Below are 72,089 nucleotides of genomic sequence, written 5' to 3' on the forward strand. Positions count from 1 at the left end.
TGAAGACGAGGCCTTAGTCGCGAACGCGGAGCACTGGGGGGTCTGCCCTTCGCGAACGCGACCGGCAACCCACGAACGCGTAAAGTTATTGGAGGTGGGCTGGGGACTTGACCGTTGTTCTATGCGAATGCGATGCATGTATCGTGAATGGGAGGCTAAGGGGATAAGCCTACACAAACACGTGGAACAACTCGCGATCGCGTAAGCCACTCGGGCTGCTGCTCTTTGCGAACGCGACAGTTTTCACGCGAACGCGATGAACACTGACGCCCAGTGATAAATCAGTCCCATTACGGGATTTTTGCCATTTATTTCAAAATTTCAAAACTAGATGACCTAGGGGCGATTTTTCCAAGAGATTTTCTTCCCTAATTTGTTGGTATGCAATTCTAACCTACTTTCTTTCAATTACCCATTACATTTCATGAGATTTCAACCTAAAATTTAGGATTTTCATGGTGAAAATTGGGGGTTTGGGTAGAATTAGGGACTTTTGTAAAATTGGAATTTAGACCTCGAATTGAGGTCGGATTCGGGCTCGGGGATGAATGGGTAAATAGATTTTGGTCCGAACTCAGGTTTTGACCAAGCGGGTCCGGGGTTGATTTTTGACTTTTAAGGAAAAAGTTTGAGGATTCTAAACTTATGAATTGTAATGGATTCCTTTAGCAATATTTTATATTATTGAATCAATTATGGCTAGATACGAGTGGTTCGGAGGCGAATTCTAGGGGAAAGGCCCCGGAAGAGCTTTGAATTGGTTGTGGAGTGAGATAAGTGTTGTGTCTGTCTTGACTTGAAGGAATTAGGAACCTCCTACTATGTGTTATGTGAATTTTATGTGAGCGGCGTATATGCGAGGTGACGAGTGCTTATACGCCGCAAAATTATCTGTTTTACCTGATTTGCCGCTTTTCCTTAATTATTTTCTTTCCTGTCTTAACTATTATGTTCTCTAAATGCCTTCCATGCTTAACTACTACCTGTTAATCAATATCTTCTCCTGTTAGTGATGTTAGCTCTTTTCATAGTTTCACGAATCCCTGCTATTTGCTTAAATTGACTTGCTTGCACCTTGTAATTGTAAATTGCTGGGTTGGACTCGCTGTGTAGTATTACTTGTGTAGATTCTTATATTGTACAAGGTTCCCTTTTCGGTTCAGTTTGAAATTTATTTATCATAAAGGTATTGTGGTTTGAACTGTTGATTTGACTGTGTACATTGAGTGTTGGTACTAATATGGTGGGATCGGGCTGCACATCGCAACAGATGTAATAAGGGTGGATTGATATGATAGAATAAGGGTAAATTTGTACCATACGGTAGGATCGAGTTGCACGCCACAACAGGTGGAATAAGGGTGGAGTGATATGGTGAAATAAGGGTGAATTATGATGCAGATATTGCTATATGGTGGGATCGGGTTGCGCGCCGCAACATATGTATATTATTTACTATTGTTGATATTGATATGGTATAAGGGAGGATCTTGTGTTGTCTGGTGCCGCAACAACCTATATGTTTCCATTACTTGAGGTGTGTTGATCTCCAGTATTTTGTTTGAACTATTAAGGAGTGGTAATTCTAGACGACACTAGTTTATTCTTGAGGCTGTGGTTATTATTTCAGACGACTGTTTAAATCCTGTTCAATATTTCTATTTTCTGTCATTATTATATCTATTGCATACAGGTTGTAGTGTAAGTGACCTGCCTTAGCCTCGTCACTACTTCGTCAAGTTTAGGCTCGGCACTTACCAATACATGGGGTCGGTTGTATTGATACTACACTCTGCACTCCTGTGTAGATTTTGGAGTCGGTCCCAGTGGCGTTAATTAGCGTGCCCGGATTGGATAGTTGCAGAGACTTGAGGTACGGCTGCTCAGCGCCCGCAGCTCCTGGAGTCCCCTTTCTCTATCTATTTAGTTGTATATTTTTATTCAGACAACTTTGTATTTATTTCAGACCCTTGTATGTATTACTCTAGAAGCTGGTGCACTTGTGACACCGAGTTTAGGGATTTGTAGCAGATATTTTACAGTTTTAGCTTATCCAGTTATATTTTTTATTATTGCAGTTGAATCAATTCTTCTCCATTAATTAAATTTTAAATTGTTAAAATGGATAAATTGTTCTAACGTTGGCTTTCCTAGCAAGTGAAATGTTAGGCGCCATCATGGTCCCGACGGTGGGAATTCCGAGTCGTGACAGGTATTTGACAAGATAGGTGCAAGATAACTGACTTGGGATCTAATTCTTTAGTTAATTCACTCTATAATACGGTTGACTCTCACGAATTCAACCAATAATTAGATTACACTTGAAGTTAATGTTCCTCTTTATTAGACGTTAATTTTAGTAATTAATTAAATTAAAGCACGGTAAACAATTGCAACAATAAAATGATGGTTACGATCTAAAGGGTAACTTCTCACGAATATTTCCATGTTTTCTAGTTCGATTAAAAATTCAAGGGGCTCTTTCGATTACCTACTTGAATCACGAATTTAAACTAGGGCATAAGATGTGAAGCAATTCAATATAATGCTCCTCTTTTGATTAAGTAAAAATAAGGAATAACTCCACAATACGAAATAAAACTCCATCAAGTAATTCTAACAATTATCAATAATTGACCCCTAATCAAGTTATCAAAACACCATATCTGTTAACACCATAACAGAAATTACTCCATAACAATGGAATATGACATCTCAATAAGATTCAAAAACAAAGAAAACATCGATTCTAATGATTCGATACAAACTCCCGTATTTTACCAAATGCAGGTTGAAATATTGATGAATTCTTGAGTCTTCTTGCCGTGGTTGGTTCTCCAATCTTTCGTAGGTCAAAAGTCCCTCAAAAAATGTGTTTTCAATGTATTTATACCAAGCAGGAACGAACCCGGACTAAACTACACTCTTTGAGCCGATGTGGGAAAACCTGCAAACTTATCACTCATCATGCGTCGCAGGCTGCGTCGCATCAGTGTTTTTTTTACTCAGTTACAAACTCTTTGAACTCCGCAAGTCTGACAGAATTTTCCCTTAGTGCGTCGCTGGTCGCGTCGCAACAATGCTTTTTCTTGTCAGGCCAAAGAAACCCAGTCTCTAAATTTGTCAAACTTTTGATACATAATTTCACTAATGCGTCGCACACTACTAGGCTGAGTGCGTCATAATAGTGCATTTATTCTGGCCCTTGCACTTTCATCCCAAGTTTGTATATAACGCCTGTCCACGAGCCCCGGATGCGATCCCGTTTAATTCTTTAGCTTTTACGTAGACTTCAAAGCTCCAATTTATTCTTTTAACTCGCAATCATTTCCTGCAAGGTATAAAACACGTAATAAGTGCAAATCACTTTTGTTTAAGCTCAAACACACATAAAATGCAGATCACTATTGTTTAGAGTGTAAACTACGGCTAAAACATAGGTTTCTAGCCTACCATCAACATCCCACACTTAGACTATTGCTCATCCTCGAGCAATCAAACTACACTTCACATAGGGATGGCCTTTTCATCCCACAACATCCCTAACACATCATGTCAAGAATATTTAAAATAGACTAAGCGCCATATCATAACATCCTAACCTCAAGACTCGACTCAAAAGCACCACGCATTTTTTCACAACTTGTTCACTTACTCCAATACAGAGGCCAAAGACATTACCTTTCCTTCGCAAATTATGTGCCCTCACACCAAAGATAGAGAGTAGTTCCACACACACTAAAATTCAAGAACAACTAGGAACTCGAGATAGAAAGAATTAACTCACTATCAGATTGTTTGAAAAATAGGACCATTATTAATAAATCGCTTAAAATTTAGAAAAATGCACAAAAACTGCAGTATTTAACTAACTGAAATAGAACGCTAAAAGTTCCCATATTTTATAAAAATCGGAGTAATTATCCATAAATTGTATGAAACTTAAATAATGTGCAAAAATGACATTTTTGAGTAGTTGCAATAAAATGATAAAAATTCTCATGTTTTGTAAAAATAGGAATAACTATCAATAAATTGCATTGATGCTAAATAATGTGTATAAAAATTTTTATCATTTTTTTACAACCCTGTGCAATTTAAATTTTAAATACGGAGGGTCAAAATTGACTGCCAAAAGTCACCGCCATGATCATTCCTCGTTTTTGGCATTTTAGGCATGGGCCCGGTCCGCCGAACTCGAATCACCTGAAAGTTTGCCAAACTATCACAAACTATCTAAGGAGCAATAGTCACCAACTAGCCATGATCGTTTCTCAGTTTTTGGCATTTTATGGCTATACAACTAGAATTCTACTCAATTTCTAGATTTTCGTGTGCTATATATAGCACATACCTTTTGCATGGGCTCGGGCCACCCGATCTGGATCACTTGAAATTTTTTCAGACCATCAAAAATGACCTAAGGAACAATAGTCACTGCCTCTCCATGACCGTTCCTCATTTTTTGGCGTGTTAAGGCCGAAAAACTGGAATTCCACCCGATTCCTAAATTTTTGTATGCTATATCTCACGCCTTCTGTATGAGTCCGGACGCCGGACCCGGATCTCCTATAGTTTGTTGGACCATAAAAATGACTTAAGGACCAATAGTTACTACCTCGGCATGATTGTTCCTCATTTTTTGGTATTTTACAGTGATAAAACTAAAATTTCGCCTGATTCCTAGATTTTCAGGTGCTATAGCCCACACCTTCTGTATGGGCCCGGGCCGATGGACCTATATCGCCTAAAGATTTGTCGGACTGTCAAAAATGATCTAACAGTAGTCATCGCCTTGACATGATGGTTTGTGATGACTCGACTAGTCGTTTTGCTTTCTAGGACCCTGTTCCCCTAATTAAGACTCCCCGTATGTGCCTTTATTATTTGTGACTTGCGGGGATAGTTGGTTTGGGTCAAAATTGGAACACTGTGATCCTTAATAGTGGCCTAAGAAGGCCAAGTTTTAATTGAGTCAACGTTTTGAGTAAATGACCCCTAAATCGTGATTTGACGGTTCTAATAGGTTTGTGTGATGATTTTGGACCTAGGTGTATGTTCGGATCGGCTCTCGGATGACCCGGGAGCATTTCGGCGTTTAATATTGAAAGTTAGCGCATTGAAGGTTTTCAAGTTCTTTAAATTTGGTTTAGAGTAGGTTTTGGTGTTATGAAGGTCCGTTTGGAGTTCCGAGCCTTGGAATAGTTCTGTATGGTGATTTGTGACTAGCACACAAATTTTGGTGTCATTCCGAGTAGTTTATGTATGATTCGGCCCGTTTGGAGTAAGTTGGAAAAACATGAAGTTCATGAATTGATTTGATTTGGTTTTCGAGTACGATTCTTAGTTTTGATGTTGTTTTACGCATTCCGAAGGTTTAAGCAAGTCTGTCTTATGTTTGCGAACTTGTTGGTATGTTTGGACGAGGACACGAGGGCCTCGGGTTCTATTGGGACGATATGCGGAACATGTTTGAACTTGGGGAAATAGCTGAAGGCTATTGGCATCTGGTGCGTTCCTACGGTAGCAATGGCCTTAGGTGCGACACCTAGTTTGCAGAAGCGGAGGTGACCAACCAAGCCTGGCTTCGCAGGTGTGGAGGCCTGGGCGTAGGTGCGCATCAGTAGGCGTGAGATTTTCTCCACAGAAGAGGAAATACTGGGGTTGGCGTGGGATCGTAGGTACGATCAGTTGTTCCGCAGAAGCGGGTCCGCAAAAGCGAGACCCCATTCGCAGAAGCGAAGATAGGTGGCCTGGGCAAGGACCGCAGGTGCGACAATTTTTCCGCAGGTGCGACTATTTTTCTCGCAGGAACGGAAATCATTGGGGGGAGAAGGGCATATTTTAGCCGCTCATTTCTTCATTTCTCTCATTTGCCAATCCTTTTGTATGGGCCCGGGCTTCCAAACATTGTTCCTCTTTTTGGCATTTGAGGGCCACAAAATCAGAATTCCGCCCGATTCCAAGATTTTCTTATGCTATATGCCAATCCTTTTGTATGGGCCCGGGCTTCCAAACCCGTATCACATAAAATTTTGTTGGACCTTCAAAAATGACTTAAGGAACAATAGTCATCGTCTCGCCATGACCGATCCTTATTTTTTGGTGTTTTAGGGCCATAAAACTGGACTTCCACCCGATTTCTAGATTTTCGTTGGCTATAGTACACGAAAATATGAGACTCGGGATGCCGAACCCGTATTGCCTAAAATTATGCTGGATCATCTAAAACTACCTAAGGACCAATAGTCACCACATCGCCTTGACCGTTCCTCGTTTTTTGGCATTTTAGGGCCATAAAACTGGACTTCCTCCCGATTCCCAAATTTTTGTGTGCTATAGTGCACGCCTTCTGCATGCTCCCGAGCTAGCAGACCTGGATTGCCTAAAATTTTGCAGGACCATCAAAGACGACCTAAGGAACAATAGTCACCGCCTCGTGATGATCGTTCATCATTTTTTGGCATTTTAGACCATAAAATTAGAATTTTGCCCGATTCTTCGATTTTCGTGTGCTATAGCCCACACCTTCTGCATGGGCCTAGGCCACCATATCTGGATCGCCTTATATTTTTCCGGACCATAAAAATAGTCATCGCCTCTCTATAACCGTTCCTTGGTTTTTGGCATTTTAGGGCCATAAAATTAAAATTTCGCCCGATTCCCAGATTTTCGTGTGCTATAGCCTCTTCCTTCTATATGGGCCCGGGCCGCCGGACCCATATCGCCTAAAATTTTGTCGGACCATAAAAACGACCTAAGGAACATTAGTCACAGCCTCACCATGACCGTTCCTCCTTTTTGGCGTTTTAGGGTCATAGAATTTTAATTTCGCCTGATTTCCATATTTTCGTGTCCTATAGCCCACGTCTGTTTTATGGGCTCGGGCCGCCGGACCCGGATCACCAAAAATTTTATCGGAACATAAAAAATAACCTAAGGAACAAATATCCATTTCATCGCCATGATTGTTCCTCATTTTTTGGCGTATTAGGGCGATAAGACATAAATTCCACCCGATTCTTAGATTTTCGTATGCTACATACCTTCTTCATGGGCCCGGTCCGCCAGACCTGAATCGTCTAAAAATTTTCCGGACCATCAAAAATAACCTAAGGAAAAATAGTCACCACCTCTCCATGACCGTTCCTCACTTTTTGGTGTTTTAGGGCAATACAACTAGAATTCCGCCTGATTTCAAGATTTTCCTGTGCTATGCCCACGTCTTCTATATGGGCATGGGTGGCCGGACCTGGATCGCCTAAAGATTTGCTGGACCATCAAAAATAACTTAAACAACAATAGTCACTGCCTTGCTATGACCGTTCCTCGGTTTTGGCATTTTAGCGCCACAAAACTGGAATTTTGCCCAATTTCTATATTATTGTGTGCCAGAGCCCACGTCACATGCATGGGCAAGGACAGCAGGACCCGGATTGCTTAAAATTTTTTCGGACCATCAATGATGACCTTAGAAACAATAGTTTGAGTCACCATGACCGTTCCTCATTTTTTGGCGTTTTAGGGCCATAAAACTTGGATTTTCGCCTGATTCCCAAATTTTCATGTGCTATAGCCCACACCTTCGGCATGGCCCGGGCCGCTGGATTCGGATCACCTAAAATTATGTCAAACTATCAAAAACAACCGAAGGAATAATATTCACCTTCTCGCCATGACCGTTCCTCATTTTTGGCGTTTTAGGTCCATAAAAATGGACTTCCGTTCGATTTCCAGATTATCGTACGCTATAGTCCGTGCCTTCTGCATGGGCCTGAGTTGAAGCACCTGGATCGCCTAAAAAAATTTCGGACAATCAAAAATGACCTAAGGAACAATAGTCACCACCTCGGCGTGATCGTTTCTCATTTTTTAGCATTTCAGGGTCATAAAACTAGAATTCCATCTGATTCTCAGATTTTTGTGTGCTAAAGCCCACGCATTCTGCATGTGCCCGGGCCTCTCGACCTGGATCGCCTAAAAGTTTTTGCCGGACCATGAAAAATGACCTAAGGAATAATATTGACCGCCTAGCCAAGACCATTCCTTGTTTTTTGGTGTTTTAGGGCTATAAAATTTGAATACTGCCCGATTTACAGATTTTCGTGTGCTATAGCCTACACCTTCTGCATGGGTCCGGGCCATGGGACCTAGAATGCCTAAAATTTTGCCGGACCGTCAGAAATAACACGAGAAACAATAGTCACCACCTTGCCATGACCGTTCCTCGCTTTTTGGCGTTTTATAGCCATAAAATTCCTCCCGTTTCTCAGATTTTCATGTGCTATAAACCACGCCTTCTGCGTGGCCACGAGCCTCCGGACCCGGATTGTGTAAAATTTTGTCGGACCATCAAAATCGACCTAAAGACAATAGTCAGCATCTCGCCATGACTGTTCATCGGCTTTTAACGTTTTAGGGACATAAATTTGGAAATCCGCCCGATTCCTGGATTTTCGTGCGTTATCGCCCATGCCATATGCATGGGCCCGAGCCGCCGGACCCAAACTGCCTAAAAATTTTCCAGACCATCAAAAACGATCTAAGGAACTATAGTTACCGCCTCGACATGACATTTCCTCGCTTATTTGCATTTTAGGGCCATAAAATTGGAATTCTGCTCGTTTCCCAGATTTTCGTGTGCTATAGCCCACGCCTTTTTCATGAGCTCAGTATGTCAGACCTAAGTAGCCTAAAATTTTGCTGGAACATTAAAGACATCCTAAGGTACAATAGTGTAACAACTCTAACGGTTGTTTTGAGTAATTTAGCCCTGATTACCTAATTTGTGCTTCCACTATGTTATATTATGGTTTCTAGACTTGCCAAGCTGCTTAGTTCCGGGTTCAGGGGTAATTCGAAGTGAAGTAGGACACATAATCCCTAAGTTGAAAGTTTAAGTTGTACGAGTTGACCGTAGTTTGACTTTTGTATAGACAACCTCAGAATGGAGTTTTGATAGTTCCAATAGCTCTGTGTGGTGATTTTAGACTTATGAGCGCAACTGGATGTTGATTTGGAGGTCCGTAGGTTGTTTGGCGAAAGTTGGAAAATGGAATTCGGAAGTTTGATCGGGAGTTGACTTTATTGATATCGGGGTCGGAATCTGATTCCAAAAGTTTAAATAGGTCTGTAATGTGATTTATGATGTGTGTGCAAAATTTTAAGTCAATCGGAGTTGTTTGGTAAGAATCAGCATTAGTTTTAAAATTTAAAAGTTCATAGGTTTGAATTTGGGTTGTCATTTGTAGAATCGAAGTTGTTTAATATGATTTTTTATCCTCGAATAGTTCCTCTATGTGTTCTGGAACTAGTAGGTATATTCGGATGGGGTCTCGAGGACCCCGAGTGCGAAACGGATTGAAACCGAACCAAATTTAGACTTGTTCGATTTCTAAAACTTCCAGCTTCTGGTGTCATCGTAACTACGGAGGGCCTCGCCACAGGTGCCGGCTCGCAAAAGAAAGCTAGAGTTCACAGTTACGAAGCTGGCCATGTCCAGCTGAGGTCGCAGAAGCGCGATGTTATCTGCAGAAGCGGCTTCGCTTCTGCAAAGGAGAGAATCGCAGGAGCGGCAGTGGTCGCAGGTGCGACGCCTTAGCCGCAGGTGCGCATATGCAGATGCGAATAATTTTCTGCAGAAACGGATTGTTTGGACATAAGCGATTTCCGCACCTGCTATGGTTTTTCTGTAGGTGTGGCATCGCAAAATCAACATAATGACCATAGAAGCGGAAGTTCTGGGCAGAAAACGGGGAGCTCGAGGGTTAGTCTTCATAATTCATTTTGGGATTTTGGGAGCTCGATTTGAGGTGAAATTTTGAGGTATTTTCAAGGAAAACACTGGGGTAAGTATTCCTAACTCAATTTTGGTTAAATTACTCGAATCTATTGTTGTTTTTAGCATTTAATTGGTGTTTTAAGTTGCTAAATTGTGAAAACCCCTTAGACTAAATTTGAGGATTAGAGGGTCGAGTTGTGATCAGAATTTAGTAAATTTGGTATGGTTGAACTCATCGTTGAATGGGGGTTCGAATTTTGTAACTTTGTCAATTTCGAGACGCGGGCCCTGCATTGACTTTCCGAGTTGACTTTTTATTTATGTACCAATATCGTAAATTTTATTGTTCGACATAGTTTACAATGGTTATATTTATAGTATGAAATTATTTAGGCTAGATTCGAGCCATTCGGAGTTGGATAATCGAGGAAAAGGCCTACTAGTGGATTGAGTTAACGCGATTTGAGGTAAGTGACTTGTCTAACCTTGTGTGGGAAAATTTCCCTTAGGATTGGTGTTGTTATGATAATTGTGATGTGTAAAAGCCATGTACGCAAGGTGACGAGTGTGTACACGAGCTAAATGTGGAAATTATCGATTTTAAATATATAAATCCCTGTCATGCATTAATTGAGTTATTTTATCATGTCATATTCGTTATCATTAGTCTATTTCACATGTTCTATTTGCCTTACCTTTTAATGCTAATTGCTCTACCTGTTTAGTTGAAGTTTTGTTCCTATATTTTTGTGTTCTTTATTTGATTGTTGAACTCCTTACTTGAATTTGTTAAATTACGAAATATCTGATTGTTGAAATTTGTATTGAGATATAGAGGTCGTGGTTCACATTGAGGCAAAGTGTTGAATTGTGAAATACTATTCTGTTGAGTTTATCTACTTCCAATTATTTTGTTCAGATTTCGTGTACATTGTTGTTGAGTCGTGGGCTCCTTATTGTGGAAAAAATATATAATGTTATTGTTGATTTCTTTGGCAAGTTGTGATATTTAGGCAGTAGAGGTGCGATTTGTGATATGTTGTGATATTTATACGCATGCGGTAGTATAAGGTATGGGTGTTGAAACACATGCAGTGAGATAAGATGGGCTTGATACGCGTGGCTAGTAGGGGAACTACTAGAAGTCATGCGGTGTGATATGGTGTGCTAAAACGCGGGATGCTACTTTGGGAAAAATGATTTTTTAAATAAATGTAAAGGCTCCTGCGATGATATAGGGAATGATTTTGAATATATTTATGATTTGGGACTATGAGACGGTACCTCGGTAGTGACCCTTGTTGATATTTCTCTATTGCTGTACTTGTCTTTGGTTGTTTTGTTTTTCCTTAAAATGTAAATCTTTGTGTACTTCCGTGATGTATTATTTGACTTTATTCTGTGTAGATAAAGTTTTTCCTAATCCTTAATTGTTTCATTTCCATTGTCATTATTATTATATTGTTAAATTGTTCGTCCTGTTTATTATTATTTCCAGTAGGGCCTTGACCTCACCTCGTCACTGCTCTAACGAGGTTAGGCTTGGAACTTACTGGGTACCGTTGTGGTGTACTCTTGCTATGCTACTACATATATTTTTTGCAGACCCAGGTACTTCTTACCAGGCCAGGCATCAGTGAGCTGAGTTCGTACGTGGAGACTTCAAGGTATACATTTAGATGTCCGCTAGCCTCGGAGTCCCCCTCTACCTATATTTCGTCATTTCCCTATCCTTATTAGACTCAAATGTATAGAGATATTCAGTGTCATTTCATAGAGCTCGTGACATGTATTTCGCTGGGTTTTTGCCAAATTGCATATGTATTGAATTTGAGATTCTAAATTACTTTTTTAGTTATTTCTACATGTAGTTACACTTACCTAGTCTTAGAGACTAGGTGCCGTCACGATATCCTACGGAGAAAAATTGGGGTTGTGACAAGTTGGTATCAGAGCTTTAGGTTGATAGGTGTTACGCGCCACAAGCAGGTTTAGTAGAGTCTTGCGGATCGGTACAGAGACGTTTGTACTTATCTTCGGGAGGCTATGAACTATAAAGAAAAGCTTCATTTCTTTGATTCCTTATCGTGCGAATTTTTTTGACTTCGAAATTCTAAATACTTGTCTTTCTATTCTCTCACAGATGGTGAGGACACGCACAACTGGATCTGATAATCAGACACCCGTGCCCCCTGCTAGAGTCGCGAGAGGCCGGGGCTGGGGCAGAGGCAGAGGCCGAGGGCGGCCACGTGGTGCAGTCAGAGCACCCGCACGCGCTGCTACAGAGGAGCCACCAGTAGCTCCAGTTGGAGAGCAGGCACCTGATACGCATGTTACTAACTTGCACTACAGGAGACTCTCGCCCAATTTTTGAGCATGTTTTGCACTCTAGCTTAGGCAGGGTTTATTCCACTTGCTCATGCCACATCCTAGGCCGAGGGAGGAGCGCAGACTCCCACCGCCTGTACCCTAGAGCCACGGGTCCAGGTTGACCATGTCCCAGAGGTCATACTAGAGTAACCTCTTATCCTAATTCAGCCCGAGGTTAGGGAAATAGCTTTTGACGGGGAGCAGCTCAGGCTCGAGCAGTACCAGAAGTACCAGCCTCCTACTTTCAGTGATTTCGCATCAGAGGATGCCTAAGGTTTTCTTGAGGAGTGCCATCGTATCCTCCGTATTGTGAAGTCTAGTGGGGTTGCTTTAACAAAGTTCCAACTTAAGGGAGCGACTTGTCAGTGGTGGCGAGCGTGTGAGTTGAGTAGTCCGGCCGAGGCAACTTCACTCACTTGGTCTCAGCTTTCAGATATATTCTTGAGGGAGTTTGTTCCATAGAGTCTCAGGGATGCATGGCGCGCAGAGTTTGAGTAGTTGTGCTAGGGACCTATGACTGTATCAGAGTATGCAGTTTGGTTTATAGTGTAAGAGAAGGGGTTTGTCAATTTATCGAGGGGCTCAACCCTAGTATCAAATTCAGCATGTCCCGAGAGTTAGAGATAGGCATCACATACATGCAGGCAGTGGCGATAGCCAGGAGATTGGAGGGAATGTGGGCCCGGGAGAGAGAGCAGAGGGAGACCAAGAGGCCTTGAGATTCTGGCACATATAATAGTGTCCGTGCCCCACTTGCAGCCCATCATGGTAGAGGCTATGTGAGTCGTCCTATTCATTTAGTACTTCCAGCTTCCACCAGAATTTCGGCAACTCCCAAACCTCTAGTTCCCTATTATGCACCACCATTGTGTAGTGTACCTCCTGCACGGAGTGCTTTCAGCGGTCAGTCCAGCCGATCAAGCTCGGGCCAGTCCCAGCAGCCATGTCCTCCAAGGGCTTATTTTGAATGTGGTGACACTCGTCATATGGTGAAAAATTGCCGCAGACTTAGGAGGGGTGCACCTCCAAAAATTACTCAGGCTCCACTTATTCCACAAGGCCCTCAAGCTTCTCAAGCCATGGTTATCGCTCCAGTTTCCACTCCACTTGCACAACTAGCTCGAGGTGGAGGTTGGGCAGGTAGAGGCCGCCATAGAGAGGGAGGCCAGGCCAGATATTATGCTCTTCCTTCTAGGACTGAGGCAGTTGCATCTGACTCAGTTATCATAGGTATTGTACCGGTTTGCCGTAGAGATGCATCAATATTATTTGATACATGCTCGACCTATTACTATGTATCATCTTATTTTGCTCCATATTTGGGTATATCCTGTGATTCTCTAAGTTCTCCTATCTATGTGTCCATGCCAACGGCGATTTAGTTGTTATTGACACGTGTGTATCGGTCATGTTTAATTGTTCTTAGTGTTTTTGAGACCAGAGCCGATCTATTACTACTCAGTGTGCTAAATTTTGATATTATTTTGTGCATGGACTAGTTGTCGCCCTAACATGCTTTTCTCAATTGTCATGCTAAAACTGTGATGCTGGCTATGACAGGTTTACCACGAATAGAGTGGAGAGGTGTTTTATATTATGTTCCTAGCAGGGTTATCTCATTTATAAAGGCTCAGCGTATGGTTGAAAAAGGCTATAATGCTTATCTAGCCTTCGTAAGAGATGTTAGTGTTTATACTCTTAGCGTGGAGTCAGTTCTGATAGTGAGGGATTTTCCAAATGTATTTCAAGCGGATCTTCCGGGCATGTCTCCCGACAGAGATATCAATTTTGGTATTGATTAGTTACTGGGCACTCAACCCATTTCTATTCCACCGTGTCATATGGTCCCAACATAATTGAAAGAGTTAAAAGAGCAGTTGCAAAAGTTACATGATAAGGGTTTCATTCGACCTAGTATGTCACCTTAGGGTGCACCAGTCTTTGTGAAGAAGAAGGATAGTTATATGCGCATGTGCATTGATTATTGACAGTTGAACAAGGTTATAGTGAAAAACAAGTATCCATTGCCACGTATTGATGACCTATTTGATCAGCTACATGGTGTCAGAGTGTTCTCAAAGATTGACTTGCATTCAGGATATCATTCAGTTGAAGATTTCGGAGCCAGATATCTCGAAGGCTGCCTTCAGGACTCTGTATGGTCATTACGAGTTCCTTGTGATGTCATTTGGGCTGACCAACGCCCTAGCAACATTCATGCACTTGATGAACAGTGTATTTTAGCCCTATCTGGACTCATTCGTCATTGTGTTTATTGACGACTTTCTGTGTACTGCCGTAGCTGGGAGGATCATAAGCAGCACCTGAGGACTGTGCTTCAGACCTTGAGAGAAAAGAAGTTGTATGCAAAATTTACAAAGTGTGAATTCTAGCTTGATTCGGTGGGATTTTTGGGTCATATAGTGTCGAGTGAGGGGATCTAGGTAGATCTAAAGAAAATTGAAGCAGTGCATAGTTGGCCCAGACCATCATCAGCTACTGAGATCCGGAGTTTCCTTGGTTTGGCAGGGTATTATCGCTGATTCATAGAGGATTTCTCATCTATTGCTGCACCTATGACAAGATTGACCCAAAAGGGTGCTCCGTTCAGGTGGAACGAGGAGTAGGAGGAGAACAAAAGCTCAAGACAACTTTAACTACAGCCCCAATGTTGGTATTACCTACAGGTTCAGGGTCTTATATTGTGTATTGTGATGTGTCGCATATTGGTCTCGGCGCGCTATTGATGCAAGACGGTAGGGTGATTGCCTATGCGTCTAGACAGTTAAGGTACATGAGAAAAATTATCCTTTCCACGACCTTATGTTAGCAGGTACTGTTCTTGCCTTGAAGATTTTGCGGCACTATTTGTATGGTGTTCCTTGTGAGATCTACGACCAACAGAGTCTATAGCATCTGTTCAAATAGAAAAATCTTAATCTGCAGCAGCGGAGGTGGTTAGAGTTACTTAAGGACTATGATATCACCATCCTATATCATCCCGGAAAGGATAATGTGGTGGTTGATGCCTTGAGTAGAAAGACGGAGAGTTTGGGCAGTTTAGCATATCTACCGGTAGCTAAGAGGCCATTAGCATTAGAGGTTCAAGCCTTATCCAACTAGTTTATTAGATTGGATGTGTCGGAACCCAGTCGAGTTCTTGCTTGTGTGGTTTCTAGGTCTTCTCTATATGACAGCATCAGAGAGCGTCAGTATGATGTCTACTTGTCCTTAAGGACACGGTTCAGTACGGTGATGCCAAGAAGTCACTTTTAGAGATGACAGTGTGTTACGGATGTAGGGTAGGCTATGTGTACCCAATATTGATGGTACACAGTTTGTGGTACTACATTCATCCGGGTGCCACAAAGATGTATCAGGGCATGAGGTTGCACTACTGGTGGAGGAGAATGAAGAAGGACATAGTGGAGTATGTAGCTCGGTGCCAAAATTGGCAGCAGGTGAAGTGTGAGCATTAGCAACCAGGTGGATTGCTTCAGAAGCTAGAGATTTTGGAGTGGAAATGGCAGTAGATTACTATGGATTTCGTTGTTGGGCTCCCATGGACTCAGAGGAAATTCGATGCAATATGTGTGATTGTGGATAGGTTGACCAAGTTGGCTCATTTCATTCCAGTGGTGGCTACTTATTCCTCAGAGCAGCTAGCTAAGGTTTAAATTTGTAAGATTGTCAGACTACATGGCGTGCCGGTATCCATCGTCTCTGATCGGGGTATGCAGTTTACATCGCAGTTTTGGAGGGTTGTACAGCATGAGTTAGGCACACGGGAGCTGAGTATAGCATTTCACCCTCAGATGGACGGACAGTCCGAGCGAACTATTCATATATTGAAGGATATGTTTCATTTGTGGGTGATGGAGTTTAAGGGTTCTTGGGATCAGTTCTTGTCGCTTCTAGAGTTTGCCTACAATAACAGCTACCAGTCGAGCATTCAGATGGCCCCATATGAGGCCTTATATGGGAGGCATTGTCGGTCTCCGGTGGGTTAGTTTGAGTCAGGTGAGGCTAGGCTATTGGGTACAGACATGGTTCAGGATGCTCTGAAATATGTTAAATTGATTCAGGATCGACTCCGGCCCAATCTAGACAAAAGAGTTACGGATCGGAAGGTTCGCAACGTTGCATTTATTGTTGGGGAGCGGGTCTTGCTTCAGGTTTCGCCCATGAAGGGTGTTATGAGGTTCGGAAGGAAGGGCAAGTTGAGCCCTAGGTATATCGGATCTTTTGAGATACTTGAGAGGATTGGAGAGGTGGCCTATAAGCTTGTAGTACCACCAAGTCTAGTTGTAGTTCATTCGGTGTTCTATGTTTCTAAGCTCCAGAAGTATCACGGTAATCCGTCTCATGCGTTGAACTTCAGTTCAGTCCAGTTAGATAAGGATTTGTCTTATGTTGAGGAGCCTATGGTTATTTTGGACAAGCAGGTTCGAAAGTTGAGGTCGAAGAATATTGCTTCAGTAAAGGTTCAATGGAGGTATCAATCAGTCGAGGAGGCGGCGTGGGAGACCGAGCATGATATTCTTAGATGTTATCCTCATCTTTTCACCACTCCAAGTATGTCTATATACTCGTTCGAGAACGAATTTTTGTTTTAAGAGGGGGAGAATGTAATGACACGGCCGGTCGTTTTGAGTAATTTAGCTCTGATTCCCTGATTAATGCTTCCTCTATATTATATTGTGGTTTTGGGACTTGCAGGGGTGCTTAGTTTCGGGTTCGAGGGAAATTAGGAGTGAAATAGGACACATAGTCCCTAAGTAGAAAGTTTAAGTTATACGAGTTGATCATAGTTTGAATTTTGTGTAGACGACTTCGGAATGGAGTTTTAATGGTTCCAATAGCTCTGTATGGTAATTTTAGTCTTAGAAGCGCGATCAGATGTTGATTTAGAGGTTTGTAGGTCATTTTGGCGTGAATTGGCAAAAGTTAGAAAATGCAATTTGGAAGTTTGACCGGGAGTTGAATTGATATCAGGGTCGGAATCTGATTCCTGAAGTTGGAATAGGTTTGTAATGTCATTTATGACATGCTTGCAAAATTTGAAGTCAATCGAAGTTTCTTGGTAAGAATCGACATTAGTTTTGAAATTTGAAAGTTCATAGTTCATAGGATTGAATTTGGGTTGCGATTCGTAGGATCGATATTGTTTAATGTATTTTTTTTTGGCCTCGAGTAGGTCCGCTATGTGTTCTGGAACTATTTGGTATATTCGAACAGGGTTCCGTGGACCCTGAGTACTAAATGGATTGAAACCAGATCAAATTTGGACTTGTTGGATTTCTGAAATTTCCAGCTTCTGGTGTTATCGCACCTGTGGAGGGCCTGGCCGCAGGTGCGTGCTCGCAAAATCCAACTGGATTTCGTAGGTGCGAATCTGTCCATGTCCAGATGAGGTCGCAGAAGCGGGAAGCTATCCACAGAAGTGGCTTCGCTTATGCGAAGGAGAGAATCGTAGGAGCGACGCCTTAGCCGCAGGTGCGCATGCATATGCAAATAATTTTCCGCAGAAGCAGATTGTATGAACTTAAGTGATTTCACACCTGCGATGGTTTTTCCGCAGGTGCAGCGGTGCAGAAGCGACATAATGACCGCATAAGTGGAAGTTCTGGGCAGAAAAGGGGGGGGGGGGTTCGAGGGTTAGTCTTCATAATTCATTTTGGGATTTTGGGAGCTCGGTTTGAGGCGAAATTTTGAGGGATTTTCCAGGAAAACATTGGGGTAAGATTTCCTAACTCATTTTTTGTTAAATTACTCGAATCTATTGTTGCTTTTAGCATTTAATTGGTGTTTTAAGTTAGAAAATTGTGAAAACCCCTTAGAATAATTTTGAAGATTTGAGGGGCGAGTTGTGATCGGAATTTAGTAGTTTTGGTATAGTTGGTATCGTCATTGAATTGGGGTTCGGATTTCGTACCTTTGTAAATTCCGAGACGCGGGCCCCGCATTGACTTTTCGAGTTGACTTTTTATTTCTGAGTTGGATAATCGAGGAAAAGGCCTACTAGTTAACGTGATTTGAGGTAAGTGACTTGTCTAACCTTGTGTGGGGGAAATTCTCCTTAGGATTGTTGCTGCTATGATAATTGTGATTAGTAAAAATCGTGTATGCAAGGTGATGAGTGTGTACACGGGCTAAATGTGAAAATTAACGGTTATAAATATGTAACTACCTCTCATGCATTAATTTAGTTATTTCATCATGTCATATTCATTAACACTAGTCTATTTTGACATGTTCTATTTGCCTTAACTTTCTTGCCAATTGCTCTACCTATTTAGTTGAAGTTTTGTTCCCTTATTTCTGTGTTCTTTATTTGACTATTGAAATACTTACTTGAATTTGTTAAATTACGAAATATTTGATTGCTTAAGTTTGTATTGATATATAAAGGTCGTGGTTCACATTGAGGCAAAGAGTTGAACAGTGAAATACTATTCTATTGAGTTTATTTACTTCCAGTTATTTTGTTGATATTTCGTTTACATTGTTGTTGAGTCGTGGCCTCCTCATTGTGGAAAAAATACTAATGTTATTACTGATTTCTTTTGCAAGTTGTGATATTTGGGCACTTGAGGTGCGATTTGTGATGTGTTGTTATATTGATACACATGCGGTGGTACAAGATCTGGGTGTTGAAACGCCTGCAGTGAGATAAGGTGGGCTTCATACGCGTGGCTAGCAGGGGAACTACTAGAAGTCATGCGGTGTGATAAGGTGTGGGTAATGTGCGGGATTCTATTTTGGGAAAAATAATTTTTAAAACAAAATGTAAAGGCTCCCACGGTGATATATGAAAAGATTGTGAATTTGTTTGTGATTTGGGACTAAGAGGCGGTACCTTGGTAGTGACCCTTGTTGATATTTCTCTATTGTTGCACTTGTTTTTGGTTGTTTTGTTTTTCCTTACATGTAAATCCTTGTGTACTTCCGTGATGTATTTTTATTTGACTTTATTCTGTATAGCTAAATTTTTGCATAATCCTTACTTGTTTCATTTCCATTGTCATTATTATTATATTATTAAATTTTTCGTCCTGTTTATTATTATTTTCAGTTGGGCCTTGACCTGACCTCGTCACTACTTGGCACTTACTGGGTACCGATATGGTGTACTGATGCTATGCTTCTGCACATCTTTTGTGCAAACCCAGGTAGATCCTACCAGGCCAGGCCTCAGTGAGCTGCATCCGTACATGGAGACTTCAAGGTATACATGTAGACGTCCGCAGGCCTTGGAGTCCCCATCTACCTATATTACGTCATTTCCTTATCCTTATTAGACTCTGATGTATAGAGATATTCAGTGTCATTTTATAGAGCTTATGACTTGTATTTCGCTGGGTTTTGGGCAAATTGCATATGTATTGAGTTTGAGATTTTAAATTACTAGTTCAGTTATTTCCGCATGTTGTTAGGCTTACCTAGTCTTAGAGACTAGATACCGTCACGATATCCTACGGAAGAAAATATAGGTCGTGACAAATAGTCACCGCCTCTCCATAAGCGGTCCTCGTTTTTTTTGCATTTTATGTCCACAAAACTGAAATTTCGCCCGTTTCTCAGATTTTCGTGTGCCTTCTGCATGGGCCCAGTCCGCCATACTTGGGTCACCTAAAATACTTCTGGACCATAAAAATGATCTAAGGAACAATAATCACCTCCCCTCCATGATCGTTCCATATTTTTTGGCATTTTAGGGCCATAAAACTTGAATTCTGCCTGATTCCCAGATTTTTGTGTGCTATAGGGATACATTACCTTCTGTAAGGTATGTAAGTGAAAGTAATTGGTTCTTGCTTCCAATCATATGCTTTGAGCAACCACTATCCATGTACCATATTTGACTGCTTTCCTTCACTTGGACCTGCAAAAGGAAATCAAGGGTTAGTTTTAGGAACCCAAACTAGTTTGGGTCCCTTTCTATAGGCAAAAGGATAAATAAAATTCTTTTTAGCCCAACTTGATAGCCTATGTTTCCTTACAATTTTTTTTGTTCCTTTGACTTGCCTTTTATTTTGCTACATATTCACTTCTATAGTGCCTAGTGTTACCACAGTGAGTGCAAATCTTATTCTTATGAAGTGTTAGGTACTTATTTTTGGGATCGCATTTGGGTGCAGAGTTTCCAAAGGCAAGTCCTTTTCTATTGCTATTGTGGTGTTCTGGTATCCATGAAAGTGCATCGGAGGACCTGTTCCATTTACATGTTCTATCAAGTTCATTTTTTACCTTTGCCAAGTCTTCTTTCAGAAACCATACCTTTTCATCCTTTTTGTATAGCCCATATTTAACCTTCCTTAAGTCATCCTCTAGTTTGAGTTGTCCATCCCTAGCTTTCCTTTACCTGTTCCTAACTACAACTTTAGATTTTTAGATCTAAGTACTAAAACAGGCGTATCAAGTGCATGAACCTGGTTCTTCAAAACAATATTTTCCTTTACAGTTTTACAAGCTTTTATTTCCACGCTTTTGCATTCTGCTTTTAAAAAGTTGCACTCTTTTGACAGATGTTCTTTTTCAGAACTCATATTCTTAGATTCATCAATTAAAGTTAGCAACAATTCTGATAGTCTATCTTTAGAAAGAAATTTAATTTTATCCTTTAGGTCCAGAAAACTTATCTCAGATTCTTCATCAGGTTCATCTTCAGATTCTTGAATTGCTATAAGAGCTTGTTCAACATCATCATCATAATCAATGTCCTCATCTCAACTATCTTCCCAAGCAGCAACCATTGCTTTGGATGGCCCTTTGTTGTATTTCATCTTATCATGAACATGTTCCTTCTTTCTGTTTCTTCTTTTAGATTTCTCTTTCTTCCACTCGACTTCCCACATATGACAATTCTTGATCATGTGGTTCTTTTTACCACATTTGAAGTATCTATCAGTCATCTGAAAGTGATCTCTTCTCCTCTCCTTACATAAAGAATAGCAGTGATCATTGGATAGTGGTAACCTAGTGGTGGATTGCTCTTTACAGTTTTCAGGTAAGGCACTCATCTTAATCTTTTCCTAAGGTGTTAGCCACTTCAAGGATAACCTGCTCTGATACCAATTGATATTTTATACTTCAATACCACATAATACATGGGGAGGGGATGGTTTGTGTGGTGCCTAATTTTTGCATGCACGGGATTATAGAATGACCTGGTTCTTCTGTGCATTCATACACTACAGTTAGAAAATAAATACTTAAGAAAGTAAAGAAGACAGGGATTTTTACGTGGAAAATACCCGACGAAAAAGATGGAAAAAAATACGACCTACTACCCAGTAGAATTTTTTCCCAAATACTTCACTACAACTCTGAGCCAACAACAAAGTTTACAACCTTTTGCAAACCTAAGGATTAACTCTAACCCTTGTAACAACCAGCCACATGTTGTTGCAACTACTTCAAGTTAACTCTAACTTGAAAGATACAACTCGAGTTTACAACCTCTTACAAACCTAAGGATTAACTCTAACCCTTATAGCAACACGCCACAGGCTGTTGCGACTACTTCAAGTTAACTCTAACTTAAATGATACAACTCAGGTACCTAGTACAATTTACTTCTAGAAAGATGAAAGGTACAACTCAAAATGCCTACTACACTTTGAACTAGAAATAAAGAAAGACACATAAAACTCTTTCTAGAACTAGTTCTTCAATCTGGTTCGTGTAGCTTTGGGGTCGCACTCTTGAATCGCACAGGAATTGCTTGTAAAATGCCTTGTTAATTTGCTCTCAACTCTTGCTTAACTTCAGTGTGTGTGTGTCACCTGTAAAAGAGAACACAACTGATAAATATAGAGTTAGTAGGATTAGGATTAACTAGAAACCTGATGCTTTACTCTTCCTTGGTGGAAGAGTTCTAGTTAACTTTAATGTATAAGTCTTTCCTTATCTAGGATAAAGTTCTTTTCAAGTAAGGAGTCCTGCTCCTTATCAATTGTGCAACCATTTTTGTTCAAGGAATATCAGGAATAACCACTTATGCTTATCCCTTGCACGTGCATGACTTTAAATTGAATCTAACTATGACCTGTGTACACTATCCATGGACCTAGTTCATGCATGTATTCCTTTGCGATTCATCCAAACCAAAACCACTCAAGTCAATCGTTGAATAGCGTCACATGAAATGGGACATCATGGGACGGAGGGAGTAGCATTTATGTACAGAAAGTCTTCTTTTACGGTGCATATTAATCCTACATGTTGTTGATCTAACATTAATTTATATATGGTGTGTATAATTATATTATTTAGCTAGGGATGTGATGGGGTATTCTTCTAAATTCCCAAGGAGAAAGAAATTCACCACCACCAAATGCAAGCTCAATAAGTGGGGTTTTTAGTAATAATTCGAGCTAAACAAAGGATCAAAGATTGATGCGCTGGCACAGCTGTCTCTTATGCAGATATTCTATCCATTGTTGCCCGTGACGTTGTGGACCTTGTAAGTTAATTTATTTACATTTCATTTACATATATATGCATGATGATCATCGGACCTAACTTTCGAATGGCATATATAGCTTCGAACAATGGCAGCAGTCGTACTATTTCCCATCAGCACATTATGGAGAAAAGTAGCCCTTGTCCCCTATTCAATTCGTCGAAATAAACCTTGTAGAAATCTCAGGGAGTTGAATCTAATTGTACCTTGTTGGTATTATTATTGTTGGGACAAGTACAACCTAAGGTAGCTCATCTCACTAGGTTAGCATTGTTGCTGTCGTATAGGGTCGTGCACCTGACGAAGCCTAACGTATATGCCCTAACCAACGCTACTATTTCCCTGATTGTCATGCCTTTTTCTCTGAATTTCCTTATTTGGGTGTTGAGATTGTCGAATGGAACTAGAATTTTGTTTTGAAGTACAAGGGAGGGGTGAATTGCCTATTTAAAAACTTATTATAAGTAGTTGACTAGTTTACCAATTAGTCGACTAGAAATAAGAGCAGGATGATAGTAAATGCAGAAATAAAATGCAAGAAATAAAGACACCAGAATATTATACTGGTTCGGATTCAATGTGAATCTCAATCCAGTTCTCTTGGGTTTCAAGGGTGTTCTCCTTCATTGATCGAAGTTTCTTGAGTACAGAATGGTTGATGTAGCTTTACACCAACAGCTTAATCTCTAAGTCTCTTTTCTCTTCTTGATACAATGCATCACAAGTGTTTTTCTTTTTTTCTTCTCTTACTAATTACACAGCAGATCTATAAGAGCTACAATGTTTGTTTAGAGTAGAAAAAAAGGAGTGAAAATGGCTTGTTAAAATTATATTATGTTCTAGTTCGGAACACATGTATATATGCATTCCATGAGGCCTTCTTGACTCTTGAATGACGTGAATCTTGAGAGATTGCAAACCCAAGGGAGTTGATCCTTGAAAGGAATCATAGATTGATTCTTTCCGAGAATAAAGTCAAGTTTCCGTTGATCTTCCTTGATTTATGGCCTTGACAAGCTTTCCATCCGCTAGGCATATCTTTTTGTTACTTGAGGCATATCCGCTGGATCCCTTGATTTCTGGCTTCATTGATTTTCAGTGCATCCTTTTGAGATCTCGTTTCCCTTTAATTTGGGACCTTCCATTAATAGCTTCCGTCAATCACTGATTGATTCTTTTTTTGGATCTTCGTTCCTTCCAGTAATAGTTTCCGTTAATCATTGATTGATTCTTCTTCTGGATCTCCGCTGCTTCTTCATTTTCCATCGCTAATGATTGATTCTTTTCCCCGTTAATAGATTATTTCCTTAATCTATTCTTGAGTGGTATTGTTTCTTGAATCCTTTAATAGATTCCTTGTGATCCTGCACCAAGTGTTATATATTGTATTTCATCATTGAAACTTATAGTTAATAATCTCCCCTTCTTGATGATGACAAAAAGAATATATATAAACAACAACTGACTTCCCTATAGTCGACTCCCCCTCAAACATTAGTCGAATCTGCATCTGCATAGTTAGTCGTCTCCCCCTCAAAATGAAATGAACAGTTGACTTCCCTATAGTCGACTCCCCCTCAATGGGTGCTACTGTAATATACTTCAGTCGACTCCTACAATGTACACTTCTTTCTCCCCCTTTTTGACATCAGCAAAGAGGGGATATACATATATAGTAACTAAAGCAAATAGTGTAAAGGCAATTATATCCTAGGCAAACATTATAGACATTATAGAAAATATTATAGGCATGCAGAGTTTAGCAAAAATAAAGAACAGTATCCAGCAACTGGTTATCCAGTCCAAAATAGCAAAACATAAAAAAAAACATTATTTGAAACTTCCATAACTAGCGATGCAAAAAGTAAGTAAGAGTGTTCCAAATCACCTCCTTCAGACGTTCAAAAATGGCATTGGCTAAAACTGTCACCCCATCAATCATGTCATGTACTTCCTTGAACACTTTGATTGCATTTTCTCCAAGTTTAAGAATTCTAACCCTCATCTTTAAAACATCGGACCCAGTCTCCTTGGAGATTAGATGGATGTTCCCAACAGTGGATTGAGTTGTAGCAAGAATGTCCTTGATGATGGTCAACTTGTTGTCAATGGTAGTCACTTTCTCAACAAGATCAGGATCACTTAAGCTATGATGGAAAACAAGGGCTTTGGTCTTGGGATCATGTTGAACTTTCTTGACTTCACCTTCCTGTTTCATCACCCAGGAACCCTTCGCACACACATAGCCCATACTGGCAAAAACTCTAGAATTGTAGAGTTTTGAAACAGAGACAAAAGGATATTCTGAGATAGAGATGTTGTGGGCTTCCAAAATGTGAGTGATAGCCATACCATAGGGCAAACTGGTGGGATCCTTAGCACTCTCAATCACGAAATTTATGACCCAAGAGGAAAGTTTAACCTTGAGTTTGGTCACAAAACAGTAAACAAGAAAGGTATCTCGTTGAGAGAAGGTGGAGAATGATCCAGTACGAGGAAGGATACTGGTTGCAACAATGTGGGCCAGAACTCGGGTTTCAAAACTAATAACAGTAGGACCTAATTGGTTAGGAAGGCCAAGTTTTCTTGAAAAGCATAGGAAAACCGGATCAGTTACACTGAAAAATTGAGTCAAACATGGCACAATCAAGGACAATGTGTTTACCTAAACTAGGGATTCCAACTTGTCAGGCTTGCTAGAGCGAAGATTTGCATAAAACATTCTCACTAAAGTTTCATAGACCTTAGGAGGGGGTACAGAGAGAAATTTCAACAATCCTTGAAAAACAAACAGATCATTTAACTTACAATTGAGGGCCTCCATATCATCAAGGTCGACTACTCTGCCATAAGCAATAGGCTTGTCTTTCAGAGCAACAAAGAAACCCCTATTTGGGGTATCCCAGAAATTGAGGTCGGATTCTAGAGAACTTGAGAGGTCTATTTTGGATTTCTTGGGGGTAAGAGATTCATGGAGGTCTTTGATCTTGTCCAAGTCACACCACTATTTGAGGTTGTGAAACGGTCGGTGCAATAGTAATACCCAACAGAGAGCCGGGGTCGAATTCCACAAGGAGCTATATGAATGGGATTTAGAGGTATATATTAGGGTGAATGAGCTTGAACTATCTTAAATTACACTTCCACAAAATTGGTTCATTCTAGGTCTAGTTTAAACTAAGATTGCAAGATAAATAACTGAAACTTATTTTTGTTGTTGTTTTCAAATAATGTAAAAAGCCTAGGGCTATGACCTTCACCTAGGTGTTTGCCTAACGGTTTGTAAACTTAAAGCATATTTTGTTTGTCGGGGTGTATAATAGCTATCAACACTCAAGTACTCACTCAATACCTCTCGGTAAGGGAGTGATTTTGCCCAATTTGGCTTTCTCAAGTCCAAATGGGTACTGAACAAAACAGTTGATAAAATGCTCAAGTCGGGTTTTACTATCTCAAGGTTCAACCCTTTAATTGGGACTATCAATCTCTTGATTTTGTCCCACTTTCTTGTTAGCCAAGTTTTCCTAGACTAACTATCTTTTTCTCAAGAAGAGACCAAGTCAAATAGGCATGAAAAAATGTTTGCAACCATTAATTCTACAATTAAAAGCAGGAACAAGGCTAAATAATAAACACCCAACCTTAAACAAGCCATAAATCAAACACCCATTAGGTTTACACTCTAGGGTTAGGTCACAACCCTAGTGAGAATCTAGCTACTCATAATGGGTATAGAAGAAAGAAAGGAAGAAAAGATAATAAAACTCATATTGAAAGCTTAAAATATAAAAATCCAATATTGAATCACCAAAATAAGCTAAAGTTGCCTAAAGAAGCAAGAAGAAACAGCTACAGCACTTTGAATATTCAAAACTTAGCACTTGGATATTCAAAACTTGACCTAATTTCGTGAAACTATTTTATTTATATAAAGCTAGAATATTCGGACAAAAATGTCCTTTTGGAGGTTCTGCGGCCGCACAATTTCATGTATGGTCCGCACTTCGATTTATTCTTGGCCTGAGTTGAATCTGCGGCCGCACAATTCTGAAATACGGCCGGATCTCTCACATTCTACGGTCCGCATATTTCTTGGTGTGGTCGCGTAGGCCTCTTCTGCGGACCGCACATTTCTGAGTGTGGCCGCCTAGCTGACTTCTGCGGCCGCACAATAATTGTGCGGTCCGCATTTCCTTTAATCCTGAAATGATAACTCTCTGAACTTCTGCTCTTTGTTAGCTTCTGCGGCCGCACTTTACACTAGGACTCTAATATATTTTCCTTCACATTCTACGGCCGTAGATGGAAATCTGCGGTCCGCACATGAGCTTTTGTGCCTAATTTTGTCATTGAGTTCAGATCACTCCTTCTTGAGTTGGATTTCATCTTAGTGGCTCATTTTCCAATACTCCTAAAATTAAGCATATTTCATCAATTTACGGGAATACAATTGAACACGTTTGGACTAAAACGAAAGCTAAAAGTTGCTAATAAGTAGTCAAAATCTCCACTTATCAACTCCCCCTAAGTTTTTTCTTGTCCTCAAGCAAATAAGGTAATTCCCACCTCCACAAGTTAAGAGCTATTCCATCTAATCTAAGGTGCATCAATCACACATCAATTGGGACCAACATTTATGAATTATCAACAAGACAATGATTTGAATTTTTAAGCATAAATAGTTCTAATGTGACACTTGAGCATCAAGTGTTGAATTTTATCATCAAGGAAGCTCTCTCTTTCATGTAGATCACTGTAGATCCCAAACTCCTCCTCGTCTACTCTCCGTTAGCATATCTCACTTAAGAATGTAGCATTCAATTCAAAGATTTGTGAAAAGTTTGCTCATCTCTCTCAAAAGAATGTCACAAGTACGGCTCTAAGTACCATATGCTTGCTCCTCATGTAAATCACCATTAATCTATGTTCATTCGGCTTGAAATCACATAGGGCTTTTTCGGAATGTAATGAAGGCTTTTGGACTAAGGTTGGATATATTGTAATAGAACGGGTTCATCTTTCCTTAAGCACTCCATTTTCTCTTTTTAGCTCATGTTTTGCCGACTCTTTGAGGCATTTTCTTTTTCCTTAGGGGAACTATAGAGACTTAACATCACTCTTTCTTGGTCATGATATTCATTTTCTCCTTCTTGCTTTTCATCGTTGCTTTTCTTCGAATCCCTTCAACTCTTCAACTTATTCACTTTCTTATTGCATTTTTCCTTTTGTTCTTTCTTTCTTTTTCTTCATTCCTTTTCTCTTTTTGTGCCTTGATACCACTTTCAACCTCCTCGTCTCTCCCCCAAACTTATGTTTTAGCAATTGTTTCTCAAGAGTGTTAAGGAAAGCTTGGGTGCCAAGAGAGGGTCACTACAAAACGGGTAAAGGCTTGTAACGTAGTTATCAAATGAGAAAAGTTTTAGGCTCAAATGGGTTGACTAGGGATAACAACATTGGTGGACATGGACAACTTCGAACGGGTCAAGGAGAGCCTATAATCACTTCTCAAGCCAAGAAAGACTTAAAATTTCACGTAGAAACACATTCGGGGCAAGTTCTAGACCATTCGAACGGGTACTTGGACTTGCAACAAAATATCTCACCTCTCACACAGCTGGATTGCTAAAGAGGATTGAGTCGAGGGCCCACAACAACCATATTCAAGATTGAAAATCACTAATGGTTCGACTAAGCCACTCGATGATTGCTTAAGTCAACACAAGAGTGAGAAAATCACTAACTATTTCTTTCCAAGAACTTGTTTTTAATCATAAGCACGTAGTTAAGTGGTGGTACCAAGTGAAGCATGTTTGACTCTTCAAGTCTGACTCAATTAGGTCTTTTTATTCATTATTACTACTAGTCTTACCTAAACATCAAAAACAGACTCAATCCTTTAAGAAGGTTGTCATGCCATCCATTGTTGGGAAGAGTCACCCGGTTCACACAAAAAACACCTTTGGAAAGAACCGTGGCATCAAGAAAATCAAAGGTTTATTGATCACTTAAACATGAAATGAACTACTAAATTAAAACGAAGTTATTAAAGTAAATAAGAAGCTATTAGAGTAAACATTAACTACTAAGAAAACAAAATAAAGAAGCTGTAAAGTAAACTGCTGAAAGCATAAATGAATATACATCAATAGAGAGGGAGAAGAATATGTACATAATGAAAAGAAAAAGAAAATGTTATCAGTTATTACTGGCACATGTCAAATATCAAATCAAATCGACTCTACCACCCCACCCCTCCCGAATAAGAATAAGCATTGTCCCCAATGCTTAACAAAATAAAAATAAGGTAGGGAATGAGTAAAGAGGACTCCCTATATGGTCTCTGTGTCCATAGAAGTGTCACCGCCCTCAAGCTCCTCCAACTAGATCTCATCATCCTCTGCTCGGGGAGTAGCTAGGTTGGCGAACATCTGTCGCACTGCCTCAGCAGTGTGGGCAGCTAGGTCTGGCTCCTCAGACTCGCCAGTTGGTGCCACTGGTGCTGATGGTGTCGCTGGGTCTAATGGTACTATTGGAGCTGTCTCCATCAGCAAATCAAATGGAAGGTCCCCATCGGTTGCTATCTTGGTGACCTCTCTCCTCAATCTGTCCACTGACTTCTTGGGCGCTTGAGATTTTCTCATCTTCTTCACTTTCTTTCCAAGCTCCTCAATTGCTCCCCTATGTGCGACAAAAGTGTCCATGATGGTCTTCTGGTTCTCCATAATCTTCTTCAAAGTGTCCTCCACTTTCGGAGGAATCTGGGGTGCGGGGTAGATGTCTGTGCTGCAACAACACTAAATAGGTCATACATCTTTGCAGTAGTTGTCTGTATCCAATTATTGAGGCTCGCTAGTGTTTGGGAGACTCGCAGCGCAGAAAGGGGATAAGCAGGCATAGGCACCGGCCTCAAAGTATAAATGGAGGGAACCGATGCTGACAGCCTAGAAGATGGAGGTGGAGGCATGGCAGCTATATCGGTGGAAGGCCCGGCTGCTGTGGAAGGCATGGCTGCTGAATCTGCAACTACCACCGACGGGTCATCAGACTGACCTACGGTAGTAGTCGACTTACCCTTGTTCTTCGGATTCCTTGGGTCTTCCAGAGAGTACCATGTGAAGGGCTTCTTTGCCCGAACCTTTGTGTCAAAAATCTTAGACTCCACCCCTGCATCCGTAAGATACTCTGTTATAGTGTTGGGATACTGGTAGGAGTTGTCACCCTGCCTACCAACCAGAGACAAGTTGGCCGACATAATAGCACCCACATTTATTGGATACCCGGCCATGATGGAAGCCACTCAACTGCCATCGGGATCGGGAGATTGTTTTCATTCTGGCACGGGTCTAGTCGACTGCACACAAAGGTCTGCCATCCTTTTGCTTCAAAGTTTAGGGTGTGTCGCTGAATAGGAACCCCTGCTGTGATCCATGGTGGTGGTAGTCTTGGAGCTGCCAAAATCTCAGCTGGCCAAGGGCGAGCTACATCACCCAGTGTGAACTTCTCCAAATATTGTACCGGATCCACATCCTCAAGCCCCAAATATTTGTTTAGGGTGCTTTGATCGAGCCTCATTTTCATGTTTCTCACCTTGGTCCCCTTCTTTACCTGCGCCACATTGGCGTAAAATTCAGAGACCAAGTGCTCCTTGGCATCCACCACACTTTGAGTGAACCATGTCCACCCTTTTTTCTCCTAGAACTGTCTTGACACATTTGGGTTGTACCTATCCAAGTCTTTCAATAGAAACTGACGCTCAAGTGTGAGCAATCACTGAGGCCACCTCTCGGAATCTGTTCAATGCATTTAGGCTCACAAACCTATCTTCCCAAACATCTTTTTTCTTTGACCTCTCAAGGCCGGCAACTCTGGTATCACCCCCTCGACCATCATCCGGAATATCGTCATAATCAACTGTAACTGGTGCGTTGGGGGCATGAGTAGATGAGGGCTCTAAACCCTGACTATCATCTTTTGAACCCTCGGAAGTGCTTGCTGAGATGGAAGGCTCATCTCGTAGCTGAAATCTCCCATGAAGCTGCCTTGGCTGTGATTGAGCATCAGGCTGCTCTTGCACAAGGTCGCCCTCCGATGCTTCCCTAGACGGGACATATAAACTAGACTCAGCAGGCTCTGGAGCTCTCCCGGTTGTCACCTTTTTTGGCTATAACTCTTTGCACGGAGAATTGTAGGGTACTCTTGCCTAGGCCTCGGTAGGGTCCATCCCTCCCCTTTGAAGTATCACCACGCCTTCGAGATCTAACCATTTTCTGCAATAAACAACAACAGAAGTCGGTTATAGTTCAAGTGCACAATAGCAGACAGTTGCAGAACAAAAACCCTGTGCAGGGTAGGGAAGTGCAGTCCGCACATTTTTGAGTGTGGCCGCAGATGGGTTTGTGCGGACCACACAATTTGAAAGTGCGACTGCAGTGATGATTCTGCGGACCGCACAATTTTGAGTACAACCGCACTTCTAGAGTGCAGTCCGCACAATTTTGGGTGCGGCCGCATAATGAAATCTCAAAAATCATAACTCTCTAAAGACAAAGAATTGCTCGATCTGCAGAGACACACACTTTTCTATGGTCGCGGTTCAATTTCTGTGAACCACACAGTTTCAAGTGCAGTCCACACAATCAAGTTACACTAAGTGCCCTAAACTAACGATCTGCGAACCGCACAATTCCTTGTGCGGCCGCACAATTCAAAATCAATCAGGGAAGTAAACTTATGGTTTCTAATTTTTCACACAAATTTAACATGGTAGTAGCAATTAAACACCACCAACCAAACACCCATCCCCCATATAGCAAATAGGACTTTACCCAACACAAATTATAGCCCACATGGTTATGAATTTGACAAATGATCTTACAATAACTTAACTAACTATGAACAAAATTAAGAAAATTGAAAAAATTTAAAGATGAATTGAACATACCAGTGTTGAATTGGTGTTAAGGACGGATCAAAGATGATGAACTAAGTGTCAGGTGAGTGAATCAGTTGAGTGCAGTGTGTTTTCCTTTGTTTTAATTTCTTAGGGTCGTAAAGTTCCAACAATAGAGTGAATGCCACTCTTTATACTTAACGGGTTGGGCAAGGGTTCAAGAGATGAGTGCGGCCGCACAATTCCATGTGCAGTCTGCACTCTGATACCTAATGTGCAATTACCCTTAGATGATCTGCGGTCCGCACATTTTTTAGTGCGGCCGCAGATTTTGGTGCGGACCGCACATTTCCTTGTGCGGCCGCACTTTGGTCATTTCTCTGGCGGGAAAATTTCAGACAGTGTGCAACTTTTGATTTCCTGTTGTGCGGCCGCAGATCACTTCTGATGTGGCATTCCAAATTGTGCGATCCTCGCAATAAAGGTGCGGTCTGCACTTTTTCCATACTTAACCAATTTTTCTGAGCACCGTCCTTGTAAAGCACACTCATTCCTACAACACATATCAAAACCAATTAGCACAAAACAAGACCTATCTAACGAAGTAGAAAAAGAAAAAGAAAACAAAAAAGAAACATGGGTTGCCACCCAAGAAGTGCCTGATTTAACGTCGCGGCACGATGCAGATTACCCTCACTTGAAATGATTTTCCACCACGACGTGGCCATCATCAACTTTTCCCAGATAATGCTTCACCCGGTGACCATTGACTCGAAACATCTCATCATTTTTATTTTTCAAGTCCAATGTACTAAAGGGTGTCAAACCCACAACCTCAAACGGGCCGTTCCATTTAGACTTCAACTTTTCCAAAAACATATGTAACCAAGAATTGAACAACAACACAAGATCACCTTCTTTAAACTCTTTTTTCCGAATGTACTGTCATGGAGGTACTTCATCTTCTCCTTGTATAAGGATGAACATGTGTATGCATGATACCGGAACTCATCCAACACATTCAATTGTGCAACCCTTAAGTTGGCGGCAACATCCCACTCAAGATTCAACTTCTTTAAAGCCCACATGGCTTTGTGCTCAAGTTCCACCGGAAGATGACAAGCTTTTCCGAACACCAACCGGTATGGAGACATTCTGATCGGTGTTTTATAAGCCGTCCTATAAGCCCATAAAGCATCATCGGTTTTCTTGGACCAATCCGTCTGGTTAGCATTCACTGTGTTGGACAAAATACTCTTTATCTCCCGGTTGGAGACTTCCACTTGACCGCTTGCTTGAGGATGATAGGGGTTCGTGACTTTATGAGTGACAACATACTTGGTGAGTAAGGTATCGAAAGCTTTGTTGCAAAAATATGATCCCCCATCACTTATGATAGCCCTTGGAGTACCAAATCCTGTAAAAATGTTCTTCTTCAAAACCGCCAGAACACTTCTCGCTTCATTGTTGGGTAAAGCAACTGCCTCAACCCATTTGGACACATTTTCAACTACGACCAAGATGTAGGTGTTGTCACAAGAACTCACAAAAGGACCCATGAAGTCAATACCCCACACATCGAAAATGTCAATATCCAAAATGGTGGTGATGGGTATTTCATTTTTCTTTGAGATTTCACCGGCGCTTTGACATTCATCACAACGCTTGACAAGATCACTTGCATCCTTGTAGAGAGTGGGCCAATAGAAACCACAACTTAACACTTTGGCCGTCGTTCTTGCTCCACCATGGTGACCACCATACGGCGAAGAATGACAAGCCCCAAACATTTCACTTTGTTCCTCCTCCGGTACGCATCTTCTAATCACTCCATCCGTACAAATTCGGAAAAGGTACGGTTCATCCCAATAATAGTCTTGACAATCCCATTTGAGCTTCTTCCTTTGGTTTGAAGAGAACTCAACCGGAATGATACCACTCACAAGATAATTTGCTAGATCCGCAAACCAAGGCACCTCTTTCATTGAAATAGCCAAGAGTTGCTCATCGAGGAAGGAATCATTGATTTCAAGGCTATCATGCAGCCTCCCCTCCTCCTCCAAACGAGACAAGTGGTCTGCCACTTGGTTTTCACTTCCTTTTCGATCTTGGATGTCAATATCAAACTCTTGAAACAGAAGTACCCATCTCATCAACCGGGCTTTGGAATCTTTATTGCTCATAAGGTAGCGAAGTGCCGCATGATCCGTATGAACAGTCACTTTTGCACCCATCAAGTACGGAAGAAACTTCTCAATAGCAAACACAATGTCAAAAAGATCTTTCTCTGTAACGGTGTAGTTGACTTGGACACTATGCATGGTCTTTCTTGCACAGTAGACCGGATGAAAGATTTTGTTAAGGCGTTGCCCCAAAACAGCCTCTACCACTACATCACTTGCATCGCATATGAGCTTAAAAGGAACACTCCAATTTGGAGCGGTGATGATGGGAGTAGTAGTCAACTTGAGCTTTAGCAACTCAAAGGCTCTCATGCAATCATCAATGAAATTGATACTTGGCATCTTTCTCCAAAATCTTGCACAACGGGTCTACCACTTTAGAGAAGTCCTTGATGAAACGACGGTAAAATCTCGCATGGCCTAAGAAACTCCGCACGCCTTTCACTAAAGTTGGAGGTGGAAGTTTAGAAATCACCTCTATCTTTGCCTTGTCGACTTCAATTCCATTCTTTGTAACTTTGTGGCAAGCCTTTGAGGATATGGAGGAGGAGGCCTAGGCATTTGTGCCTTAGCCTTTTGCACTATTGGTTCCGGTATGTCAACAATGTGCTCCCTAGACGGGTTCACTTCCTCTTAATTATCCTCCACATTGTCATAAATATCATTCCGTGCTTCATCATTTGCTTGCACCACATTGTTCGGGATCTCATCTTCCTGTACCACATGTTCATCATCCAAATGTTTCCTTTGTCTTGAGGTGGATGCATCTCCACCTTTTACACTCCTTGTACTAACAGCCATGGCATGTCCCGTGTTGTTCCCACCCTTTGGGTTCACCACCATGTCACTTGGTAGTGCCCCCTTGGGACGAGTGTTTAAAACTTGAGAGGTTTGCCCTAATTGAACTTCCAAATTTCGAATTGATGTGTTGTGTGAGGCTAGTTGGGCATTAGAGTCGGCATTCTTCTCCATCATTTGTTTGAACATATTCTCAATTCGTCCCATCTCATTATTGGAAGAACTTTGCCTATGGGAAGGATAAGGAGGTGGGTTGTTCGATTGTTGATACATCGGGGGCCTTTGAAAACCCGACCCCCGATTGCCTTGATTGTTGTTCCACCCCCCTTGGTTATTGCCAACCCAATAGCATTGGTTATTTCCACCACTCCAATTTCTTTGATTATTATTATTGTTGCAATTCCCTTGATTGTTGCCACCACTCCAATTACCTTTGTTGTTAGAAGTCCAACCACCTTGATTACCTTGAGGTCGCCATTGTTGTTGATTCGTGCCTTGAGTGTTTTTTCTTTGACCTTGAAAGATGTTCACGTATTGCACTTCTTCCTCTTATTCATTGTAAGATTCATCTTGATCAAACCTGCTATTTTATTGCACATAATTCTCCAACGGTTTTGCACTTGTTGACCCTTTTGCCTTCTCTTGTTTACCCTCATACTAACTCCCTTCGTTTCATTGACTTGCTTAAGACTTTGTACTTATTGAAGTTAAGCCTTGGCTAATTGATTCATTGTAGTGGTCAACTCGGCAATGGCTTGCCCATGATCGCGCAATTCTTTATGTAGGTGAATCACATTTGGATCACCTTGAGGAACATTTGCTCTACTTTGCCATGCCGATGAAGTATCTACCATTTCATCTAAAATCTCACAAGCTTCCGCATACGGCGTTGTCATGAAATTTCTACCGGCAAGTTGGTTGACCGTGCATTTATTGGTAGTATTGATCCCCCTACAGAAAGTTTGTTGAATCATAGCCTCCCTCATGTCATTGTTTGGGAACTCTTTCCCCATAGTGCGGTACCTCTCCCATATTTCATGCAACGGCTCATTGGCTCTTGTTTGAATGCTAGAATCTCGTCTCTAAGAGTAGCCATATGCCCGGGAGAAACTTGGAAATAAATTTCTACGCCAATTCATCCCATCTATGGATGGAATGGTTTGGCAATATCTCTAACCAATCCAAGGCTTTCCCCCATAGAGAGAAAGGAAATAGACTCAACCTTAAAGCATCCTCGGAGACGTTGGTCTGTTTACTCCCGCAACAAGTGTCCACAAACCCCTTCAAGTGTTTGTATGCGTTTTGACTCGGAGCCCTAATGAAGAATCCCCGCTGCTCTAGGAATGTGAGCATTACATTCATGATTTGAAAGTTTCTCGCCCTAATACGGGGCAGGACTATGGCGCATATCCTTCATTCGGCAACACCCGGTGAGGAGTCGCTCTTGGTGGAGGTGGGGGTGGAACTGGGACATTATCTTGAGGTGGTCGGCCTCGTCTATTTGCTTGACGTTCAAGAGGAACCTTTTCAACTTGGTCTTCCTCAACGTCCACATCCCCCATAGGCATGTTTCCGAGTGGATCATTTTTGTTGAGAGCCATTGTTGCACCTACAATTGTTTCACAAAAAATATTAGTAACACGGAAGGAAAATAAGACAATTCACACACAAAACAAAATATATAGCTAAATCCGTTTTCAGCTCCCGCCAACGGCGCCAAAAACTGATCTCATTCAAGTCACACCTCTATTTGAGGTTATGAAACGGTCGATGCAATAGTAATCCCAACAGAGAGCCGGGGTCGAATTTCATAGGGAGCTGTAAGAATGGGATTTAGAGGTATATATTATGGTGAATGAGCTTGAACTATCTTAAATTACACTTCCACAAAATTGGTTGATTCTAGGTCTAGTTTAAACTAAGATTGCAAGATAAATAATTGAAACTAAGAAATTGTTTTTGTTGTTGTTTTCAAATAATGTAAAAGTCCTAGGACTGTGACCTTCACCTAGGTGTTTGCCTAACGGGTTGTAAACTTTAAAGCTTGTTTTGTTGGTCGGGGTCTATTATAGCTATCAACACTCAAGTACCCACTCAATACCTCTCGGTAAGAGACTGATTTTGCCCAATTTGGCTTTCTCAAGTCCAAATGGGTATTGAACAAAATATTGTATAAAATGCTCAAGTCGAGTTTTACTATCTCTAGGTTCAACCCTTTAATTTGGACTATCAATCTCGTAATTTTGTCCCAATTTCTTGTTAGCCAAGTTTACCTAGACTAAGTCTCTCTTTCTCATAAGAGACTAAGTCAAATAGGCATGAACTAATGTTTGCAGCCATTAATTCTACAATAAAAAGCAAGAACAAGGCTAAATAATAAACACCTAACCTTAAACAAGCCATAAATCAAACATCCATTAGGTTTACACTCTAGGGTTGGATCACAACCCTAGTGAGAATGTAGCTACTCATAATGAGTATAGAAGAAAACAAGGAAGAAAAGATAATAAAACTCATATTGAAAGCTTAAAATATAAAATTCAAATGTTGAATCACCAAAATAAGCTAAAGTTGCCTAAAGAAGCAAGAGGAAATTGCTACAGCACTTTGAATGTTCAAAACTTGACCTAATTTCGTGAAACTATTCTATTTATACAAAGCTGGAATTTTCGGACAAAAATACCCTTTCGGAGGTTCTGCGGCAGCACAATTCCATGTGCAGTCCGCAATTTGCTTCATTTTTGGCAGGAGTTGAATCTGCGCCCGCACAATTCTAAAATGCGGCCGCATCTCTCACATTTTGCGGTCCGCATATTTCTTGGTGCGGCAGCGTAGGGCTCTTCTATGGACCGCACATTTCTGAGTGCGGCCGTGTAGCTGACTTTTGCGGCCGCATAATAATTGTGCGGTCCGCATTTCCTTTAATCCTGAAATGATAACTCTCTAAACTTCTGCTCTTGGTTAGCTTCTGCGACTGCACATTGCACTAGGACTCTGATATATTTTCCTTCACATTCTGCAGCCGCAAATGGAAATCTGCGGTCCGCAATTGAGCTTTTGTGCCTGATTTTGTCCTTGAGTTCAGATCACTCCTTCTTGAGTTGGATTTCATTTTAGTGGTTCATGTTCCAATAATCCTGCAATTAAGCATATTTCATCAGTTTTCGGAAATACAATTAAATACTTTTGGACTAAAACAAAAGCTAAAAGGCACTAATAAGTAGTCAAAATCCCCACTTATCAGTCTTCCATCGGCCGTTTTCCTAGAACTTTTTCTCCTACTTGGTGAGAGTGGTCTGATAGTTCTTCCTGAGAAGAGGCGAACCCGTCAGAGTGCTCGGACCATAGGTCTGCTGGTTCTGGGGGCTGAGAAGAGGGTTTTCCCTTGGAACGAGTACTTTTCCTAGTGGAGGCAGACGGATTCTTTGAGTGTTTAGCCATGGAAACTTTTGAGAAAAAGTTCGAAGGATTTTTGAGGAGGGTTTATGAGCGACAGGAACAATGAAGACAGAGAAGAGTGGTTCGGAGAATTAAAAGGACGGGATTTTGACGGTTGAGTGTAGGAAAGGAAAGGGTGTCAGTGAAGGGTCATGATGATTAATTTTCCTTTCTTGAAAGCTGCAACTGGTGGGAAAAGAGAGGGAAATCGGAGGTGCTAAATTAATGCTTACTTACACAAACAAACAAAATTAAAAACATTAGGCATATAAGAACTAAAATTAACATATAGGTCCTAATCTTTATGATCAAGAGAAATAATACCAAGTAGTTCTCTTAGGGAGCAAAATCTATCTTCAAGTAAAGGCTTAGTGAAAATATCTGCTAATTGATCAGTGGTGCCAACAAATGATAATTCTGTATCTCCCTTGAGGACATGATCTCTAATGAAATGATGTTTGATGTCTATATTCTTAGTAGGGGTGTTCATAAAAACCCGAAAAACCGAAAACCAAACCGAACCGACCAAAAAAATCGATACTTTTTGGTTTGGTTTGGTTTTGGTTTTTAGAATTTTAAAAACCGATCAAATTTGGTTTGATTTTGGTTTTAATCAGAAAAAAACCGAAAAAACCCGAACCAAACTGACTATAGAAGTAGCTATTTCAAATTTAGTATATATATATATATATATATATATATATATATATATATATATATATATATTATATATATATATTATATTATTTATATTTTTATATATATACGTATATGTATATTTTTATACAAAGTTTCAAAAGTTTTATGGTAAATGTTAATAGTTTGCACTTTTAGTATAGTTCTTTACCTTTACATTCTAGTTTGATTGGTAGTTTTCTTTTGTTAAGTATAAGAATCCATTTCGTATTAAAAATAATATATTTTTAATTGATTTCTTAAATTATTCATCACTATTTGACTCAATTATCATCAATATATCTTGGTAAATAATAGATTTCTCAAAGGGCAGTTGATTTGATAGTATTATGTTGAAAATGTGATCGCCGGAATATGTGTTTGGTAGTGTATGTTTTATATTTAAGAAAAAACTGACAAATAACCGAAAAACCGACAAAATCCGACATAAACCGATCGAGAAAAAACCGACTTAGTTGGTTTGGTTTGGTTCTAATATTTGAAAAATCGACTTACTTGGTTTGGTTTCTTTTTAGGGAAAAACCGATCCAAACCGAACCATGAACACCCCTAATTCTTAGCCCTGTAATTATACACAAGATTCTTTGAAAGACATATAACACTAGAGTTATCACAAAATATTTTAATAGGTTTAAAATAGTTCATAGTCACCCAGTTGATGAGACATCCATAGTAACTGTGCACAATATTGTCCAATGACGATATATTCTGCCTCTATTGTGGATAGTGCAACTGATCCTTGTTTTTTACTGTTCCATGATATTAATGCATTTCCTAGTAATTGACATGTCCCCCTAGTGCTTTTTTTGTCTTCCTTATCACCTGCAAGATCAGCATCTGAAAAACCTTCCAACTTAAAACTATTAGAACGTGGATACCGTAGTCCGTAAGAAATAGTTCCGATGAGATAACGAATTATTCTTGTTACTACAGTCATATGTGACTCCTTAGGAGCTGACTGAAACCTGGCGCATTTACATACACTAAATATAATATCTGGTCGACTGGCAGTTAGGTAAAGCAAAGAGCCAATCATTCCACGATATTTGGTTTCGTCAACAGGATTTCCCTATTCATCTTTGTCAAGACTTGTTGATGGGCTCATTGGTCTACCAATTGCTTTAGCACTGCTCATACCGAACTTCTGTATTGGCTCATTTATATATTTCGCTTGGCACACAAACATTCCTTCTTCAGATTGTTGAATTTGAAGTCCAAGGAAAAATGTGAACTCTCCCATCATGCTCATTTCAAACTCACTTTGCATAAGATTAGCGAGTTCCTTTCACAAAAGAGGGTTATCACTACCAAAGATAATATCATCAACGTAAACATGAATAATAAGATTACCTTCCTATGATTTTTTAATAAACAGTGTAGTATCTACTTTACCTCTTATAAACCTGTGATCAAGTAGAAATGAGCTAATTCTTTCGTACCAAGCTCGTGGAGCTTGTTTAAGTCCATATAGAGCTTTTGTCAATGTATACACATGGTAAGGGAATTTTGAACCTTCAAAACGAGGAGGTTGTTTTACATATACCTCCTCATCAATAAAGCCATTTAAGAAGGCACTTTTGACAACCATCTAGAAAAATGTAAATCTTTTGAAGGATGCGTATGCAAGAAGAATTCGTATTGAATCTAGTCGAGCTACTGGTGCAATGGTTTCATCGTGGCCGACTCCTTCCTGATGTGAGTACCCTTGAGCTACTAGTCTGGCTTTGTTTCTCACAACCTTTCCTTCTTTATTGAGCTTATTTCTAAAAAACCATTTTGTTCCAATTACAGTAGCATCTGTAGGCTTAGGCAGCACTTTCCAAACTTGGTTTTTGTCAAATTGATCCAGTTCTTCCAGCATTGCTTGTACCCAGCTAGAGTCTTTTAGGGCTTCATCAACCTTCTTTGGTTCAATCTGGGAAATCAGTGGTACATTTGACTTTTTCTTGAGAGCTCCCCTGTTTTTCATTCCTTCACTTGAATCTCCTATGATAAACTTTTAAGGATATGCTAGTTCACTTCTCCACTCATTTGGGCGTGTTGCACTCGTATGAGTAGTTGACTCCTTCTGTGATTCTAGTTGACTGTTGCCAGGTTCATTAGTTGACTCTGTGACACTGTCTAGCCTATCAGTCGACTTTTGAGGTTTGCTTGACTGTGGTGTTTCTTGACTGATATCTTCATCACCTGCAATAATACCTTTCTCGGTTGTAGTGTTATTTTCATCGAATTTTACATGTACTGATTCTTCTACAGATAAAGTGCATTTATTATCAACTCTAAAATATCTACTATTAATGGAATAACCTAGAAAAATACATTCATCACTTCTTGGTTCAAATTTTCCAAGATTATCCTTACCATTGTTGTGGATGAAACATTTACTTTTTTCTGGGAGGATTCTTTTACCTGTCTCATCTTCAATGTCACAGCCTGTTTTATTGAATTTAACTTCATATCCTAAATCACACAGCAAGCTTATACTCAGGAGATTGTAGTTGAGTCCATCTACAAGATACACTTCAGTAATATCACAATTGTTGTTGAATGGAACTGTGTCCATGCACTATCTTTCCTTTTGAGTCATCCCTAAATTTGACACTTCCTCCATTATCTTTGTAACTTCCTTGAACAGGGTTTTTTTCACATATCATGTGACTGGAACACGCACTATCTAAGTACCATTTTCCTTTGCTGCTCTTCCAGTGATGTTTCTACAAAATAGAATTATCACTTTCTTTTAGGTACCCAAGCTTGCTTGGGTCCTAGTTGGTTAGTTCTAATAAGATCAGGGCTGTTTTTGGATTTCCAAATCTATCCCGAAACATTACATTTACGAAATTGACAAAAAGAATATTTATGTCCAATTTTATTACAGTAGTGACACATAGGGGCTGATCCATTTTTTGATCTTCCACTCCTGTTAGTACTTATGGACTCAGTTCTAGCTGGTCCTTTTCCAGTTGACTTGTAAGTCACCTGGTTAGGCATGACATAACTGTGACTGGTGGACTTGCGCATGCCATTAAGTTGCATTTGCAATTCCTGAACTTCATCTTGAAGTACCTCCTTTTCAATTTCACATACTTCAAGCTTGATTTCCCAGTCTTTCTTTTCCCTATTGAGTCTCCTTAGTTCATATCATTTTTTGAGACTCTTTTAGAGTAAGGTCAAGAATATCCTGCAATTCATTACATATATCACAATTATAAGATCTTACCTCGCTTGTTTCACCTCGTGCCATGAAACAATTTTCATTATCATCTTTGCATTCGTCGTCTGATGCATCTTCATCGGTCCAACAGATTTTCCATCTCCTCGTGTTCAAAAGAGAGTTTGTTCATGTCATTTTCCAGAATTGTCATGAAGCATAGATTTGCTATATCCTCGTGTTTCGAAATGTCTTCATCACTCCAGCTTCCAAAAGATTTATTTTTATTGAATCCTCTAGAAACCTTTCTTTTAAGATCTAGGCATTCAGCTTGAACATGCCCATATCTTCCACACTCATAACACTTTCCATCATTCTTGTCTTGCTCATTATATTTCCTGGTTTGCATGGGTGGCATCCTATCTCTTCTTGTATTTTTGTATCTTCTCATTAAACCATCCATGTTCCTTGATACCATGGCAATCTCTTCCTCAAGAGCTTCAGGGTCGCCATCAATATCATGTTCTGTCCTTTCAGTTGTAGCTTTGAAGGCGACTATTTTTTCTTTTTCTCCTGGCTTGTTTTCTTGAGGTGAGTTTTCTCGAATGCTATAAGATCTCCTTGAAGCTCATCATATGAAATTTTACTTAGATCTTGTGATTCGAGTGTAACTACTTTTGTCTGCTAAGTGGTAGGTAGGCTCCTCAAAATTTTCCGAATTTGATCACCACTTGCGTATGGTTTACCAAAAGCTTTTAGATCGCTAATGATTTTGTTGAATCTTGCAAACATTTCTTCAATGAATTCTCATTCTTTCATCTGGAAGTGTTCATAGTCATGAACTAACATGTTGATGTGAGTTTCTTTCACTTTGCTGGTTCTTTCATAAGTAACTTCCAGTTTATCCCACATTTCTTTGGTTGTATCACAACTTGAAATTTTCTCATATTCCTCTCCACTAATAGCATTATAGAGTAAGTTTCGTGCTTTAGCATTGACTTGAACAACTGCCATTTGCTCGTCTGTATACTCATCTATATCTTCTGGATCAGTAGGTGGTTGAGCAGTCACTGGTAGTGGATAGTTCCCCTTTTTGATAACTCGCCATACTTTGATATCATAGGATTTTGCATATATTTCCATACACATTTTCCAGTGAGAAAAGTGATGTCAATTGAAATATGGTGGCCTAACTAGCGATGTTCCTTCTTGAAAGAGTGCTCCAACAATAACTTGATTTGCCATGATCTTTTCTCACAAGTTGTTAAGAACAAAGTGTGAGACTAGCTTTGATACCAATTGAAAGTACAAGAGGGGGGAGGGGTGAATTGCCTATTTAAAACTTATTATAAGTAGTTGACTAGTTTGCCAATTAGTCGACTAGAAATAAGAGCAGGATATCTGTAAATGCAGAAATAAAATGCAGGAAATAAAGACACCAGAGTTTTATACTGGTTCCGATTCAATGTGAATCCTAGTCCAGTCCCCTTGGGTTGCAAGGGTGTTCTCTTTCATTGATCGAAGTTTCTTGAGTACAGAATGGTTGATGTAGCTTTACACCAAAAGCTCAATCTCTATGTATTTTTTCTCTTCTTGATACAATGCCTCAACAGTGTTTATCTCTTTTTCTTCTCTCACTAATTACATATCTATAAGAGCTACAATGCTTGTTTAGAGTAGAACAAAAGGAGTGAAAATGGTTTGTTCAAAGTATATTCTCTTCAAGTCCGGTACAAATGTATATATACATTCCATGAGGCCTTCTTGACTCTTGAATGACGTTAATCTTGAGAGATTGCAAACCCAAGGGAGTTGATCATTTAAAGGAATAATAGATTAATTCTTTCCGAGAATAAAGTCAAGTTTCCGTTGATCTTCCTTGATTTATGGTCTTGACGAGCTTTCCATCCGCTAGGCATATCTTTTTGTTACTTGAGGCATATCCGCTGGATCCCTTGATTTCTAGATTCATTGATCTTTAGTGCATCCTTTTGAGATCTCGTTCCCTTTGATTTGGGACCTTCCAGTAATAGCTTCTGTCAATCACTGATTGATTCTTCTTCTAGATCTTCGTTCCTTCCAGTAATAGCTTCCGTCAATCATTGATTGATTGTTCTTTTGGATCTCTGCTGCTTCTTTCTTTTCCGTCGCTAATGATTAATTCTTTTCCCCGTTAATAGATTATTTCCTTAATCTATTCCTAACTGGTATTGCTTCTTGAACCCTTTAAGTGATTCCTTGTGATCTTGCACCAAGTGTGATATATTATTTTTCATCCTTGAAACTTATAGTTAACAGGTTTAATGCTCCTTGGAAATTTGCAGTTCTTGCATCTCTTCGTCCTAATTGCACTTGGTACAATGGTCCTCCCAACTAGTAGTGGCAAAATAGATAAAAGAAAAGAGTTATCCACCCATATTATCTATTAAAAAATGGGTTGGATAATAAACTTTTTAAAAACGGGTAAAATATGGATAGGAATTATATTAGCCACTCAGAAAATGGATAAATAATGGATAACTAATGGGTTTAATTTTTACATTTGTACAGCCTCAAATTGGGTGTTCCTCAAGTTTGAGAGACTAAGAATTCTCCCAAAAGTGATCATATTCAAGAAGTGATAGATAATATGGATATCCATATTATCCATCGGTTAATCTATTTTTTATCCGTATTAAATATAAGTCGGGTCGAATAATTTATCCGCTTTTATATTACTCATTTTTGACCTGCCCATATCCGACCCGACCCACTTATTTGCCGCCCCTAGTCCCAATTGTTCATGATTAAGTAAATATTGTAACCAATACACCCTCTATTTAAAGATCGATATTGTTTCCTTATTAGTCTGTTTCAAAAGATTGGTACCTTTCTCTATTTCCTTAATAAGAAGTATTTATAGTCACACAAATGCCGTGACAAGTTTCAAACGACAAGTTTCAAAAGTTTTACAGCCACACAAATGTTATGGCTTATTTAGGACCACATATCTCAAAAGTCTTCTCTTCTTTATTAATAATTTTGCCTAATCGAACTAAGACAATCTTTTTTAAATGGATGGAGTGTATGATTTGACATATTCCATAGAGAAAATGACGCCCTATGGCTCTACGACCCAAACTCAACCTGTCGTGATGGCACCAATCATGATACTAGGCAAGCCGACAACTCATACATTCCAATACCTTCAGATTAAGAATATACTAAAAACAGGTTTTAAATAAGTAAAAATCTCATAAAACTGGATGAAAAATGTCACAACCCAATACAGAATATCCCAAAACCCCGGTGTCACGGAGTACATGAGCATCTATATAATGACATAGACTGATACACTGTCTAGAAAATATAATTGAGTAAATAAAACTGAAAGATAGGGGAAGGAGAGTCAAGGTCTGCGGACGCCAAGGCAGCTACCTCGATAACCCCGAAACTGAACAATAGCTCCCACGTCAGCAACCTCCGTACCCAGAAGCACCTGGATCTGCACACGAAGTAGGGTGTAGCGTGAGAGTACAACCAACTCAATAAGTAACAAGTCTAGCCTTTAGGCTGAAAGCAACGACGACCCTCACAAATACAGTTCAACTACGAAAAATACAGTATAGAAATGTAGGCATGCTTTCAACTTTAACCGTAAAGCTCAAATAACTAAGATATGTTAGTACAACTAAAATATGAAAATGATATGTCTCGATATCTACATGTCAGTTAAGTATACCAACTGAAATACAAAAATAGTGATGAAATCATATGTATACTCTCAGAGTATCAATCACTTAGTCCTCTCATTCACTCCATCTTCACAGTCACTCATTCCTCACAGTCACTCGATCCTCACAGTCACCCAATCCTCTCAATTGCTCGGCACTCGACACTCACACTCAGTAGGTACATGCACTCACTGTGGGTGTGCGAACTCCGAAGGGGAAACTCCAGCCCAAGTGCTATAATAAGCCAAATCATGGCATGAATCAATAAAACATGTTGTGGCGTGCAACCCGATCCCATAAATATCCTCACAACCAGGCCCTCGGAGTCACTAAGTCATCAATCTGTCCTGTCTCTCAGGCTCACAAAAATCACGATAATCAGCCCAAACAATGATGATATAATGTATCAATAAATGGCAACAAAGACTGAGATATGATATGCAAATTATGACAGCTTTGACCGAGTACAATCACAATAAGCAATTAATTCAACATGTAACACGACCTCTGTGGGTCCCAAAATTACCAACGCGAAGCCTAAGCATTATTTCAAGCATGACTTGCATCTCAATTTCTCTAACGCATGGAGAACATACGGATAACGACAAGATTATTCAACTATACAGTTCCATGGAGTTGACCAAGTCACAATTCCTACGGTGCACACTTACAAGCCCATCACCTAGCATGTGCGTCACCTCAACACCAATGATATAACACGAAATTCGGGGTATCATACCCTCAGAACCAAGTTTAGAAGTGTTACTTACCTCAAACCATGCAAAACTCTACTCCAACAAGCCTTTGCCTCGCGAATCGGCCTGCGAATGCCTCGAATCTAGCCACAAATAATTCGATGTAATCAACTCAAGCTATAGGAATTAATTCCATACGAAAATGCTAAGTTATTAATCATAAGTCAAAAAGTCAATGCAAAAAGTCAACCCCCGGGCCCATATCTCAAAATCGATAAAAGTTACAAAAACGAACACTCATTCAACCACGAGTCCAACCATACCAAAATTAATCAAATTCGATACCAAAATCTCACTCAAATCCCCAAAACTCGTCCTAAGAAGTTTTCTCCATTTTCCCCCAAGTTTTCAACCCAAATCACTAATTAAATGACAATATCAAAGATATAATCATGGAATTTAATCAAAACGAGGTAAGAATCACTTATCCCAATCACTCCCTTGAAAATCTCTCCAAGAATCGCCTCTAACCGAGCTCCCAAAATAAAATTATGAAATAAACTCAAACCCTCGTTTTTGAGACTTTAAATTCTTCCCATATATAACTTAATCGGGATCGCGGAAAATGCTTCGCGATCGCAAAGCACAAACTCAGCTACCCAAGAATTAACCTTACATGATCGGCTAAAGACCCACGGGAACGCGAAGCACTATCTCCTCATACCTATGCAATCGCGTCCCTCTTCACGCGGTTGCGAAGAACAAACGCGTGAACTCAGCTCGGCCTCATTTCCTCTTCGCGAACGCGGCATAGCCCACACGTTCGTGATTCACTACTTTACCAACCTACACAATCACATGCTCCATCTCGCAAACGCATAGAGTAAAAATCCCGGCTGCCCAAACAAGCCTTGGCGATCATGGACCTATCCACGCGATCGCATAGAAGGAAACCAGACTTGTGCACCAAAAAAACTTCAGCAATCTCCCAAATCCAAAATTTGATCCGTTAACCATCTGAAACCCACCCGAGGCCCCCGGGACCTCAACCAAACATTCCAATAAGTCCTAAAACACGATACAAACTTAGTCGAGACCTTAAATCGCATCAAACCACATCAAAAATACGAATCACACCTCAATTCAAGCCTAATGCAAACTAGGAAATTCCAACTTCTACAATCGATGTCGAAACCTAAATCAAGCCCGATTGACCTCAAGTTTTGCACACAGGTCATAAATGAAAAAACGGACCTAATCTAACTCCCAGAACTAAAATCTGATCCCCGTAACACAAAGTCAACTCTCGATCAAACTTCAAATTTTCCAACTTTCACCATTTCATGCCTAAATCAACGACGGACCTCCAAATCACTATCCGAACACCCTCCTAAGTCTAAAATCACCCTACGAAGCAAATAAAACTGTCAAAACCGCCCTACGAAGCTATTGAAAACGTCAAAACACCATTCCGAAGCCATTTACACATAAGTCAATATCCGTTCAACCTTTTCAACTTAGGCTTCCAACCTTGAGACATTCCGAAACATCCCGGAACCGAAACAACTACCCCGTCAAGTCACATAACAATAATTAAGCATAAAATAAACAGTAAATGGAGAACAAGACTACAACACTCAAAACGACCGATCGGATCACTGCACAAAATAGTCTTTAGGCCCAATTTATGGACAAGTTATAGCCACTTTTCTCAATGCATAGATTTTCCTTCTCTTGGACCCCTCGGTTTTTCTCTGCCCAAGGTATAGTTCCCTTCCCAATGTAACTTTTTTTCTTTTTTTACGTCTCCCCCAGAACTTTTCTTTTCCCCACACCTTTTACTTTTCTCTCTCTTCCATTTGCATTTATATTCTATTTATTTTGTTTGGTTACTTAGTAGTTAGCAAGTGGCTTTTAAAAAGACACTTATATAAACCTGGACATGCATTTTTCCACTAGCTCAATTTATTTAACATATTCCCCTTTCCTTATATTCATTTCTTTTCTTATTAATTCATTTTGTAATTTTGTGCTGCTACTTAAAAAAATAGAGAAACGCAATAATTTTGCTTCTTCTTCTTATTTTTATTTATGTGATTGCTTCTTCTTCATCATCTTCTTTTTTGGGTCCTAATGATATTTTATAAAGTACGGATCTTTTAAAGTCGGTATTGGTGGTGAGTTAAAATTTCAATGGTGTTTGGAAGATACAATGTAATTTCATATAAAAGTTTTATATACACAATGTATAAAAGTTGTATATGCACTGTTATATGTATATAATGACATTCGTATAATAATATTATTATAAAAATTATGTATAGACTGTTTCACAATGTATAAAAATCATATATACACTATTACATTGTATAAATTTAGGGTGAGTCTTAACATTTAGGGTGTGTTTGGTACGAAGGAAAATTATATTTTCCGTGGAAAATGTTTTCCAAGAAAATATTTTTTTGGAAAACAAGTAGTAATCTTATTCATTTTCCGGTGTGGTACGCAAATTAAGGAAAATAACTTCTCAAGAGTATTCATAAATAATTTAGATATAATACACATGAAGCCATAAACTTTCAAACCAACAACCTTCTAAACCCATAAATTTGATAAACTTTCGAACCGCTAAACTTTAAAAACCACGGAATTTCGACCCGTAAACTTTATAATTTCTAAACTCGTAAACTTCCAAACACATAAACCTCCGAACTCATAATTTTGGAACTTGTAAAATTTTTAACCTTTAAACCGATAAATAAAAAATTAAAATAGAAAAATATATTTAAAAAATAATTTTTTTTTGGGGGGTGGGGGAGGGGAGGGGAGAGGGCAGGGGCGGGACTGGGGGCAGTAAACGAAAAAAAAATAGAAATTTGAATTACAAAAAAAAATAAAAAAAATAATTTTTTTGTAGCGGGGGGAGGGGGGGAGGTGAGGGGTTTGGGGTGGGTAGTGGGTGGGGCAGAAAAATAAAAAAACAGCAATCTGAAATTGCAAAAAAAAAAATTAAGGTAAAAAAAATAATTTTTTTTGCGGGAGGGGAGTGGGGTGGAGGGGTAGTAGGGTGGATGGTAACGGAAAAATTGAAATTTGCAACGAAAAAAAATAGTCTTTTGGAGAGAGAGGGTGGGGTGGGTTGGTTAGGGTGGGGAAGGTTGAGAAGAATTTTGGAAATGTTTTCCTTCTCTTCATAAGGAAAACATTGGAGAAAAATGAGTTCATAAGGAAAATATTTTTCAAAATATTTAAGCCAACCAAACATGGGAAAATTAGAAAATATTTTCCGAAAAATATTTTCCTTCATACCAAACACACCCTTAGATTTCACATTTTAGGAGGTGAAAATTAGTTTTGTTGAGTTTTACGTGAAGGACTAGTGAAGAAGAAACAAAGGGCCGCTTAAAAATTAATTGTTGGTTAGTATATGTTATTTGTTTTTGGCTACAAATTATAATGTAAAACAATGGGCCAGCAAGTGACATATTTTTTGGCCGAACGGCCAATTATGTTTAAAGCTCATATTCCATATTAAAGAAAGTTATATTTTACACGAAAGATATGGACTAATTAGAATGGAAAGGATGATATCTCTAAGGCCATAAGCCCTGTATAATTGATTCATCTTTTTTTTTTTGAAACGTAAAGGATAATTATATTACTAATAATAATAATACTAAACCCATGATATTATCCTAAGGGATGTGTCTCATAGGGCCATCATGGTTACATATTTGTTCTATGCCACTCAGGGCATTGTCGTTTCCAAGTGATGCCAAAATATTACATGCCAACAAAGTACATTCCCTAACATTATTCCTACCCTCCTTGTCCTTGTAGTACATATTTTCCACAAAATTAGGAGGTTCCCTAAGAAAACTAGTTATATTATATGTAGGCTGAAGTAAAGCTTCCTTGGCCAAGAGGTGTGCCACCTTATTTCCTTCATGAAAATTATGCTTCATTCTCGTCTCCCCCTCTCCATTAGCTTCTCCATTAAGTACCTGCATTCATCAAGCAAACTTTTGTAAGTAGGGTAGTCTTCTTCTAGAAAACGTATTACCTCCAAACTTTTGTAAGTAGGGTAGTCTTCTTCTAGAAAACGTATTACCTCCGTAGCATCTGTCTCTATTTCACATGGTATGAAATTTGCCTGCATGGTTATGTGCAAATCTTGCCGAAAAGCTAGTAACTCTAAATGTATTGGTGAGGTACTTTCACACTTTGCATTGAACCCCAGTATCCAATCTCCATTATTATTTCGTATGACACCACTAATGCCTCCCTGCATGTTTTCTTCATTGAAAGCACCATCAATGTTAATTTTGTACCAATCCTTAAGAGGTGGATGCCATTTTATCTTTACTTTGATAGAGGAGTTAACATTGGATTTCGTAGTAGCTAATGACTGGTATTCCAGTGCTAGCTTAAAAACTTTGCTAGTGTTTATTTTATTAGCAGTGTTCTTGGTTATTTTCATTCCTAGTATTTCATATAGACCATAAAACAAATGGAAAGGCGACTTTCCAGTTGGTAAGGCTGTTTTGAGCTTTAGGGGATTTGTCCCTTAGGAAATCTACCCAATGTTCTTGAGGCCGAGGGGAGTTAAAGGGAACACCTATAGATGCCCAAAATATTTTTGCCACTTTGCATTCCCAAAATATGTGTAGTAGGGATTCATTGGTTTTACAAATAGGGCAATTTGTATCAATATTGACACCTATTTTCCCTAGGTATTCTCTAGTAGGTAGCCTGGAGTGAAATCATTTCCATATAAAAAATTTAATTTTCCTAGGGCACTCTAACTTCCATATCCAATCAAAATTGTAGCCCGTGTAGTTTTGTTTGTCAGAGATATTATTATCAATAAGTTTACAACAAGAAGAGGTTGTGAATATACCACTAGTGTTTATAGACCAAACAATTGTGCTATCTTGATTGTTGGATGTGGTTAGAGAGTGGATGCTATTAAGGATATTGATGGGGAGATTAAAAGAAATTTGAGACATAACCCATGCATTTTGGTTCTTTATGTCTTTAAGAGTAAGCTCACTTTCCTTTTTATTGAGGGGGCCTATAACATTCTTTCTTAGTGATCCAAACTTAGGGATCCAGTTTGTGTCCCAAATGGACATGTTGGGATTTTTATCCACTGGCCATCTAATGCCCTCTCTACAATAGTTCCAACCTTTTAAGAGGCTTTTCCAAGTGTGAGAGGCCTTATTTGTCGATTTTGTTTGATTGTAACAACTGCAAATAACACGTACCCAAGTAGAGGAGTGGTTATTTAGGAGCCTCCACACTAGACTTGTTAGTAGAGATAGGTTCTTGTTCTTAGCTTTTCTAATTCCCAATCCCCCCATCTCTTTGGGCATTGTTACCTTATCCCAATTTATTAAGTGAATCTTCTTTTTTTCAGTAGTAGTACCCCATAGGAAATCCCTTTGAATTTTGTCAATTTCTTGGAGGGTTCTACTAGGGAGCATTGATAACTGCATTTGGTGGTTAGAGATTGTGTTAAGAGTGGATCTAATAAGGGTACACCTTCCTGCTATATTGAGCCAATTGGCATTCCAAACGTTTAGCCTAGCCCTCATTTTCTCTATTAGAGGTAAATAGTCCTTATGCTTAGGAGGGGTGCCACTCATTTAAAAACCTAGGTAGCTACCAAAGTCCTTACTGACCTTAATCTCCAACAAGGAAGTGATCCAATTACACATGTCCTTTGTGCAATTCTTAGATAGAAGTAATTTAGACTTTTCTTTGTTGATGTTTAGGCCAGATAAATGGAAAAAGATATCCAGGTTCTTTTTCATGGTAGTAATTGTATTCTTATTAGCTCTACCCATTAATGTTAGATCATCAGCAAAAAAATAAATGGNTGTATATTTGTCAATTTAGGAGCCCAAGCAAATACTAGGAAGAAAAGAATATTAAGACCATTTTAAGCCCAAAGTCGGCCCAAATTCGCCCAACTAGCAGCCCAAAATCCTCCACTTTAGCCCAACTATAGAGCACTCTAGAACCCCATCAAAACTACGTCGTTTTGATAAATAAGCCAGGCTTAATCTCAGCCATTTAAACTCTTAATCTAACGGTTGAAATCCATGACTTCACTCTCAAAGACCTAAAATAATTAAGGTTTTAATTTTGTCATTCTCTCTCCAAAAACAGACGCTTCTTCTCCTCTCTTTCCTCTTCTTCACAAAATTCCATCTCTGCTCAGCCATGGCAGAACTTGCCATTACCATTTTGAACAAGAAGCTCTGCACTCAATTAATTTTCTGCAACATCAACGTTCAAATTTCAAACGTTCAATAGCTTTTCACTCAATTTCGAAATCCCTCCCAAACCAAGAACCCTAGAAATCAGCCTATAAATACCGGCCTTGAAGAATTTTCGACAGGGGTTCAGCCGCTGCCTCTACCATTCAAAACAAAACTCGGAGCCGCCGCTCACCCTCCCTCACAGACGCCTCCTTTATCTCAAATACTACTAGTCGCAAACCCTTTGAAACCTAGGCTTTCTTCAAATTTCTTTTTCGTCCTGCTCGGATTTGAGGCATAAAAGAGCAGAAACCTTTTCGTGTTTGCTCGCCGAAATTTAAGCCGATTCGCTGACCCGAGATCCTTGCCCTCAGTTCACTGCCCTTAGCAAGGTAAATCCTAATCATTTTCTTATATATCAGCAAATTTATGAGTTAAATGTTAGTAACCATGATTTAGGATTTGATTCTTTTATCTTTAAGTCTAGTTATGCATTCATGATATGCAGTAGAGATTTTCTCTTGATTCTGCTTGAAATGTGTTTGTTAAATTATGTGATTCAGAGTCACGTTAGAGGGTTTCCCTTTATTTTGCTAAATTATGTCCATTGTGCTTTACAACAGAAAGTTGATTTTTTTCATTTTTTTATGTTCTAGAAACCATGCTTTAACTAGGGAGTATATTACTCTTGTTGTTTGAGTATATGTTATTAGAGCGAATATACATTTATATGTTTAGTAGTCTTAGTATTAAATTTTATTTCGACTCTTTTATTTCATTGCTTAGAGATCTTGAATGTAGGAAGAGAAACTATTTTTGTATAGAGTTACTTTGTGTTGTATTTCCTTTTCAAGTTGGTGCATCTCAAATATTTAGCAAAGTTTTATATAGAAATCATATTCATATGGATAAATTTCATGTTCCATGTCATAAGTTCCTATTATTCATGGTTTAGAAATAATGTTGCAGTGACCACTTAGTTAAGTTAATTAGGTTCGTAAGTTGTACCAAAACTTTGTTAAACTTGAACTACAAAGTCAGACTTGTGTAAGCCATTCTCATGAGTTTGTGACTTAGGCTTTAGGCTTATAATGTCATTTCTTCTACCCTTGTCTTCTTTGTCACATGCCGGTACATCTCTGTCATATGGTAGCAGTGAGATAAGTTTATTTCTTATTTTTGAGTCACTCAAAAAGGCATACTGATCATAACTCATATGTATAATCTGAGTTGAGAATCTTCCATGTACAGAAACCATGTCTTTTAGGATATAATAATTGCCCCCTTACCTAACTGAATGGCATAGGCGTCATTAGTCATAACTAGCTTACCACTCAAATTTAAATTAAAGTTTATTGCAAGGTGCTCTTTTGATTAATTTTATGTTCTAAAAGTAAACACCACCTGCGAAAAGCTTCTTTAGAAAGGCGAGAAATCACGAATGAAAAGAATCAAAAGTCCCCCTTCTTTAGGGAGCGGTCAACACGCTCCTCTTGTGATTTATCATTTGTGACTTAAGTTACTCATTTGTCCAAACCAGAACTTTAATATTTCGTGTTAATGTAGCCCTGGAGGATGTAGAAACTATTTACGCAGCCATGCTCTTACTCAAAAATATCCTTTCAGACCATTAGGATTTTTTTCCCACATCCAAACTATTAGTAGTAGCATAATGAGCATCTGATTGTTAGAGCTGTTCAGTTAATTTCATGTCGACAGGGTCGACAGCAAACAGTGATTTCTTAACCTTTACAATGTAAACTAAAATAAATCATCTCCTAATCTTTCTTGCATGCATTCTAATGAGCTTGATTCCTCTCTTATTTTTAAACATCTATGCCAATATCTGTGAGAAAAAGATGCTATTATTTGTGGAGTTCAAATGACAGCAAAGAATTTTGATGCAAAGATATGGCACATATCTTGCATTTCTCTTAGTATTTGAAAGTAAATAGTGGATATAAAATAGTACCTACTATCGCAAGGTACTCATTGATATGGGAATGTAATTCATTACCTCAAATCTCTTTCTTCATATATAGTTATTATGTTTGTTTAGATACTTGGGTTGAGAAGTGAGTTAGTTAAGGATGTGTATTTGAAATACGAGCATCTCACATCTCGGGTGTTCTTTCTTTTTCTTTCTGTGAATTGAAGATTTATATAATGTTGTAGGTATCTTACATTGCTAAGAATCAGATAATTTCTCTAATTATTTATTTCTCTTTTTCTTTGCATGAACACTTGGAGCAAAACCGGAGTCTCACTAGAGACTCAACACTACCCGTGCATGGAGTCATCGCATCCCATACAGTCTTCCATAGAGTCCCGGATAGCAAGAAAACAAGCGAAACGCTTGGGGACGCCTATGGCGTCTTTCATTTTTTTTTTCTCTATCATTTGTTTAATTTCTTTATGATTGTCGATTTATTTGGGGTTTGTCTTATATTATATTTGGTAGCTAAATTTTATTTTGTTTAGTGGCATTTACTCAAGTTAATAATAAATCGCCGATTTTATTTACATGAGTCTTAAGGGATTTTAAAATCAACAATTTGAGATAATGGCTTTATTTGTTTATTTATTTATTTCTAAAATATTTGCCCACATCAATTTTGGAAATACTTAGCGTTCTATGTCAGCATATGTCCATAAAAAGCTTGCTTTTTTCTTACAATGTTCAAGTCTAATTAAGGTTTTCGAAAAAAATGGCCTTTGTAGTGTTTCTTTGGCATATCAAACTCAGGTTTTACTCATTTATTAATATTTTAGTATATATAAAAATAGTCACATTTTATTTTCCAACTATGCAAAAAAATATTAAATTTTTTACTTATAATGAATCAACCTAAGTTTGGCCGGTTAACCGTATTAACGGATCTTATAGGGTGCTTTAACAACCTTCCCTATAGGATTAATTAGAATCCTTACCCATATTCTTAAAGTTATGCGGGCCATTAAAATAGATTTAACCTTAAGTATTATTTAGCTAAAATTGGTTTCCTAATTCACCGTTAAAATAATTAGGTGGCGACTCTCTTTAATTAATTAAACCTTCAGAATTACCAATATGTTATACTCTAGTTTGACCCGTGTTAAAATAGGGTATAACAGCATGGCGACTCTGCTGGGGATTCTACGTTCTAAACCACAACAAACTTAGGTTAATAATAAAAATTAATTTGTGTGTTTTTGATTTTTATGATGCTTATTTGAATTGCCGTTATATGAGAAATTGTATTTTATGAATTGTTCATCTATTATTATTATTATTATTATTATTTTGTCAATCCCATTTTACTTCCTCAACTTTTGGAAAATTCACACAAAGCACACACCTAGCGGTTACGCGGTTTGCGGCCGTGCACTACTAAAAACACCTTTTAGGGGAAAGTTCGTGGGTAAGTCGATCAGCGGTGCAGCCGACAGTCATGTGCTTTCCACTCTCAAGTTGTCCACTTGGGAGCAGACCAGTCTAGTTAACCCACTATTAGTCAACCTAAGATAGAGCTAAACCAAAACCCATTTAAGAGCATGCATCATTTTAACCTTAGGTGGCTTAATACCCGAGGTGTATTAAATCCATTAGTTAACCTTACCTAAATGTCCAAGTGGGTTTTCAACCCCAAGTGACAATTATCATATTTATGTGCATTATTTGAAGGGTGAACATGCCAATTATGTGGATCATTTCCTTTAAATTAATTAAATCCTAGTTAAAGGAGCATGACTATCTTTTTATAACATGTGTAAAGTTTTCAAATGGAACAACGAGAAGTTTACACATGACAAAAATATCTTTTATTGTACTTTCTTTTGATTTTCTTTACGTTAAAAATAAATAAAATGGCTTAAGCGATTCATGTACTTTTGCTTTTGAAAAATAGAATTACTTAATTAATTATAATAAATATATTTTATTATACTTTTTTTTGTTTTTTTGATGAAAATACACTCTCTTATTTTTTTTTTTAAAAAGAAAGATGTTTAAGTAGTTATCTATTTATTTTCTTTTAAAAAAAATAAAATTATTAATTTGTAGAAATGGAATGATACATAATGGCATATTTATCTTTCAAATACACGTTAGTCCTACCTCTGGCACTAAAAGGCCCCCTTGCATATTAGGACGCGCAATTATTTTGTATGCTTTGAATCTGTCACTTGCTTTGCTTGCTTACTTGCTACGTCGCTTACTTGACTTTATTATTTTTACTAACATTTTGTTGTTTTTCAGAAGATGAAAATATTGATTATCCAGCTTGCTTACTTTTTTTTTTTTTTATTATTTTAGATATATACTCTATTTGTTTACATATTTTTTTATTTTTATATCATCCTCTTGACTTATTAATAATAACAATAATATTAATAATCACCATTCATTCCGCTTAGCGCTCTTTAACGACTCTAGAGCACCGTTTAGGTATTTATTTAGGTCCAAATTTCTTTTAGGCCCTCTCCAATTCTTAGAGTCTAATTAATATATCTTTTTAGTCTTTGGGCATGATCTTCCATTATTCATAAGATAGGACGTTTTGCCCGCAAATCCTTCAATAGGCTCGGTTCGTCATGAAATTTCTCAGTAATTGAAAAAAGAAATTAATTCATTCTTGAAATTTAAAAAAATCGAATATTGTGGACCACAAAAAAATACTAAAAAAATTAATTAAGGTGGAACGGAGGGAGTAACTTGCTAAAACAACAGAGTCGCAGGCAGCAATGGCTAGAATATCTGCATAAGAGATAGTTGCGTCAGCGCATGGATCTTTGATCCTTTGTTTTGCTTGAGCTATTGCTTGAAAATACCTTACTGGATTATTATTTATTGGCGAAGTTTTTTCGCCTTGAAAACTTCCAGGAATATCATCTAGAAGAATGGCACCATTACATCCCTAAAATAAAATTATGTAGAATTAACCTAAATAATTGACAACTCAATCGCTGAAATTAAAAGTAACCGACGAAAGTATAATATAATATAATTTATATATAATATATGTATAACTATCCGATTATTTGTGGAAAGATTGCAATTATTATCACACGATGTATGTATAAATGTTAGACCAACAACATGTAGAGGTCTAAAATTAAAGAACTATAATGGTGTATAATAGTGAGTTATGGCATCATACTTTTATGAAAAAATGTAGAAAATGCATTGTTAGAGTTTCAGTAAAAATGATTATTAAGAAATGTGGAAGACACAATTAAATAATAAATTGTGCTTTATTGATCGATAGCTTAAATTTTTAGGTGAAACAAAAGGCTTTATTTATCACCAGCACCCAATAAAAAATTGTACGTACAAGAATTATATCCAGGCATACAAATGCCCCTATTTGATACTCTTCTCTTTACTTACTTTTCTTTCCCTACTCAGTCTTCATATTCTGCTATTGGCATTGTTTTCTATACAAATGGTCTATCCACTCCCTCTCATTCCTACTACATTTCTTGTTCAAAAAATGAGCTACTCTAATCTTGCATTCTTGCTGGACTTGTGCGCAGATGACCCTAGGCGTAGGGACTCTCTGGTTCCCTAGTGCTTCATTTCTTGCCCACCATATCTACTTCTAGTGAATTGTTCCGTGATAATCTTGTCACAATCTTGAACAAATTTTGCTTTAGTGGGAAAAATAGAGATTCCAGAAAGCACAAAAGCCAAAAGGCTCAGGGCCAAGCTCACATGTCTTATACCAAAAATATGAAACTATGAAAAAAATGGAGTTTTACCTTTTTTTTTTAGGAAGAATTTCTTTTTGTGGATGATTTTCTCTTTGCTTTTGGCTACTATAATAGATAATTTGGATTCATAGAGCACCCCCTAGTTTTTTCTTTCCCTCATAAGCCTCTGCTACTTCCATAGGGCCTTTGACGTGTTCCCGGCCCCATATATGTGGGTTCTTATCTTCTTTAGTGATGTATGCGCAGAACGGACCCCAACCCTTTTTTGCCTGAATGTCGCATTGGACAAAGTGCGCTGCTAGTGAAATCGGTCCATTGACACCTATAGTTGTTTCAACCAAGACCGAGCACTCTTCTCGAATTTGTAGATGCACTCTCGCTTTAAGTACCTTGAATTCATTCTATTTCATATCCACCGATCCGTGGAAGAGACCAAGGAAGAGTAAGATAGAATTAGGGCAGGTAGGCGGGTCTAGACTGGATTATGAATTTAGATTGACTTTACGTCAACATTTTTGCTATTTTAAATGATGAACCGTTGGGTGTGAAATTAACATTTGTTGTATGCACAGTGTCATCCTCCACTAAAGCACGTTCCTACCGCTAAACTATAATGACCCGACCGGTCGTTTGGAGCTCTAGCACGTCGTTCAGCAGTTTGAGGCCATGAGCAGGTTCATTTCAGGTATAATGACTCGTGCGCATGGACGGAATTAAATTCCGGGAAGTTCGGAGTTGATTTGGAAAGAGAATTCTCATTTCGGAAGCTTTAAGTTGAAAGAATTGACTAAGATTGGATTTTTGAGTAAACGACCTCGGAATCGGGATTCGAAGGTTCCAGCAGGTTCGTATGATGATTTCGGACTTGGGCGTATGTTCGGATCGGGTTTAGGTAGACCCGGAAATGTTTCAGCACCTATTGTGGAAGTTAGCATTTTGGAGGAATTTCATAAGTTTGGGTTGAAGTGCATTTTAGTGTTATCAATGTGCGTTTGGGGTTCTGAGTCTGGGAATAGCTCCGTATGGTGATTCTGGTGTTGGGAGCGCGACCGGAAGTGAATTCGGAGGTCCGTGGGTCATTTTGGAGTCATTTGGCTAAAGATAGAAATTTGAAGGTGTTGAGAAGTTTGACCGGAAGTGGACTTTTTGATATCGAGGTCGGATCCCGACTCCAGAAGTTGGTGTAGGTCCGTAATGTCAAATATGACTTGTGTGCAAAATTTGAGGTCAATCGGACGTGATTTGATAGGTTTCGGCATCGAATGTAGAAGTTTGGAATTCTAAAGTTCATTAAGCTTGGATTGGAGGTCGATTCATGATTTTAGCGTTGTTTGATATGATTTGAGGCCTCGAGCTAGTCCGTAATGTGTTTTGGGACTGGTTAGTGTGAACGGACGGGGTCCCGAGGGCCCCGGGTGGTTAACGAATCAATTTTGAGAATTTGAAGAAGAAGTGATCAGCTGCCTTCTGGTGTAACCGCACTTGCGAGGCTTGGGCCGCAGGTGCGGAGCCGCAGAAGTGGCCCTTGGGTCGCAAAAGCGGAAATGGGCCGGCCAGGCTGGGACCGCAGATGCGGTCGATTTGTCGGAGATGCGTGACCGCACCTGCGGAAGGAGAGTCGCAGATGCGGAAGCTGAGACTAAGAGGAGGACCGCAACAACGGATGGTAGCTCGCACTTGCGGAACCGCAGAAGCGGTCAAGTGACCGCAGGTGCGGAAATACTGGAATTAGTAAGGTTGTTTAAAACGGTGGTTTAGCTCATTTCAACCCCATTTTCTCCGTGGGAGCCGATCTTTGGGCGATTTTGGAGCTCCAACTTTGTCATCCATGTCAAGGTAAGTGGTTTCTACTAGTTTTGAGTTAAATACTTTGATTGTATATGGATTAGAGCATGAAAATTAGTGAAAGTTATGGGTTATTGTGGAAGACCTAGAAAATTATATTTTGGATTTTTACAACGATTTTGGACATGAAATTGAGAGTAAATTATAATTTGAGTTCGTGAGGCCATGGGTAAACTTTATCTTCGAAAAATTTCAAAATCCGGGCACGTGGGCCCGAGGGCGTTTTTGTCAACTTTTCGATCGGGGTTAGGAATTGTTATAAATTGGATTATAATGAGTAGTTGATCTCATATTAATGGGTTTACGTAATTATTGGCTAGTGTTGGAGCATTTTGCATCGATTTGAGTCTTCGGAAGGGCGTGGATTGCCGGTTATGGAACTTCAAAGCGAAGTGAGTCTCCTTTCTAATCTTGTAAGAGGGAATTGTCCCCATAGGTGAGTTAATTGATTATGTGCTCCTATTTGTGGGGGCTACGTACGCACGAGGTGACGAGAGTCCGTGCGTAGCTACTATTATGCTTAAGTCCGGGTAGTCTAGGGCCCAAAAGCATGTTTTACTTGAAATATTTGAAATCTTGTTGTCAAATTAAAATACTTAAAACATATTGAAATATATAAATGAATTTATAAAAACTAGACATTCGTTTCTCGACTTTTAAAAAAGAGAGTTTTCCTTATATTGGATGATTGATTCCCTGATGGTTTCTTGATTGACTGTTTGGAGTGTTTATTTAAATTTGACCGCGTTGCATGTATGATTCGCGAGCGGGGTAATAGATGCATCTATGGTACGCGCCATTTGACCCTCTGGCAGTGCATAGTTTAAATATTGTTGGACCGGGTCGTACGTCCCCGGCATGATTTGCGCATGATTGTATTGCTTTCCTTGTAATTTACTGAAGTTGATATTGCTTCTTCCCGGCTTGAGATTATATGTATAAATGATGAAAAAGGAAATTGAAAGTTTTTATATAAAAGAAAGAATTGTTTACTTCCTTCACTCTATTGAATTACATTCATGTTTATATAAACTCTCGACTTGTTATATTATTGATGTATCATCAATGGACCTCTAGAAAGTGTCGAAGTCGACCTCTCGTCTCTATTTCTTCGAGATTAGGCAGGATACTTACTGAGTACACGTTGTTTTCGTACTCATGCTACACTTGCTGTGCATTTTGGTTCACATGTACAAGTATTTCTAGCTGCCTACTGGGCGTAGCAGCATGGATGATACGGAGACTTGGTGAGCTGCATTTCTCGAGGCGACACCGCAGCCAGTATAGTCTCTTTCAGCGTATTGTATTTACTTCTGTCCAATTTGTATTCCGGACAATGATTGTACTTTATTCGATCCTCTTAGTAATTGCTCATGCACTTGTGACACCGGGTCCTGGATGTCTATAGGATTATTTAGTATTTGAAATTGTTAAAGATATTTTTATTTATTCAGTGAAACTTATTCTTTATGGCTTAAATATATAAACGAAGTAAATTCAGAGTTATCTAAAATAAGAAGTTACTAATTAATTAGTGTTGGCTTGCCTGACAATGGTGTCCGGCGCCATCACGATCCTTAGTGGATTTTGGGTCGTGAAAACATGGTATCAGAGCACTAGGTTCCCTTAGGTCTCACGAGTCATGAGCAAGCCTAGTAGAGTCTCGCAGATCGGTACGGAGACGTCTGTACTTATCTTCGGGAGGCTACAAGGCTATTAGGAGCACTTCCCTTCTTGATTTCCTCATCGTGCAATTTGATCCCTTTGAGGCTTATGCCTTTATTTCCTTCCTATTCAATCTTATGCGACGCAAAGCATTTATTATAAATCAGGAATTGAGAAATTTTAAAGGTACTACAGAGGTGGTGCGGGATGCTCCTCCCGGCGTAGTTGATTTGACTATTGTCGTTGCCTTGTGGAAAGATATTCTGTCATTTCAGCTCAGTAGTCGTACTTCTGAGAGCTCTGAGGCTAGGCACAAGTTTCCATGATGTTTATGAACGGTTGTCGCGCAGTATTGATGTGATGGTAGTTTGCGTGCCTACGTGTCGGGGCAGTCAATGACCTGAAGGGAGGTTTACTCGATCCATGATTCAGAGATTCGGTATTTTATTCCCGGAGGAGGGAAGGCAATCGTTCTGAGAATGTTCGGATTTGGGTTGATGGAGTAACGAGACTTGGTATTTGCGAGCGTGGTGGAATTCTCATCTGTGATGAGGTGCTGTTTTAACTTGTTGAAATGTGCTAAGTTGCCGGTGTTATAATCTTCTACAATTCGCCTTTGGGGCAGGGTATTGTGAGATAGAAATGGAGAAGCGACTGTCAGAGATCGCGGGGTGCGGTGGTTCAGGATTTAATCGATGTTTCTAAATGTCGATGGCTCGAGAGGAGATGATCTTCGGGAAAGTTTAAAGCTAGTAGCGGTTTATTGGTTCAAGAGCTACTGAGTTAGATTTTTGACCTAAGGCATCAGCTGAGCGGCGAAGGATGATGAAGGACATGTGGAAAGTGTCACGCGGTGGTTAAATTTCGAGAAGGCCAAGTGTAAGAAGCGGAAGTCGAATAGTTGCTTAAAGAAGAGGGTTTGGCCAAAGTGGGAGAGTGGCAGAGTAGCACGTGGGTTCAGTGGCGGAATAATTACACCCTTGAGAAAAGCTTGGAGTGGTTTGGGAATTTTAGTGGACGGTGATTGAGTCTACGAGCTTAATTTTAAATATTGGCTAGCATAACGGCGGGAGATTCGATATAACGAAAAGGAGCTGCTTGATATGAAGAAGGATACAACCTAACTTTGAATTGGAAGGTATTGCCGTACATTTAGTTGATGTCCCTAATAAGTTAATGGACTAGTACAATTGGTAGATGAGCATGGGCTCATGATGGGTCAGGAATGACGTAGTGATTGTGCCTCGTGCAGCGGCGTTGAAAGATGTCGGCGTGTAATCTCCACATGTGGGTTATCTCCTGTGAGCAGATCAACAGTCGCGTGGTTGGCAAAGCTTCTGTGAAGAATCCTAGTGGCTAACTGGTAAGGAGGTCGGACATGTGAATGTGGTTAATAATTCAGAGCATCCATAAATGGTTCACAGAAAGATTTCGAATGCTTGGCGGGTTGGTTGTTCGAGATCATGTCAACAATGAAGAAAGAATCTTGTTGGATTCCAGAGTCGCGTAATGGCGGCTTCAATCTAAATGGAAGAGTCCCGCCGCCTACGATTGGGTTGTATGATTATCTTCTTGTGAGGTTTCGGGTTATCAGCGTGTTGGTAAGTTGTTTCGGCTAAGGAAAGAGAACATTAGTAGTAATTTGAACAATGGAATTGAAGAATGTGTTCTATAATTGGCATCATCGATTCATGTTCGAGCTTTGGGAAGACTCGGGAATTATGCTTCGCGTAGAAGTGAGTTGCAAGGAAGGTGATTCGGCCGGGTGTCTCCTTAAGAGGGTGGTCATGGGCTAGCGGAGCCTTGCAGTTGATTATATTCGGGACCATGACAGAGTGGGTGACTCTCAATAACGGTCCCAGTGAATTCAAAGGTTAAAAATGCGGTGCCTAAGGATTTAAGCCCGCAATGTGTTTAGGAATCGGGCTAGCGTAGCAGCTTATGATAAGAGGCTCAGAATGTTCTATGATGTTTTTACTTGCAGTGTACCATTGGGAGGAAAAAGGAGAAAAAGACTTCGGATTCGTAGAGGAATTATCAGGATTGAGGTACCAGTCGAGATGCGAATATGCGCACAAGGAAGGCATGAGATGGTTTGTGGGTTTTGAGACAGCATGGTCTCGTTATTACAAGGCCACTTGGGCTGAGTGCATTGGATTGGTTAGCCATGGTTGAGTTGGCATACCGGTGGCAGTGATCAGTTCCTTCAGCGTGATTAAGTTATGCAAGCGATTTGTGATGGTACGTGTGAGGCTTGTTGACCGTTGTAACTGATTTTATTCGAAAGTATTCTAGTATTATAGAGTGTTATGTGTAGGCGGATCCCGAGAGGGCTATGGTGTCTTAGACCACTACTTGAAGATTGCATATTCTACAGTCATGAAGATATTGCTCGTGTGTTGCCATGGTTCTCTCAGAATGAGTTAGTTAAAAAATGTTTATATGATGATGTGTTTACCCTATTAGTGATTCAGGAGTTATAATGAAACTCTGGAAGTATCGCATATTGGCATGTTAGGTACAGTGAGCGGTATGAAATTTGAAAGCGAGGATCAATGTTGCGGTCTGGTGTTGACAAGGATGTCACGAGCTCGGATGAACATGAAAGGGGTTTGAATGATTAGAGTAAGTTGGTATTGTCTTCAGCGTCACCTGGGATCGGTATTTTGTGGGAGAGGCCTTGCATCCTAGTTATGGATTCTTGATCGCTTTTCAGCGTTAGTGCGACCAGTGGTATGGATGTGTAGACTTTTTATCTGTTACGGAAGATCGTGGGAGCGTGTCCCACGGGAAGATTGTATAAGTATGGCATATAGTTACTTGATTGATTGAAGAATGAAACCAAGTATGAAGATTGTGGTGATATCATTAATTTGAGAATTTATGCCTGGAGGGCACTTGGCTTATTGGGTTGTAGACTGTGGAGGACTACTCCGGTTATGATGGTTGTTCTTGTGAGTTATGGGAAAAAGGGGTTGTTATGGACCCAGAAAAGATTAGTGGCCTAGTTCGGTACGACCAGAATCGGCTTGAGGTCTGTAGATGGATTTAAATATGTATATGGGCTCTATATCGGCCCGAATGTGCTCATTTCAGTACAGCTCTCCTTATGGAGGAGTATTCGGACGTTGGGTGTTACTTCATCGTCGGCTATTTCATGTAATGCTATATTGTGCCGCGTGAGTTACGAAACGGCTTGGTAAATTTCTTATGTGTTGAAGTTCCAGCGTAGCAATGGTGTTATGTGAGCAGGATGGCTCTTTAGTTTCAGAACATATATCGCACCTCAGTTGTGCTTGAGTTGTTAGCTTATGGTGCTATATGTCCCCTCAAGGATGGTATTATGCACTTAGCGTGCTTGTGACCGGTATTCGGTATTTTGTTGTAATGAGTAATGTAGCTCGAGGTGTATCTCCTTATGTGAATTTTATGTGTGGATCGGGGGCACGCCGCCATGGGTATGTTGTTTAGATCGGGTTGCATGCCGCAACAGTGTGATGATAATTACAGTCCCTTATATTTTATTTTGTGTGTTTTGTTTCCATTTCTGAGGAAAGTTCAAATTAGTTGCGTTATTTGAGTAGTCCCTTCCAAAGTTCATTTTCCTTATGTATCGCGTTCGAGTTGGTAGCCTATTGGCACGTTGTGGCATCATATGAGACTTTTGGTCATGTTAGGGGTGATTTGTTGCCTGAGCAGTTCGTACTGGGTGAGACAAGGTTATTGGATCTAGGATCAGTGCAATAGGATTGTATGAAGTATATTAAAGAGCAAAGATCGTTATTTGGGTTCAAAATGAGGTAATGCTCTTGCCAGGAGTGTAGCCTCAATGATTTGTTGACTTGGCAGTTGATTATGAATTTGTACGCGTCTCCTCCATCGTGGCAGTATTGTAAGAGTTGGAACAAGACTTAAATGTATCATGAGGTGCATTGTGAGCAACAGATTCGGGGAAAGTCGGCTATTATGGTCAGAGGATGTCATTGTGGTCCTGTGAATGACGTGGTGCATAGTGTGAATTCAGCAAAGGTATGCAATCTTGTATCGGTGCATCATGTGGTGATTTATACGGTGTTCTTATATTGGAAGCAGGCCTGGCAGAGAATTTCGGATGTTGAAACCGGGCCCTAAGGCCCATTTGTTTTAATAAAAGAGAATATCTTCAGATTTGCTCGAGCTAATGTGCTCAACTGAGTTGTGGTAGCACGGGTAGGTGCACCAGGTGTTTAACTGTGATTTCAAACAACTCCAGCTCAGTTCTTAGCACGTTCAAGGATGAACGTATGTTTAAGTGGGAGAGAATGTAACGACCCGACCGGCCGTTTGGAGCTCTAGCATGTCGTTCAGCAGTTTGAGGCCATGAGCAGCTTCATTTCAGGTATTATGACTCGTGCGCATGGTCGGAATTGAATTCCGGGATGTTCGGAGTTGATTTTGAAAGAGAATTCTCATTTCGGAAGCTTTAAGTTGAAAGAATTCACTAAGATTGGATTTTTGAGTAAATGACCTTGGAATCGGGATTCGAAGGTTCCAGCTGGTTCGCATGATGATTTCGGACTTGGGCGTATGTCCGGATCGGGTTTCGGAAGACCCGGGAATATTTCGGCACCTATTGTGGAAGTTAGCATTTTGGAGGAATTTCATAAGTTTGGGTTGAAGTGCATTTCAGTGTTATCAATGTGCGTTTGGGATTCTTAGTCTGGGAATAGCTCCGTATGGTGATTTTGGTGTTGGCAACGCGACCGGAAGTGAATTCGGAGGTCCGTGGGTCATTTTGGAGTCATTTGGCTAAAGATAGAAATTTTAAGGTTTTTGAGAAGTTTGACCGGAAGTGGACTTTCTGATATCGGGGTCGGATTCCGACTCCGGAAGTTGGAGTAGGTCTCGAATATGACTTGTGTGCAAAATTTGAGGTCAATCAGACGTGATTTTGATAGGTTTCGGCACCGAATTTAGAAGTTTGGAATTCTAAAGTTCATTAATCTTGGATTGGAGGTGGATTCATGATTTTAGCGTTGTTTGATATGATTTGAGGCCTCGAGCTAGTCCGTAATGTGTTTTGGGACTGGTTGGTGTGAACGGACGGGGTCCCGGGGGCCCTGCGTGGATTTCGGGTGGTTAACGGATCAATTTTGGGAATTTGAAGAAGAAGTGATCAGCTGCCTTCTGGTGTAACCGCACTTGCGAAGCTTGGGCCGCAGGTGCGGAGCCGCAAAAGCGGCCCTTGGGTCGCAGAAAGGGAAATGGGCCGGCCAGGCCAGGACCGCAGATGCGGTCGATTTGTCGCAGATGCGTGACCGCACCTACGGAAGGAGAAGCGCAGATGCGGAAGCCGAGACTAGGAGGAGGACCGCAGCAGCGGATGGTAGCTCGCACCTACGGAACCGCAGAAGCGGTCAAGTGATTGCAGGTGTGGAAATACCGGAATCAGTAAGGTTGTTTAAAATGGGGGTTTAGCTCATTTCAACCCCATTTTCTCCGTGGGAGCCGATCTTTGGGCAATTTTGGAGCTCCATCTTTGTCATCCATGTCAAGGTAAGTGGTTTCTACTAGTTTTGAGTTAAATACTTGAATTATATATGGATTAGAGCATGAAATAGTGAAAATTGTGGGTTTTTGGTGGAAGACCTAGAAAATTATATTTTCGATTTTTACCACGATTTTGGACATGAAATTGAGAGTAAATTATATATTTGAGTTCGTGAGGACATGGGTAAACTTTATCTTCGAAATATTTCGAAATTCGGGCATGTGGGGCCGAGGGCGTTTTTGTCAACTTTTCGATCGGGGTTAGGAATTGTTATAAATTGGATTATAATGAGTAGTTGATCTCATATTAATGAGTTTACATAATTATTGGCTAGTGTTGGAGCATTTTGCATCGATTTGAGTCTTCGGAAGGGCGTGGATTGCCGGTTATGGAACTTCGGAGCGAGGTGAGTCTCATTTCTAATCTTGTAAGAGGGAATTGTCCCCATAGATGAGTTAATTGGTTATGTGCTCCTATTTGTGGGGGCTACGTACGCACGAGGTGACGAGAGTCCGTGCGTAGCTACTATTATGCTTAAGTCCGGGTAGTCTAGGACCCAAAAGCATGTTTTACTTGAAATATTTGAAATCTCGTTGTCAAATTGAAATGCCTAAAACATATTGTAATATATAAAAGAATTTATAAAAACTAGACATTCGTTTCTCGACTTTTAAAAAAGAGAGTTTTCCTTTTATTGGATGATTGATTCCCTGATGGTTTCTTGATTGACTGTTTGGAGTGTTTATTTAAATTTGATCGCGTCGCATGTATGACTCGCAAGCGAGGTAATAGATGCATTTATGGTTCGCGCCATTCGACCCTGCGGCAGTGCACAATTTAAATATTGTTGGATCGGGTCGTACGTCCTCGGCATGATTTGCGCATGCTTGTATTGCTTACCTTGTAATTTACTGAAGTTGCTATTGCTTCTTCCCGGCTTGAGAATATATGTATAAATGATGAAAAGGAAATTGGAAATTTTTATATAAAAGAAAGAATTGTTTACTTGTTTCACTCTATTGAATTACATTCATGATTATGTAAACCCTCGACTTGTTATATTATTGATGTATCATCAATGGACCTCTAGTAAGTGTCGAAGTCGACCTCTCGTCTCTACTTCTTCGAGATTAGGCAGGATACTTACTGAGTACACGTTGTTTTCGTACTCATGCAACACTTGCTGTGCATTTTGTTGCACAGGTATAGGTATTTCTAGCGGCCTACTGGGCGTAGCAGTATGGATGATACAGAGACTAGGTGAGCTGCATTTCTCGAGGCGACCCGCAGCCAGTATAGTCTCTTTCAGCATATTGTATTTACTTCTGTCCAATTTGTATTTTGGACAGTGATTGTACTTTATTCGATTCTCTTAGTAATTGCTCATGCACTTGTGACACCGGGTTCTGGGATGTCTATGGGATTATTCAGTATTTGAAATTGTTAAAGATATTTTTATTTATTCAGTGGAACTTATTCTTTATGGCTTAAATATATAAAAGAAGTAAATTCAGAGTTATCTAAAACAAGAAGTTACTAATTAATTAGTGTTGGCTTGCGTGAAAATGGTGTCCGGCGCCATCACGATCCTTAGTGGATTTTGGGTCGTGACATAAACTTTCAACAAATGAATTTCTTAAGTCTTGAAAAGTGAATGTCAGATACTCAATTATATTTATTACTTATAAATCAAACTACAGATTAGCCTAACTTAATATTGTTGACGTTATTGTAAAATCTGAAATATATACGGTATAAAATGTACTTTTGGAAGGAAATCTTGGAGCAATACCAAAGTTGTCTTTATGTGACTTATAGTTCACGAGTTCAAATCATGGAATCACCACTAATGCTTGCATTAGGGTAAAATTCCTATATTACACCCCCTTAGGGTACGCAGGGGCAGATTTAGGAGGGGGGAGGGGGGATGGGGTTCACCCGAACCTCCTCCGCCGGAATATTACACTATACATATAAGACAAAGTCTTGTTTGTACCTCTATATTTTAATTTTGGATTCCTTTAACATAGTCCGAAAGCATAGCTCAATGATTATGGGGGATTCAAAATCTTTGTTAGGTTGTTGGTTCAATTCCCATTGGCCATAATCTCTATTAATTATTTAACTTTTTTCTTTTTTAACCGACTTAGCGAAAATTCTGCCTCCGCCACTGAAGATACGGATCTTTCCCCAATCCTACATGAACACGGAACACTTCGTGCATCCGGCTACTCATTTTTTATTTATTTATAAAATATACTCCTGTTGATGAATCACCTATCAATCTTTTGAAGTCTTGACCAGGTAATGGGTACCTTGGATATATACAAGAGACAGAGTTAAATATGCTTTACAATTATTTAATCATATTATACCAGCCGTGGAGAAAGAGTGTTTCATTATTTGGTATTACATGTAGACCGGGGACAATGGCAGATACAAGCCAGGCAGCAGGCAACTTACTAATCTGAAATAATAAACGAGTCCATTGCTCGTATGGTCACTCAACTATCCCAAATTATTTTTTAAATTTATTTTTCTTTCGTTTTTAACAACAAAGTCACTGAATTATGCATATTGCACTCAGAAGGTCACTCAACTAGATTTTCCAAAGTTGGAATTGACAAATACCTATTTTACCCTTTAAATTATAAATATTTATCTTCTTTTTATTTTTTTTAATCTTTTTAATATTATAATTTTCCCTTTTTAATTTATATTATGAACTAACCTATAAAATAAATAAATATTATTTATAAATTAATAAAATAAAAAGTATTTAAGCATATATAATGCTGGAATAGTAAAATAATGAGCATAATAAAAAAAATTAACTAGAATAATTTGTTAGTAATAATAATTTTAGTATTAACAACAAAACTTCAAAATTTATTTACACAATTCATAATGAAAGAAAATAAAGGTTGTAAAATATATATTCCGTGCACGTAATATAAAACTAATTATTTAAATAAAGGTATTTTTATAATATACATTATAAATTCTTGAAAATTATGCTCAATTATATTATTATGTTTCTACCGACTTTCCGACGGCATAAAGTTATGTCACCGGAAAGCAGGGGGACTATTTGTATAGGCTAAAATATGCTATGTTAAGTCGTGCATGAAATATACGCCATATAATATAATTGAGCATAATTTTCAAGAATATATATATGTATATTATAAAAATACCTTTATTTAAATAATTATTTTTATATTACGTGCATGAAATATATATTTTACAACCTTTATTTTCTTTCATTCTGAATTGTGTAAATAAATTTTTCAATTTTTGTTGTTAATACTAAAATTATTATTACGAACAAATTATTATAATTAGTTTTTTTATTATGCTCATTATTTTGTTATTCCATCATTATAGATGCTTAAATACTTTTTATTTTTTAATTTATAAATAATATTTATCTATTCTATAGGTAATTTCCATAATATAATTAAAAAGGAAAAAATCATAATATTAAAAAAAATTTAAAAAAATAAAAGAAGATAAATATTTATAATTTAGAGGGTAAAATAGGTATTTGACAATCCAAAATTTGGAAAATAGTTGAGTGACCTTCTGAGTGCAATAGGCATCGCTCAGTGACTTTGTTGTTACAAACGAAAGAAAAATGACATTAGGAGATAATTTGAGATAGTTGAGTGACCACTTGAGTAATTGACTCAATAATAAACTAGATCACAAAAGAAACCAACGTTGTTTATTCTTAGATTATTTTAAAAAGATCATATTTACCCTTTGTTTTGCTTTTTGAAAAATTAAATTCATTCAATTATACTTTGTTATATTTGTTTACTTCCATGGCTATGGAAGCTGGAGCTCCAGAAGAAGAGGGAGAAGAAGGTTCGAGAAGACAGTTGAAGCAGATTCTGTTATTCTCTAAAATGTACTGTACAAACTAACTCTCCTTTTTACTATTATATCTAAACATATTTCATACATTAGATAACTACTTGCTTAGCCACTAATAACATTAACTACCTAAGCTAACTAGAGTTAGGTAGACTTGAGTACTCTCAACGTAACACTCCCCCTCAAGCCGATGGCTTGAACAAGTTCTGTACTCCAAGTCTGCTTAGCAAGTAATCATGTTGAAGTTTTCCTAGACTTTTTGTGAGTAGATCGGTCAGCTGTTCTTTGGTTGAAACATGCTCAGTTCTCAGTATTCCTTGTGTGATCCTTTCTCGTACGAAGTGGAAATAAATGTCTATATGCTTGGTTCGTTCATGGAAAATTGGATTGGCTGCTATTTGGACTGCAGCCTTGCTGTCGCACCTAAGCTTCACAGGCAATTCCACATCTACTCAAAGCTCTTTGAATAACCCAATAAGCCAAGTTATTTCAGCTGTACATGACGCCATGTTTTTGAACTCAGCTTCAGCTGAGCTTCTGGACACTGTCTCTTGTTTCTTGACTTCCAAGAGATCAGTGCATCCCCAAACTTTTCCAAATATCCAGTTACAGACCTCCTAGTTTGCTAACATGCTCCCTAGTCTGAGTCTTAATAAGCATTCAGTTTGTTGGTATTCTGTGCAGGCAACAACAGCCCTAAGCCTGGGGCTTCATTTAGATATCTTACTACTCTGAGTACTGCTTCCATATGAGATGCCTTTGGACAGTGCATATATTGACTCAACACTTGTGCAACAAAGACTAAGTCGGGTCTTGCCATGGTTAAGTACAAAAGTCTGCCCACTAGCCTTTGATATCCTCCTGGATCTTTGAGTAGTTTATGTTCATGCTTCTCATCACTTTTTATACACCTATCATATTCTTCAGAAGTTAATTTCTAATTCAACTCAAGTGGAGTTCCTGCTGGTTTTGCTCCCCCTAGCCCAGACTCATAGATGAGTTCCAGATCATACTTCCCCTGACACATAAC

The 72,089-nt window shown here is 39.2% G+C and overlaps 1 pseudogene; it reads right to left on the minus strand.

The window, feature by feature from the left end:
- Nucleotides 1–22,640: 22,640 nt before the first annotated feature.
- Nucleotides 22,641–58,319, minus strand: LOC109205124 (annotated as a pseudogene).
- Nucleotides 58,320–72,089: the final 13,770 nt, after the last annotated feature.

This window comes from Nicotiana attenuata, unplaced genomic scaffold (assembly GCF_001879085.1).
Source record: "Nicotiana attenuata strain UT unplaced genomic scaffold, NIATTr2, whole genome shotgun sequence".
Classification (NCBI taxonomy): domain Eukaryota; kingdom Viridiplantae; phylum Streptophyta; class Magnoliopsida; order Solanales; family Solanaceae; genus Nicotiana; species Nicotiana attenuata.